The 72089-nt window shown below is 41.3% G+C and overlaps 1 protein-coding gene across 1 annotated transcript; it reads right to left on the bottom strand.

Annotated features, from left to right (window-relative positions):
- Nucleotides 1-15491: 15491 nt before the first annotated feature.
- Nucleotides 15492-68723, bottom strand: LOC132491699 (spermatogenesis-associated protein 31E1-like). Its single transcript, XM_060100530.1, has 7 exons — nucleotides 68705-68723; nucleotides 21013-21305; nucleotides 20212-20269; nucleotides 19566-19626; nucleotides 19018-19343; nucleotides 17206-18899; nucleotides 15492-16643 (listed from the first exon to the last, which is right to left on the bottom strand). The coding sequence occupies exons 1-7, from the start codon at nucleotides 68721-68723 to the stop codon at nucleotides 15492-15494; spliced, it is 3603 nt and encodes a 1200-aa protein (XP_059956513.1).
- Between the last annotated feature and the right edge of the window lie 3366 nt (nucleotides 68724-72089).

The following is a 72089-nucleotide window of genomic DNA, read 5'->3' as shown; positions in this document are numbered from 1 at the left end:
TATCTATATTCTTGGCATTAACATTTACTAATAGAGTGAGTTCCTTCTGGGAAAAATCAGCTTAAGTGAGTTCAAAGTTTTGTAGAGTACCACCATGGTAAAAATAGGTGGGTACGTATAGATAGATTTCAGTGTGAAAAATTATCAATTTGCCTTTAATAGCCCTGAGTTTGGTGCTCTAAGTGCACTTAAAGGCATGACTTAACATAGAGGAATTTAGAAAGGAAATGCCGTTGACTTCCCAAGCTGTGCACTTCATGGGATACAGTTTTGTAATAAAGACCATAGAAAATTATGAAACTTCTGAAAGAAACTTCCTGTCTGTGTATGTATATGTGTGTGTTTACAGTTTATACTGGATTAGGATTATAAACCTTGATAGTGTCTAAAAATACTAAAGGGGAATATGAGGATGTAAGCCAAATAAATGAGGAGTGCTAGAATGCTTAATTGTGTATTAGTCTTTTTTTTTAGCAGTGTATATTCTTCAGGAAGCAGCTGCCTGAGAACCCATCTCCTGATAGAAAACAGTTCTGAGTTTGAAATTCAAGGCTCTCAGAATGAAAAATGGTGACCCTCTAGAATTTTAGTCTTATCACTAAATTTGCAAAGTTGGATTAGACCAAGCCCAGCTACTTATCAACTGCATTATTACTCTCTCCCTTGGGCCTTGGTTAACTCATCCATGGAATTGCGGAGTCACACTCGATATCCTTAAAGTCCCTCTTAAATGCATGTCCTCTGGTCACACACATGTCAATCCTCTAGTTAAACTTTCTGTGCCACAGATGGTGTTTTGTATAGCATCCTGCAAGTGTTTCCCAACTCTGCTGAGAGGGCTCCAGGCAGACCAGGAGAGTCTGGGTTCATTACAAACATCCCTCTTTGAAAACTAATATCTGTGGTATTCACCTATCTTTTCTTAGCTAGTTGGATCTTACTTCCATATGTTACTACTCCTCCTTTAGGTCTTATACTTTCAGCCAGTCTTAGACATGTCCGTTGAGTTCTAAGGACAAGATTTCAGAATGTTCATCTCCTGTTTGTTTTCCTCTAGAGCTACATTTGTTCATTAATGTGCCTTTTGTAATGTGGTATTCACCCTGACTGAAGCTACTAAAATTGTAGCTACTAAAATAGTTGCTGTGATCCTTCAGTGGTTAGATGTGTTCTTCATACTTACTGGTCAGTATGAATTTTAAAATTAAAGTGCGTATTTAATCTAGTATTTATTTTTCCTCCTTTAGTCCTCTTAAAATATTAATGGTGTCTCTTATAATCAATAATTCTTGTGCTGAAAAAGTAATAAATTGCTCTGATGTTTGCACAAATTTCTAATAATAATGTACTAAAAGATAAAGTATATAAAGTACAACTATCTTGCCATAATCAGTCCTAAGGAATTGGTTTTCATTCTGGAATTACACTTGAATTTCAATTTCTTATTAAACCCAAGCCCATTTTTCTCCCCTGTGATATATATATATATTTGATCAGATGGGTATTATTTTAGTTGTTATAGAGCCTGGTAACAGCTATTTGATGTTGACTGTCCACTTCTGTTCAACTGCTAATGATAACAAGAGCTCTGTGGTCCCATAGGACTCATATTTTATTATATTGCTATTGCTGCCATGCTTGTTATTTCCTCAGCCTCTTCTGCAGAAGGAATTCTGTAGGAATGTTTACGTAATTTCAGTTTTGAATTTTGTTTAACATAACAGCATGCTCACTGTTAAAAATAAAGGAAGGAGACTGATTTCTACTCTTTGCCATCCTATTTATTTATTTATTTATTTGTGGTCTAGTTGATTACAATGTTGTGCCAATCTCTGTTGTACAGCAAAGTGACTCAGTTATACACAGAGACATTTTAAAAAATATTATTTTCCATTATGGTTTATCCCAGGAGATTTGGTATAGGTCCCTGTGCTGTACAGTAGGACCTTGTTGTTTATCCATCCTGTATATAATAGTTTGCATCTGCTATAAAATAAAATTTGTTTAAAATAAAATTTATTTTCAGCTATAAAATAAATAAGTCATAGGGATGTAATGTACAGCATGGTGACTACAGTTAATAATACTGTACTGCGTATTTGAAAGTTGCTAAGAGAGTAGATCTTGAAAGCTCTCATCAGGACTTCCCAGGTGGCGCAGCGGTTAAGAATCCGCCTGTCAATGCAGGGGACATGGGTTCAATCCCTGGTCTGGGAAGATCCCACATGCCTTGGAGCAATTAAGCCAGTGAGCCACAACTACTGAGCCCGTGTGCCCTAGAGCCCACGCGCTGCAACTGCTGAAGCCCGTGTGCCTAGAGCCCATGCTCCACAACAAGAGAAGCCACCGCAATGAGAAGCCCCCGCCTGCCGCAACTAGAGAAAGCCCACGTGCAGCAACAAAGACCTAGCACAACCAAAAGAAAATAAATTAAAAAAAGAAAAGTTCTCATCACAAGAAAAAATTCTTGTGTATGGTGATGGATGCTAACTAGATCTGTTGTGGTGATCATTTTGTAATATATGTAAATATTGAATCATTATGTTGTACACTTGAAACTAATACAACGTTCTATGTCAATTGTACCTCAATTTAAAAAAAGAAAATTTCAAGTGTATATGTAAGTTGGAGAAGAGAAATGGAGGAGTATTTAGAGGTGGATATGGAGGTCAAAAGAGGTATTATGTACGTATGTATTTATTTATTTTTTTGCGGTACGCGGGCCTCTCACTGTTGTGGCCTCTCCCATTGTGGAGCACAGGCTCCGGACGCGCAGGCTCAGCGGCCATGGCTCACGGACCCAGCTGCTCTGCAGCACATTGGATCTTCCCGGACTGGGGCACGAACCCGTGTCCCCTGCATGGGCAGGTGGACTGTCAACCACTGCGCCACCAGGGAAGCCCTATGTATTTATTTTTTAAGATGCAAAAATTATGGTACCATTGTATGCTGATTGTAATGATTAAATAAAATTTTTATTGTTTATCCATGAGGTGGTGTTGGTGATTATCTGGGGCAGTATACTGCCTTGTATCTTTCTGTTGGGGAGAGTAGATAGATTCTGGTGCAAAGTGGAAGGTTTGGTCTCTGCAAGGGGCATGGACAGTGAATCCACTGTGTCAGGAGAGAAGTCAGGGTGCATGGACACAATGGCATGTAGGTGGGCAGATGTGGGGAAAATAGGGAAGTCGCCTTCCGATTGCTTCTGTCTTCTCAGGCCTATGGAAATGTCACATACAAATTGGCACTTGCCATCTACCTCTACAAAAATTAAATTATGAGACGCTGCATCTGCTGACCTTCAACACCCCCTGAAAGGAATTCAGGGTGGAGGTCAGAAATGAGGCACTCTGTGCTCTGGAAAAAACTGGCAGAACAGGTCCTTAGACAGTTAGATATTTTCAGGAGATGATTTTATGAGCCCAATTCTTGCATCTCCTCATATCTAGAAAAGCACTAAAAAATTCTTCATGGTGTTGTCTGCTCCTTGTGACTAGCAGTAACCTTCACGAAACTAGCAGAACCTTCTGGAAAAAGTATCTGCTTGATTGCATGTACTCCCCCTTCACCAAAATCATGTATATACTGACCTTCCCCACTTCCTCTTTGGAGCAGTTTCTCAGAGCTATTTGATATGCTGTTTCCCAGGCTATAGTCCTCATTTTGCCCCAGATAAAACTTAACTCACAGCTCTCACGCTGTGCAATTTTTTTTTAGTCAGCAGAAGCAAGTCATCAGCTGAGAGTGGTCACTGAAGAGGAGAAGACTTGGGAAGTTTTCAGAAAGAGAAGGTGTGAAGTATGAAATAATTGAGGAGCGTGAGAGAGTGAGCAGACAAAGGAATATGTTAGAATTGTCGGGCAGCAGTGAGGGCCCTTGTGAAGTTATTGGTCATGAGTTAAAGCAAGACCAAAACTTAGACATCTTAGAGGAGGTCTGGTCCAGATCAAACCTGGTTGTTCCTGTTAATTAGATTTATCACCTGGACCAGGTCCATTAATTGATGCCTGAGTCCCATGGAGGAGAGGACAAAGAGTTAGACGTGAAAACAAAAAAACTGTCAACAAAAACTCTGAAATTTTGATACTTCTTTAAATTTTGTAAACCAAAGCAGGAAAGAAGACCATGTCCGCTCTCCTGCCCCTCATCAAGGGGCACCTCAAGGAATCTCCTGCTTTGCCACTGGTGGAATTTTCGGCCACACCAGGTGAGGATGGTAGTGTCTTTGAGGAAGTTTATGAAACCTGATGAATGTGGAAGAGCTGGAGAACATCGCAGGCCCCAGGAAGATGTAGAGGATTAATGTGTAAATATCACATGGTAACTAACTAGAATGTTTCATCATCAACTACAAGACACCTCTGGGAAATCCCAGAAGGGCTTAAATGCACTTAACTTATTACAGGCTGTAGCAGGAAGATTTCTAAGCCTGGTCTTCCAAGATTCGTGTTCTCTGATTCTTCATTGAAACACTAATCTGGATACTGCTGTGAAGAGAATTTGCAGTTGTAAAACTGAATGGATTGATCTTAATACATAGAGTTTATCCAGGTGGACTGGACCCAATCAGGTAAACACTTTACGTACAGAGTTTGCACCAGCTGGCAGCAGAAGAGAAGATCAGAGAGATTTGATGTACAAGGTGACTTGATACATCATTGCTGGCCTGAAGGCAGAGGAAAACACATGAATAGGAATGTGGGTGGTCTTAAGATGCTGAGAGAGGACCCTGGGTGACAGCCAGAGGAGAAGGGACCTAGCACTTCCAACAGCAAGGAACCGTACTCTAACAACCTAAATGAGCCTAGAGGCACATGTCTTCCTAGAGCCTCCAGACAAGGAATCTGCCTTGCTAACACCTTCCTCTCAGCCTTATGATACTCTGACCATTGAATCCAGGCTGCTGTAAACTATATGTTAATAAACGGGTGTTATTTGAAGCCACGTAGCTTGTGGTAATCTGTTATGCATCAACAGAAAACTAATCCATAGTCCTTTACATTTCTTTTGCTCAGGAGCCAGATGAGTTTCAGAACTGGGTCATTTGTGCCTATGCAGGTGGCACTCAGCCAAGTAAACTGCAGCCATGTGCTATCAAGTTCTCTCTCAAATTCACCGGTATACCTGGGAGTTGTGCTGGTCTCCATAGCGGTTCAGTTATAACGAGGTCTTTTTCTCAAACTTGGTGGGTTGATTTTGAGCATGATTCAATTGCAAAATTATTGTTTAACATAACTCTATCCATAAATTGTGATTTGTTTATTAATGTAGAGAGAGATTAAAACTTTTTGACAAAGAAAATAAAAATCTTCACTTTCAGTTTTATGTTTAATTTTTTTTTTCACTTTACTAATTTCGTTCTGAGAGAGGAAGCCTAGTCTTTTTAACAAATGATGCTGGAGAAAACGGGTGTCCACAGGCTAAAAAAACTCAACCCAAACTTCACCCCTTTCACACTAATTAACTCAAAATGGATCACAAAATTAAATAAAAAATATAATACTATAAAACTTTTAGAAAAAATCCTGGGAGAAAACCTCTGGGATCTAGGGCTAGGCAAGGAGTTCTTTTTTAAGTACATTTTAATGAAATTTTCTTTTCAATTGTAGATTGATGTGTACCTTCACTTATTCTGAGAAAAAATAACATGTATTCAATTTGCCCTTCCAGGTTTATAGACAAATCACATGAATTGATCATATTATAAACCCATAGTTGGTCAGCAGTAGAACCATGCAGTGTTTTCCTGAGGAGAAACCTTTCTTTATGTTCATGAAATTTTTGGAGGATTAGGGCTGTAACTAGAGGGTCGGGGTAAGCTGGGGATTCTGCCAGTGGAGGTGAGAGCAGGGAGGGAACTCACCAAACCCAAGGACGGGCAGACCTGTCAGAAACTGCTGGAGAGAGAGGACAGTTCCTTGGGATTCAAATCTGATCAGCCGTTGTGTGCTATGTTTTGTGGAACAATAAAAATAGTATTTTCCAGCAAAAACTGGAATAGGTAATGCAAGTTTAAGGATGCTAAAACGCACACATATGTATGTGTGTATATGCATACACAAAACATATATACGTATACATGTATATATCTGTATATATACGTCTATTTTTTCCAGCTTTATTGAAGTATGATTGACAAATAAAAATTGTATATGATTAGGTTGTACAATATAATATTTTGATCTACATACACATTGTGGAAGGATTCCACAATCATTTCGCAAAGTGAAATCAGGAAATCATACCATAATCAAGCTAATTTACATATTCATCATTTCCCATAGTTATCTTTTGTGTGCGTGTGTGCCTATGTGTGTCTGTGTGCGTGGTGAGAACACTTGAGATCTATTCTTCTAGAAAACTTCAAGTATACAGTATTGATTGGTATTCTGTGACACCTTTTGGTATTTATGTCCAGGCTTACCTCTGGATATCATCAGGGCTGTTGTTGTTTTTGCTTTTTTTTTCTCTCTCACAAGACAAATGAAGCATGGGAGAAGCATTTAGCTTCAACTGGAAGGCTTCATTCTAGAATTTTAGAAATCAATGGAAAAGTACAGGTCTTCTAGCCAAACCCATACATCTGTCTGTATGAAGGACAAACAGATTAACAGAGTAAGTGCATTGTTAGCTTGAATGTATTTTCTAAGATTTGCTTAGCTCCCCTACTCCCATATTTTATACCTGTTATATTTTGATCTAGTAAAAATTCATAAATGTGAAAACCACCAGTAAGATTTCAGTTCATCCATCTTCCCTTAAATACTTTCTCAGCCTGGGAGTGTTGATTCCCTTTGCTTAGGATTTAAATCTCTTATCAGTACACCTCCCCAACTCTATTCAGTAGGAAACTGGTGAAATGATATCAGAGTGGGATGACATAAAACAAAGAAGACATCCACATGCACAAAAAAAACTGTATATAAAGTCTGCTCATAATTTGAATACAAAGTGTTTCAATAAAAAAGAATTTAACCCCTGCTAAATTATCCATATACTGAGTAAAAGGAAAAACATTACCCTAATAAAAGGAGTGTAGACATGATAGCCCATGAAGCCATGTGGGATGAAATTAAAAATAGAGTATGTCTCCAGAGATTATCAGGCAACACTTTTTTCAAGTTTGTAATGTGTAGTATTTTTTTCACCATTCCTTTTTGTGTTGATAAATCAATCATGTCATATTGTATCATATATTGTGTATTATATATCATTTCATATCATATCATATCAATCAGTATTTTTTACCATTCCTTTGTATATTGATACGTTAATCATGTCATGTCATATTATATATCATTTATTATATATCATATCATGAAATGTTTCATTTGATGGTCATCTATCTGAGAGCAAGTTGCGAGATTTTCATACTTTCACTTGAGTCCTTCACTGACATCCAGCTTGACCTTGACAAGTATGTCTGACCTCCCCGCTGTGTTAGAGATCAGAGTGTGTGAAATAATGACAACTACCGAAGATTACTGGGTAATGTAGACAGTGTGCAGTGGATCGATCAGTATAGACTCTTAAGTCCATTTCCTACATCTAGTAATGTGTTCAAGTGATTGGTTTTGGCATCAAAACTGAAATACTTCTCTTTCTCAACTTGCTGTTCACACATTATCTTCCAATGGCAAGTGCTGACAACTACAGATGGTACTTTCACTAAAACTTCATTATTGACTAAACTCCCCTCATCTTAGCTTAAAACCCCTGAATTGGGAGAAAGTGTATCCGATCTGCCTGTGCTTAAGCTGAATCACAGCAGTTGCTTGGCCTAATAGCTGAGACCCTTTCTCAATATGCCAGTTTGTGGGTGTGATCAGTGGTTGTGCACCCTAGGTATATTGATCTGATGTTTAATTTTGTCTAATAGTTTTACTCTCCTGCTTACTAGTCAATTCACTATATCCATAAATTTGACTTGATGAGTCCATTTTTCTTTTCTTTCTTCAGAACTGTTTACCTGATCCAAAACACCTTCCAGTGGATTTTCTCTATGTAAAACCTGTTTTTTAAATGAGTAACTAGGGCCTCCCTGGTGGCGCAGTGGTTGAGAGTCCGCCTGCCGATGCAGGGGATACGGGTTCGTGCCCCGGTCTGGGAGGATCCCACGTGCCGCGGAGCGGCTGGGCCCGTGAGCCATGGCCTCTGGGCCTGCGCATCCGGAGCCTGTGCTCCGCAACGGGAGAGGCCACAACAGTGAGAGGCCCGCATACCGCAAAAAGAAGACCAAATTTGCAATAAATGAGTAACTAAAACTACTGCCTTCAGAATTTTGCCTCGAAAGCAACAGGATACTTTCAACAATCGAATGTAAATGCAAACCACTGCATTCTTAACTAAAAGGCATTCTCCTGGGTATGGTGTGTGCTGCTATTCACCAATCTCTGCTAGATGTTGCCTGAGGTCCCCCTTGCTTCTACACCCTCACACATTCCCCCTGCAGCTCTGATGCTGCTGGAAGGTCCGGAAGGTCCTTCACTGTATTCTAACTGGATCTGTGCTCTTACTACGGACTTTGGGTCCCTACCAATCCACAGCTGCATGGTGTTTGCAGGCAAGTGGGGGGAGAATGGTTCACTTACCTGTGTAATCTGCCCTCTGCCTACAAGGTGAAACTCAGGGCTGACAGGGTCCCTCTGAATTTCAGAGTTTGGTGAAACCGATATTCTAGAGTTTATTCATGGTTCACCTTCTCCCTGGACAGGCCACACACATGTGCTTTGCCTGACAGAGCCCAGAGCCCATGGCTGTTTTGGGTTCTGGTTTGATTCCTTAGAAAAGGCCAGGAATCTGGTTCATGTTAGTGTTCTCCGACACTTCTATCCTTCTCCTACTCAGGAAAAAGTTTTCTGAGCATGAAGATCCAGTGTGTCTATTTATGCATTTTCAAATTAAATGCATGGACTATGGTTCCGTAATTTATATGCAAGACAAAAATTATACAGATATAGGAATTTTAAAAGAATGAGATGAGAAAGAATACAAATGGAAGTTCTAATATTTTCTTCCTGCATCCTAGTATACTGTGTTGTCCACTCTGACTGGCGGGCTTCCCCATCAAGAAGTCTCTTAGTGAGCCTCCATGCCGCTCAGGTGAGGGTGTGTGTGGGGACATGGGGGCAAAGCAGGGATGGTGTTTCCAGGAACTGGATTTTGTGTACTTTGGCCTTCAACTCTCAAAATCTGCATGGATGACCTTGAATTGCAGGTGGATTCAGGATTCAGAGAGTTATGTTTTTCATGATGGAGTTCTGTCCAGAGAAGTGGATGTGGCTCACACGACATTTCATTGTTTTTCCTGGAAGTTTCTTTCTCTTGTTATTCTTTTCCTTTTAAACCATGTTATGATGAAAAATCACAGGCTGCTATCAAAGAAGGGTAGTATACTCTTAAATACTTTAAGTGGCAAAATGAATTTTTTTTTTTTTTTTTTTTGCTAAACCAGTACTCTGTGCCATAACCTCGTGGTGGTGGAAATAACTTACACTAGGTTTATCATCTGGATGATCTGTGAAAAGGATTCTTTCACACAGGTTATATGATGTAGCAGAGGAAGCATTTGGTCTGCGTCAGTTGTGGAAAGCGAATATCTGTATGGTTTGGGGAATCTCTGTCTGTCTCAGGGTCTGCATTTGTTCATTAGGTGACCAGACTAGAGAAGAGGCCACAGTCATTTTTTGGTAATGACTTTGCTTCATCCTCCTCCTTCTCCTGTTCCCTCCCCACTCCTGCTCTCCTCCTTCTCCTCTTCTTCTTCCTCACCGAATCTCCTTCATCTAAAGTCCCCAGTAAGTCCACAGACAGACAATGAAGGAGGGCTATAGGGTGTAGGGTGGTGAAAGGCAGTGTCATCTAGGAGTAAATAGAGGGAAGGAGCAGCACCCATCACTTTGGCCAAGTTGTGGTTCCTACTTCAATTATGGACGAATCTTTTAGGTGGTATCCTGGCCGTGGCCAGCAGACCCTAGACCTGCCTGTCCTTCTTGATCTACTCTTTGCAAATCCTTTTATCAAGTAGCTTTGGGGGAGTCCTTCCAGTTTTAGTAGACTAAAATGTATGTACTTATTTGTGGGGCAGATGTATCTCAGCTGCCTACCTAAAGTCTCCACCTTTTTTCTTCTACTGGGAAAGTTCAAGGAAACGTCATCGTTTTTCCAGAAACTCTTTGTGCTGGTTGTTCTGTTTACCCTCATGTTCCATTCCATGAGGGATAAGAATGGCCAAAGAGCCTAATTTATAAACCCCATATCCTATGCATCACTTATGTAAAAATATTCTAGCCCACACATCTTAAAAACAGAATATTAATGCATCCAATCCAGAGGACCAGCTAAAGCACACACACACACAAATGCTTAGACCAAAGAGCTGTGTCACTCAAATTTCTTGTTATCAGGATGAGATGAGGCAACTGTGTTTTCCTATGAAAGACGCCAGTATTTCCTAAATCCTCATGTACTTGCTTGGGGATTCCATTATTTTATAATGCCTCTTCCTCGAATTTAGTTGTGTCTCAAACACATGGTTTAGAAATATTGGCTTAAACTTCCAAAAAGAGAGTGTCATTTTCATGAATGTGAGTGAGATGTTGTAGGTGTGGGTATCTATAGGAAAACGATGAGCTAGTCTAGTTAGTAAATATTATTGATTGGCTATTAGAGGACATCTGTGGCTACTTTCCAAAGTTCTGTGATTCCATAACATAAGAAAATGTCACAAAGGGAGCACATTTTGAAAAATTAATAGCTATGATTTTTAAAAAGATTTGACAGCCTGAATATTTGTTTTTCTTAATTAAAAAAGACACACAGGGCCCTCACATCAGCTCACTCCTCTCTTTTGAGAGAAAGGACCATGACACTCTTACCCCACAGAGTGACCTGAGAGACTTAACCAGACATAATACTTGACATCTGTACATTATCCAGACTTTACCATGTAAAGGGCAGCAGAATTTATGACCAATGAGAAATATGTAGTCTCAACGGAGGGCACAATTTGGAAAGTATTAGGCAGACAATGAGACCTCTATTATTATTATTATAACAGAAATGCTGATTAAAGGTATACTTTCTTTAACAGATGTTAAAATGCCAATTCCCAAGCAATATGAGGTAATATATATTTCAAGCACCAATTAAGTGACATATTTTCTAAGATTTCAAAATTCTTTTAAGCAGTGTATCCTTTTTGTAGCCCTATAATAAATAAGTAAAATATAAATTTCCTGAGTCTTGGAAAATGCACATTTCTTAGAATTATATAAAAATATGAGTTCTTCTAAATGTTCAAAAGTTTAAGCCATCACAGGTGAGCATTAGGATTTTTTCATGTTCTAAATACATGCATACCATACAACCATCTTGACTGTACTACTATATTTTAAAAGGAGTAAAATAAGCAATATCATGTAATATTAGGCAGTTAAGTACAAATATGCCAGATAATGTAATAGAGATATTGCCAAAAATCTGTCACATTTGTGAATAAGCTTCACGTGTTTGATAAGGTGGCTCACTTCATTGAAAAATGAAGCAAACCTCACAAACCTGACACAAGCTATTCTGTGCGAAATCCCATGCCATTTGCACAGCTAGGAAGTAGGGGTTAGCTGCCTCTTTGCTGGTTCATTTCTCCATGGATCCCACTTGCTGTAGGCCTCTCTACATCATGTTTCCAAAGGAAAGAAGTCACTTTGAGTGCAGGAACTTGTCCCCAGCAAAACAAAGCATGTGATCCCCTGATGCCATTTGACCGAACGATAGTTAAAATTGGACAAAGATTTTTCCCTCATAAGATGATGGCACAGTTTTGCTCCTTTTCAAAGTCTGTCATTCTTTCAACTGTGAGTCAGAGCTCAAGCTAAGTAAAACCTGTGAAGGAAAGGATTTTGCGGGTTTTCATGGGGAATGTGGAATTCTTGTTTTTCAGAAGTAATTAAAAACGACACAAGAATGTTCTCTGTGGGCACTGGTACTGATCTCCTCCCGCACCTTCAGTTTGTTACATGGCTTGGGATGCACTCAGAGCCGGCTGGTGGCTCAGGCTCATTTGAGTGGGTGTCAGGCCGCTGTTTCAAGGGTCTCAGTGGTCTCGGTGGGGCACTGGGGCCTCTGTGTGGACTGCATGGAACTGTGTCTCTTGAGGTCTCTTGATATTTCTCTTCTCAGAGAGGGCTGTGTATAAGGCTCCTGTGAGAGGTCTCTGTGAAGTCTGTGTATTACCTCTGAGAGGTCCATGTGTGGGGTGAGTGTGGGTCCCCGTGTGGGGTTAGTGTGGGTCCCTGTGTGGAATCAGTGTGGGTCCCCGTGTGGGGTGAGTGTGGGTCCCCGTGTGGTGTGAGTGTGGGTCCCCTTGTGGGGTGAGTGTGGGTCCCTGTGTGGAATCAGTGTGGGTCCCCATGTGGGGTGAGTGTGGGTCCCCGTGTGGAATCAGTGTGGGTCCAAGTGTGAGGTCACTGTGGTTCCCCGTGTGGAATCAGTGTGGGTCCACGTGTGAGGTCACTGTGAGTCCCCGTGTGGGGTGAGTGTGGGTCCCCGTGTGGAATCAGTGTCAGTCCATGTGTGAGTTCACTGTGGGTCCCCGTGTGGAATCAGTGTGGGTCCACGTGTGAGGTCACTGTGGGTCCCCGTGTGGAATCAGTGTGGGTCCACGTGTGAGGTCACTGTGGGTCCCCGTGTGGAATCAGCATGGGTCCCCGTGTGGGGTTAGTGTGGGTCCCTGTGTGGAATCAGTGAGGGTCCCCGTGTGGGGTGATTGTGGGTCCCCGTGTGGGGTTAGTGTGGGTCCCTGTGTGGGGTGAGTGAGGGTCCCCGTGTGGGGTGAGTGTGGGTCCCTGTGTGGAATCAGTGTGGGTCCCCCTGTGGGTTGAGTGTGGGTCCCCGTTTGGAATCAGTGTGGGTCCACGTGTGAGGTCACTGTGGTTTCCTGTGTGGAATCAGTGTGGGTCCACGTGTGAGGTCACTGTGAGTCCCCGTGTGGGGTAAGTGTGGGTCCCCTTGTGGAATCAGTGTCAGTCCATGTGTGAGGTCACTGTGGGTCCCCGTGTGGAATCAGTGTGGGTCCACGTGTGAGGTCACTGTGGGTCCCCGTGTGGAATCAGTGTGGGTCCACTGTGAGGTCACTGTGGGTCCCCGTGTGGAATCAGCGTGGGTCCCCGTGTGGGGTGAGTGTGGGTCCCTGTGTTGGGGCCTCTTAGTGAGGGGCCGTCCATTGCTGGCCTTTCTGCACCTCACAGCAGAAGGGCAAAGGGACTTGCACCTTCTTGTTTCTTGCTGTTGTGTCAGTGGCCCTCTGTGTCACTTCTCTCGACAGGTGCCTTGGGCGTCCAGCACCCTCAAAGCCAGCACTCACCTCTTGGTGCCCCTGAGAGGACCCGGCAGCAGTCAGGCTCAGGGTCTCCGCTCTGTGCCACCGTCTCCTGAGCTCTGGAGGTTGTTCTGTGCTCTGCATCCCAGCCCCTCCCTCAGGCCCTGGCTGTGCCCCCAGTGCTGTGTCCGCCCTGGAGGATGGGGCCCAGAGGTGAGACCTGGCTCCAGGGAGAAAGCACAGCACAAGCAGGCCTGTGCCCGCTCCGCCCCAGCTGGTCCTGGTCCCGCATGTTGGGGTCCTGACAGGTGTAGGGCAGGGCCATTCAAGCTGTCACCTGGATCAGGGGACCCTCCTGGAGCAGGACTCTCCAGCACGGGAGTGACTGTGACACAGAGCCCCAAATTGCTCTGTAGAATTGCTCCTGTCTCCCTGGTTTCCTGTGTGGACGGGCCAGGGAGGAAAGCTGACGGCACCCTCGTTCTCCACAGGTCACTTCCCGCCCGCTGGGTGACACATCCTTTCTGCTGGCCTCTTGCCCCTCCAGGCTCTGGGGTGAGCAAGGCTGATAGCAGGTGAGACTTGCTACGACCCCAGCACAGTCCCTGAGCCTGTTAAGTCCCACCTGTCCCCTGGGAGCCTCCTTGGGCCACACGTGTAGGTAAAGGTCACAGAGCGCGAGTCTGTCATGAGCTCCCAGTCCTGTGAAAGTTGATGAAATACACTGTGGGGAAGTGAACCTTCCCTGCTTGGCGGCTCCTTGGCCTCTGGGAGCCTGGCCCTCTGTGGAGGAGCTCCAGGCGCCTTCCCTCTGTCTGGGCTCTGGGAGCCGGAGTCGGGGGAGAGTCTGGGCTGGGGCCACCGTGAGCCACTGGCCCCTAACTTCTTTTCTCTGGGCCTGTACATGGTGGTGGGTAGCCAGGGGCTCCTTGGTCACTGTGCCATTTCTGGGTACCTCTGCCACTTGCCTCCGTCCCCTGCATCCCACCCTAGGGGTACATGACAGACAGTGAGGTGACTGCACACACAGTCGCACCCCTGCTCGCTCCCCGGGGGAGATGGGCACTGTGAGTAGGGCTGTCCTCTCCTCTGGGGCAGGAGTGGATGGCCCTTGGCGGCCTCCATGGTCCTCACCTCACACCCTCAGAGCTGGGGGTGCGTGGTCTTTGTTTTCACCGCTGCTCCAGAGTGTGAGAAAGGCAGAGGCCGGGTGACGCTCCCGGCCCATCTCAATCCCAGCTCCATGGGGGAGAGAAGGAGCTTCCAGGGCAGGCATCATCTATCCCCACCAAGACATGGGGGCAAAGTTTCTGCCACCTCTGGACTCTGGGCTCGCACTGCCCCCAAACTCTCCTCCTTATTCTGACGTGGGAGCTTGTCTCTGACACTTTCTGGAGCCTGAGGGGAATTTCAGCCTCTGCAAACCCCTCCCCTACAGTCCCACAAGTTCCAGGTAGAGAGAGAGCAGGAGAGGACTGAGCCGGTTCCTGAGAAGGGGGAGGTCTTTAGGTTTAGTTCACCTTGACACGTCCTGAATGCTGCTGCTTGTTTCTGTAATGCTGCTATTATGGAAACTTAAGTGCAGTGAGGGAATTGAGGTGAGGATGCGTAGTCCACGCTGGGACCAGCCTCCCTCCATGGCCCTCTCCCATGTGGAAGCCAGAGCAGGCACCTGGGAAGAGTGGACCCTGACCCCTTCCCTTCCCCCCAGCAGGGCACAGACAGAGGCCACCACCTCTCATGAGAAAAAACATGTGTCTTGGGAAACAATACAAATTGTGGTAGGAAGAAGCCATTAGCACATAGACGATTTATTAACATGAGAAGAAGCAGGTTTTCTTTACATGAACTGAACTTCTTTGGGCACTACTTTCGTGCCAGGAGAGGCATGAGAAGCACACTCTGGTTGACCAGAAGGAACACATTTTTGAGGACATGTTGGGGTAATGACGCAGGTGGCCTGAGTCACCTGCCACCCTTGGTCTATGCTGGCAGGTCAGACTGGGGACTCCAGTTCCCTGGGTGGGCAGGCTAACTTGTCGCCGCCGCCTCTGGTATGCCTGCTCTTGTTAACGTAGCTGTGGTCCTTGGGGCTGGCTTGGTGACTGTAAGCTGTATCTTTCAACACTCTCTGTTCTGAAAAAGAGAGAACCCTGTGTTAGTGGGAATGCCCCTATGCTGGGACCTGGAGCTGTCCTGGGTGCTGATTTAACTCTGAGGCACAGAGTCCTTGGCGAGGCCCCAGTTTCTCTCCTAGGACCTGTCCAACAGCTCTTCCAATCGCACAAGGATCAATAGCCCTGCTCTCTACACCCAATTTGCCTTTGATTGGTTTCTGGTGGTGAGCAGTGGCTGATGCAGGCTTGCCTTTTTGAAGGGATTCTTCTATTCCTTTGCCTTTTTTATCGTGGCTAAGATACTGCAGAAAGTGCCGCATCCTTTTTGGGCTTTCTGGTGAAAGCTCTCTCTTCCCTGGCGAGAGCTGGGGGTGTTTGCTCCCAAGGGACTCTCCTCTTTCCCTGACCTGAGAAGTGTGGCTCATCCCACTTGCTTGAGAAGCCTTTAGTCCTGAAGACCTTTCTTTATACTCTCCCGGTTTGGGCCTCCAGTCGTCCTCCCTCTCATCAGTCGAGGCAAACTGGCCCTTCCACGGGTCCCTGACTTTTGGTTTCCTGGGTTCCTGTTGTCCCTGGTTGCTTCTCGTTTCTTCACGTTCTCCTGGTTGGAGTCTCCTAACACACCTCCACTCCTCAGCTGGGGCAGGCATCTTGCTCTGGCTTTTTGTTTCTTCATGCTGTCCTGGTTGGGGCTTCGTGAAACCCCTCCACCCCTCAGCGGATGCGAGCATCTCCCTCTGGCTCTTCATTTCTTCATGCTTTCCAGGTTGCAGCTTCTTACAGCCCCTCCACTCGTCAGTTGGGGCAGACATCTCACTCTGGCTCTGAAATGAGTCCTTAAGTATTGGTTTTTTGAATTTCTGCTGCCCCTGGCTGCTCTGTTCACTCACGTTGAGGTCATATGGCACCACCTGGAAAGCTGGCGCATCCTCAATAGCATTTTCCCTGTGGGAACTGGAAAGAGACCGGTGAGAAGCCAAGATGTGTGCAAGAAGGAGCACTTCAGTGTGAGAGTCTTGAAGGAGCTCACCAGTGGCACGGCCTTGAGCCACCTGTGTTTTAAGGCATGGCTCCTTTGGATGTTGGGCAACTGACTTTGTTGGTGGTGAAAGGGTTTTCCTAGTGGATGGAAACCCCAAGACAGTCCCATTCTCCCAGCGTCTGCCCATGCAGTTGACTGTGGGCATCTGATAAGGCAGTCTGCCCTCCTGTCCAGTCAGAGGGGCCTCTGAGGGCCCATAACTGTCACCAGGTGAAGTCTTTCCTCAGGCCCTCTGGATTTCTTTCTTTTTTTTTTTTCTTTTTGCGGTACGCGGGCCTCTCACTGCTGTGACCTCTCCCGTTGTGGAGCACAGGCTCCGGATGCGCAGGCTCAGCGGCCACGGCTCATGGGCTCAGCCACTCCGTGGCATGTGGGATCTTCCCGGACTGGGGCACGAACCCACGTGCCCTGCATCGGCAAGCAGACTCTCAACCACTGCGCCACCAGGGAAGCCCACCCTCTGGATTTCTGTATGCTCAGGTGAGGGAACAGGGTGGGAACTCGCCAGGGTGGGAACTGTTGCTTTTGTTATCTATCACTTTCATTCCCTGATGGGGCTGAGGTTTTCCAGAGAACTTATTAGCAAAGTCGGCTTTTGAGTGTGCCCCAGATTGACAGGTGGCAGAGGGGGAAAAGGTGGACCTTGGAGAGGACAAGGGTTGAGCCCCACATGGCTTGAGATTTATGGGCTCAAAGGCCTGGTTGGGTAAGCCCCACCTGTGGCTTACCTGCCACCTTATAACATGTGCTTCCAGCATGTGCCGAATCCTTGGACTGAGGAAGGAAAGCTCATGGGAGGAGTCTACACAGGGTTTCCAATGCTTCAAGGATGCTAGATTTCTGAGTTCCTTGTGAGGGTGGGGCTTAGAAAAAGCACATTTGGCAACAAGCCAGGATTGACGCACAATCACAGGTATGAAACCTTGACTAATCTGCCTCAACTTTGTGCTCAAATGGGCTTTCAAGTTTTTTTCTAGATGTTTCTCCTCTGGGCTACTGGGTAAATAGTGTCCAGAGTTACTCTTCAAGGGTGTCATCAAGTATCTTTCTGACTTCCTTTCAGAGTTTCTGTGCAGAAACTTCACTGGGAGCCGGGCCCTGGAGGAAGCTTTTGAGATCCTCCTCAGACATGGCCTTAGACCCTTGCCGAAATCCTTCCCTGGGAGCCGGGCCCTGGAGGAAGCTTTTGAGATCCTCCTCAGACATGGCCTTAGACCCTTGCCGAAATCCTTCCCTGGTTGGAATTGCATTTGACCCTTCCTGTGGGATCTCCTAGGGCACCTGGACCTTATCTTCTGTCGGTCCAGTCTCCTTTTGCCTGTAAAAGCAGAGGGCTGCCAGGGTCCCTGCTTGCCCTGTGCCTGATAAGTCCTTAAAAAATGGCACTGAGGGGAACTCAATTCCAGAGACAGAGACAGGTGGATACTGAGGGCCAGGCCCCTCTTGGTTTCATCTTTGATGAGCCTCTTTTGAAGATGTTGCTTCTGGAGATCAGGGCCAGTTAAGTCCTCATGATGAATGGAAACTGACCTTTGGGCCTGAGAGCGCCCCCTCTCTTGGGGAAGGTTGAGAATTAGTTGGCTAAAGGCTTTCTGAGATCTTTTGACCACAGAGGGTGAAGGCGCCCCACTTTTCAGTTGCTTCTGCAACAAGGGGCATTTCAGACATTGAGTTTCAGTTGGGATAAAATTTAGTGTGTTGTTCTGAAATGTAGGACAACCTAGTCCACAGGTACTCATCTGTGGTGGAGAATAAGGTGGTCTGAATAGGAGAGAAGATGGGAGGTAGGGCTGGGCCTGGATCTGAGCCAGAGGTGGGGGCTGGCAGGGAGGCCAGTTTTGAGTGAAAGGCTGGGGTGGGACCCCTGGGCAGGGCAAGACTGGGGCCTGGGTCGGACCTAAAGGTATTCTAGGTTGAATTGAAAGTGGAAAGCCATTAGAAACTCCACTGAATGAAACAAAGGGTGCCTGGTGTTGAGAAGAGCTCCTAGTAGCCACCAGGGAGTCGCTGTGCATAGAGGGGAGACCCCAGTAGAGCTGGCTGTATTTCTGTTCCAAGTGGTCCCTCAAGACCTCGGAGTGTAAGAGCTGCCGAGGACCGGGTCGCTGCTCTGTTTTGTCTTTCATGTTCCAGAAAAATTGAGGGGTTGTGTTGTCCTGCTCAGCACCCAGTGATTTCCGCATATTCCCTAAAGTGTTCAGGTGGTCGTCTGAGCTCATTTGTTCTGAGAATGACCCATCCTTTTCTTTCTCCCTACAAATGTTTGGTTTTACTTTCTTGGTGATTAGAATCTGCAGCAGCTTCTGAACTTCAGGGTTGACAAATGGGGGGCTACCAGTCTTTACCTGCTTGGCTGTGGGCCCTCCCGAGAACGGGGCCCCTGGTGGCTGGTGGGACAGGTGTTCTTGCCAGGCCTCACTCTCTGATGAGGTGAGGAAGAACAAGGCCTTGGTAGTCTTCCACCAGAAGGACAAGAACAAAATGGGATAGCACGCGAGGCCAAGACTCAAGATGTCTGCAATGGTAGACAAAAGAGTTACCTGGAGATGAGCTCTTTGCAACAGTGCCAAGGGTGATTCTGTTCAAGTTGGATGGGTCTTGATGTTCTGTTGACAGGGTGGAGGCCACAGGTAAAGAGCCCTGGGTCGGAGGAGCCAGGGCAGCTGATGGGCAAATGGCAGGAACAGCCTCTTCTGCAGGTTCCCCGCAGGGCTGGTGGGCTCCAGCAGGCTCTGCTTTGCACATCTCACAAATGGGGTCTTGACAGGAGAGCTGATGGAAGCTGCCGTTGTCACGGAACTTCACCAGGTAGTGGCAGGAGACATGAGGCACAAGCTGCAGCCAGGAGCCCCCAGGGCCCGGAGGGCTGGGCAGGGCAGGCAGGGGTGGGCACCTGTGGCCCACCGCCCTCCACGGCCCCCATGCTGACTTCACAGTGCTCCTGCTGTCCCTCACCCCAGGGCTTTAGACATACGCTGTCCTCAGGGCTTCCCCTCGCATTTCAGCCCCAGGCTCCCTGCAGCCCAGGTGTCACACCATAGGCTTGGGGTGGAAGAAGAACCCAGGAGAGAAGGGAAAGATTCTTTACCTATGCAGAAGTGAAATCAGGGCCTGAGCCACTTCCGCAGCTTCCAGGCAATATGCGAGATCTGGAAATCAGCAGAGTGGGTCATGATGGTGAAGGCAAGGGCCTGGGGGCTCTTACAGGAGCCTGAGTGCAGTGTCCCTTTAAGGGGACACCATTGGGAGATTGGAGCCCAAGCACCAGTGTCCAGGGCCACATGATCCCTGACAGTGATGGCAAAGCTCATGAAAGGATTTATCATTTACAAAGTACTTCCATATCCATTACCCCTTGCTTCTCTCACATCCTCCCTGTGGGGGACAATGGGCAGGGGTCACCTCACAGAGGAATCTGAGCAAAGTTAAACAACTTGTCCACCGTTGGACCTGGAGGTCCCACCTCCCAATCCAGGTGCTATTGGTCCACTGTAGCCCACACACCCCTGCTGGGCCGCACCCTTTTTCCAGGCCCCTTACCGCTTCATTGTGCCCATGGAATCTGGGAAGTATCTGGGTTCTGCTCTCCTTCCCAGGAGCCTCCCTGAGGGTTCTGTTTCTTGAGGGACAGGCCTTGCCACTGGCCTCCTGGGAGCCTCTGGAGCTGGGCCCTCAGGGCTGGGAGAGATGGGGGCTAACACTCGGGGCACATGGGGATGAATGGCACAACTTACCTTCCCAAGCTCTGTTTTTCTTGTTATTCTTGCGTCTCACCTTTGGCTCTATTTGATGCTGAGAGACAGAAAAAACGAGGACCTGGGACCCAATTCTAACTCTCCCCTCTCTAGACGAGCCTCAGACACTCAGCGACCATACATAATATGATTTTCTACATTTAACTAACAGAGCTTTGTGGTTTTCTTTCCTTTCACTAATTTTAAAAGAGGATAAAAATATTTTCTGTTTTCCTTCTCTGAAGAACATAAAGAAGGATTTTCAATGTGAGATTCACCCTGGATTTCTTTCGTCACTGATCCTCTGCTCAGGAAACACTCACATTCTCTGAACTATGGGTTGATCTGAGCTCCAACAGGTGGGTCTCTGCTTCCCGAGGCCAGGGCCACTCCAGCCCCTGCTCTGTGAGGCTGCCAGGGCCTCAGCACTGCCAGCAGATCAGCCCTCATCCGAGACACCTGTTCACAGCTGGTGATCCAGTACTCATGGGCCTGTTCTCTGGCTGAGATTGAACTCGGTATCCAGTCCTCGCCCTCCAGTCACTGTGTGTGAGACTTGCCCTGGAGCCCTTTACCATACCTGGGCAACTGGTCTGAGATCTTTGGATAGAAATCCTAGTGTTCACTCTATCCCCTGCCCGGGCTGGCTTGTCCTTACAGGGATGATGTTCTATTCTTGGGAGTAGATGTCCTATTCTTTCCCATTTCAGGAGTGTCTGTAGTTGATTCAGAAAAGTGGAAATAAGAATAGAAAAGAAGAGAGAATCACGTGCTTGTGCGTCTGGCCCAGGGGTTCCTTACCTTCCTGATGTCTTCATGTTTCCTAGGAGGTGGCGAAGATACATTATTCTTGAGGTAGGGGAGTAACAGGACAAAGAGCCCCAGTCCACCCAGAGAGCCGATGATGATGTCATTCACCCAGTGAGTGGGACAGGGGCACAGACTAGGATCAAAATGGCTTTTCAGAAAAAAGAGAGGATTCTCCATCATCTGAATCACACTGCTGCCCACAGGCAACTGAGCACAGGGTGTGCACTTGGTGACTAAAATACTAGGCTTAAATGGTAGAGCTGTGGTTTGGTCACAAAGGGCTCCTGAGGGTGTGGGAGGGAGTCATAGAGGAGGAGTCATAGAGGAGTCATGGCCCCTCCCCACGCATCCGCCCCACAGCTGTATCCCTCCACCCTCATGGGTCTTCTAGACCTTAGTCAATTTTCTATTCAGTCCACCTGGAAATCACATTTTTCCTGGTTCCTCAGATCTTTTGGGGATCTCGGCTTGAACCCACCATTTTCATAGCCTTTGAAACTCTGAAATTCTCCCAGGATTTTGGCTGTTTCCCAATGATTTAGACTCTTAGAATCTCCTTTGTTCACAATTCCATGGTTTTTTCATCTCGCATATTTACATTTAAGTTGTATCAATACGTTCTCAGCAAATTTCAGTTATACAATACAGTATTATCAACTCTGGTCACCATGTTGTACATTAGATCCTAAGACTTTCATCTCATACAAAGTTTGTACCCTGTTGCCACCCTCTCCTTATTTCCCCCAACCCTAGCCCTGGGCAAACACTCCTCTGTTTCTATGAGTTTGACTTTTTTCTTTGTAGATTCTGCATATAGTTGATAATAGGCAGTGTTTGCCTGTCTCTGTCTGGCTTTCTCTTAGCATGATGTCTTCTAGATTCATCCACATTGTTGCAAATAGGAACACCACTTTTCCCATATAATAAGTTTTTGACTTTCATCAACCCAGAAATAGAACTTTTTTTTATACTTATTTAATTTTGAATATTTAATTGGTTATAGTTTCCATCCACCTTTGCCAACTTCACTCAGAATAATTAACACAAAAATTCAAACTAATGATTATTATTTCAAATAGACAAAACCAAGTATAATAAAAAGATAAGTAATTAAACTTCTAAGTGATATGTTTTGTGTTAGTAACCTTTTATACTTCTGAAGTTAGAAAAGCTTCACAAAGACTGTACACACACACACACACACACACACACACACACACTCTGACAGATGAATGCAGTATATTCAAATCCAAAAATTAAGCATGTCCTCATTTTCTCTAAATCTTTTGTATATTGTCTTGACCACATTTCTTCTCACTCTGCCCCAAATAGACAGTCTCCATTCTCCAGAGTTTAGAAACATGTGTGGAACACCCAGAAGTCAGAAATGGGTCAGGTGAGCTTAGGTTCTAATCTTTAGAGTAGGCACTGGGACTGGAGGACCAAGGCCTGGGTTAAAGTCATCTACAGTAGCCTTTTCTGATATCCCTAGTGGGTTCTACACATATTCTCTTTTTCAGAATACACCTTGCCTTCCCCCTCCTACCCTACCCGCTCCAGACCCTGGAGCTTCGAGTCTTGCCTGTACCTTCTAGACAGGGCACTTTGAGTCTTATAGGAAATCCCCTATGACATCATTGGACATCCCTTTTGGCAGGTGGAATTGGGTATTCACTTAGGGATTGTACTTTTTCATCACTACCTGGTTAATTTTTCTTAATATGTGAAATATTTATTTGGCTCTACTGTCATGAATGTACATGTTCAAGAACACGTCTCTAGCATCTACTGTTGCTTTTATTACAGTCTCTTCACCCTTTATGATATTGTCACTGGGGCATGACAGTCCTCAGTGTGAACAGCTAGGGTACCTGAGGAGCATGGAGGTCCCTAATTTAGACAAGTAGAATCAATGGAGATCATGGTGGGTCCTGATTTCTGCTTCATTTGCACGGGGACTTACGGATGACTAGTTGAGAGGGAGAAAATCCTGGAAGCCAGAGTCTTGGCGGGTGTTCCCTTCAGGAACCCCTGCAGGCTCTCATGGTGAGGATGGAGAGAGGTGCCCTGGTGGCTCTGGAGGGGGTGGGGACGAGGGGGTGGCCATGGAGCTTTGTACGTAGCAGAATCTTACTCTCCAGAGAAAGGACTTGGCCAGAGTGCAATTCTGAAATCTCATCCCAGCTAGAGGAAATAAATTCTCCCCCAATGCAGCCTTCTCCCTCTTTCCTTTTTCATGTGATGCAGTGTGTTGGGGGAACATATCAGCAGGGGATAGGGCTTCAAGGAAATGCTGCAGCCAAGGCAAGGAGTAGGGGCAGGGGAAAGAGCCATATCCCTGGGGAGAGTCAGAAACACTTGTGAAGGCCACACCCTCAAACAGAGGCCCACTAGAGACTGGGATTTACTGCAAGATTAGAGAATGTCTTCCCTCCCCCACAGTTTACCATCACACCCGCAGGCCTCCAGGACAGTTAAGAGTAGATCACCGCCAAAAGAACTGCAAGACACAGACTCAAGCTGAGCAACAGTACTTAGGGAAGCCCCAACGTCAAGATGAGAAACAAGGGACTTCCTTGGTGGTCCAGTGGTTAAGACTCTGTGCTCCCAATTCAGGGGGCCCAGGTTTGATCTCTGGTCAGGGAACCAGATCCTGAATGACGCAACTAAGACCCGGCTCAGCCAAATAAATAAATATTTTTTTTAAAAAAAGGAGAAACAAAAACAAGGACATTAGAGGAATTTGAAGTCTTTGGCACTTATGTTACCACAAACATTAAAAACAGAACAGCTGACAAAGATCAGAAAATTATATCTACATAAAGGAGGAACTTCCAAGGAGAAATGAATGCTGGTAAAATGAAATCCTTGAGTTTTCTGCTTCTTAATCAATCTAAAAAAGAACTGTTATCAGCCCTGGTGGCCTAATGGGTAGCATATAAGTGTTTTAAGGGCCAGTAGTAACAATGTGTTAAGGAATTATGGCACACGGATAAGTGAAATTAATGACAGCCACGTCACAAGAATGGGAGAAAAGAATTGGGAATACTATGTTATAAAGTTCCTGAACCCATGAAGTGGTGTGGTGGTATTTCAAGGTGTGATTAGATTATTTTAAAAATGCATATTGTAAACTCTAAGGAAACCATAAAAAATGTAAGAAGTATAACTTACACTCTTAAATGAGGAGATAAAATGGAAGCATTAGGGGAAACTGGGAACTGGGTACAAGGAACAGTCTGTACTATTTTTGCAACTTTGCTGTTATTCTAAAATTATTCCCAAAGTAGTAGTTGAATATGCTCCTTAAGTGTACCTGCTTAATTATGAAACTCTGTCAAATAAATTAATGGTGCATCTCTTGCCCTCAGTTATGAATTTTAGAAAAGTAAAAAATCCTGGAAAAATGAGCACATTTAAGTCAGTTTCTCCACCCCACTCCAGGTGATTCTCTCCACATGGTCCCTCATTTGGCTATATAGATTATTTAGTTCTTTTTAGGATGCTAATACAGCTGTCACTCTAGCTACATATGCCCCATTAATGTATGTAAGAGAATATGCCCACAGAGATTGCTGGATATATATGCCCTTATTCATGTTTTCCAAGACAAAAAATAAACAAGTAAGAGGATTGATTTTATTCAGCCTTTTGCAATAAGAAGATCAGAATGCCTTGCAGGGTGGTTTTTGCCTTAGACTTTTTTAGGGAAAGTAGAAAAGTTACAGGTGGGGCTGATTTACAGTTGGAATTATTTTGCAATTAGGTGAAGTCTCAGTTAGATGAACAGGAAGGTTCATCTCTGTGTCTGGCTAGTTTTAGAAGGACAAACAGTTCTGAGCTCAGCTAATCATTTCATGAAACAAAGAAAGGGAAGTTGAGAGATCAGTGCCTGGTCTTATGAGCAGGTCAAGGCAAAAGGGGAAAAGTTGGTATTTCCGTGGTCACAGATAAACAAGGGAGTGATGTCCAGGTCTTAGGGGAATCCTGAGAAGGCCTGGGTAGCAAATCTTATCTTAAGTGGGGTGGTCCTTTGTGATACACAAAAGGTGGAGGATTTCAGAAAACAGAGGATAGGGTGATTTCTTAACTCTTGCTATTTTCTGAGATCACAAATCACAGGTAAAATTCAAAACTGTTGGGCCTCAGTTTTGTTCAGGACCAAGAAGTGTCATTCACACTTCTTGAACATCACAGAGACAATCATAAACCTTTGAGTGGATCAAATCTGGGTCTGAGGAATAATCTCCTGAAGACTCTTGTTTGGCGTTGTTCCTGCAAAATCATTTGAACAATGGTTGAGAAGAAGTGGAAAAGATGAGCGTTTTAGAGTTCTGGAGATCAGGCGTCTTAAAAGAGGGATTCTAAAATGAAGAAGAGAAATATTAACCTAAAATATTATAGTAAGTAAAAAGTCTGTACCCTCTCTTTTCCATGTGAAAATCAGAGGCAAAATCATATCAATTTAAAATTATGTTTAGTAACTAATTTTCAGTATTTTATCTTATTTAAAAATGTATAGGTATCTAAAGAATACTATTATTTAACTCAGTTTAGCATAAGTCTAATGTTTTAAGTTACCTAAAGATCTTGGAAAGTATCTTCATACCACAAAGCATAAGCACTGTTAAGATAAGATTGGTTTGAATAATGATTCAATTTGGTTAAAGAAAAATTTACATTTTTCATAATCTGACACATCTGGTAGATACAATCCTCATTTATTCAATCAGAAAAATTTTATAAGTTTAGGAAGAGCATATCCAAGTAGAATAAAAATGTTTGATGTTGAAAACATAGCTGTTTTTATTAAACCAATAATATTAAACGAGTCTTTTTTGACAAAGATTTGCCTTAATTATGTAAACTTGAATTTTAAAAACTTTTTAGTTAGTTTCCATAAGAATACTTTTTTAAGCATATGAAAATATCAGAAGTTCAGTTTCCTTAATTTCTGGTAATTTTAGAACTGTTCAATTTATGTGTGTTTGTTTCTGTTTAAGCTAATCCAAACGGAATTCTCTTTAAGAAATTTCATAGTGCAATTTTGTAATACCATCCAAAGGTAGACACTTACTACACATTACTAGACAAAAATACATACAGACAGACACAGCTAGAGAGCTTCAAGTCTACAACTTTAGCCATGCGTTGGACAAAAGCACAGAAATACTAATGCATGATCCCTGGGCCATATAAAAGAGTTAGCTTTCATCCTTGTCCCACCGATAATTGCAAAAGAGATCTTCAAGATTCCCTTTGTCCTGGTGTGTAATCTGATGGATGCTGTGTAGTAAATTTTCGTCAAGTAGCCAAGAAGAGACCAAGTGGCCATCTGGGTGTCTCCAAAATCCATCTGAGTGGCAAAACATCCAGCTTGTTTCCAATGAGACTTTTCAGCCTCAGGTATTAGCAGGCTGTTGTGCTGTAGGTTCCTTAAGTAGAGTTTCCCATGTCTAAAAAAGATTGAGCAAGGGGAAGCATGTAGGTAGCAGAGGACAGATTTTCTTGGGAAGTGGCTCTGTTAACATTTTTTTTCTTTTTTCTTTTTTTTTCTTTTTTATTTTTTTATTTAACAAATTTAATCAGTTATACATATACATATGTTCCCATATCCCCTCCCTTTTGCGTCTCCCTCCCGCCCTCCCTATCCCACCCCTCCAGGCGGTCACAAAGCACCGAGCTGGTCTCCCTGTGCTATGCGGCTGCTTCCCACTAGCTATCTACCTTACGTTTGGTAGTGTATATATGTCCATGCCGCTCTTTCGCTTTGTCACAGCTTACCCTTCCCCCTCCCCATATCCTCAAGTCCATTCTCTAGTAGGTCTGTGTCTTTATTCCTGTCTTACCCCTATGTTCTTCATGACATTTTTTTTCTTAAATTCCATATATATGTGTCAGCATACAGTATTTGTCTTTCTCTTTCTCACTTACTTCACTCTGTATGACAGACTCTAGGTCCATCCACCTCATTACAAATAGCTCAATTTCATTTCTTTTTATGACTGAGTAATATTCCATTGTATATATGTGCCACATCTTCTTTATCCATTCATCCGATGATGGACACTTAGGTTGTTTCCATCTCCGGGCTATTGTAAATAGGGCTGCTATGAACATTTTGGTACATGACTCTTTTTGAATTATGGTTTTCTCAGGGTATATGCCCAGTAGTGGGATTGCTGGGTCATATGGTAGTTCTATTTGTAGTTTTTTAAGGAACCTCCATACTGTTCTCCATAGTGGCTGTACCAATTCACATTCCCACCAGCAGTGCAAGAGTGTTCCCTTTTTTCCACACCCTCTCCAGCATTTATTGTTTCTAGATTTTTTGATGATGGCCATTCTGACTGGTGTGAGATGATATCTCATTGTAGTTTTGATTTGCATTTCTCTAATGAGTAAAGACGTTGAGCATCCTTGCATGTGTTTGTTGGCAGTCTGTATATCTTCTGTGGAGAAATGTCTATTTAGGTCTTCTGCCCATTTTTGGATTGGGTTGTTTGTTTTTTTGCTATTGAGCTGCATGAGCTGCTTATAAATTTTGGAGATTAATCCTTCGTCAGTTGCTTCATTTGCAAATATTTTCTCCCATTCTGAGGGTTGTCTTTTGGTGTTGGTTATGGTTTCCATTGCTGTGCAAAAGCTTTTAAGTTTCATTAGGTCCCATGTGTTTATTTTTGTCTTTATTTCCATTACTCTAGGAGGTGGGTCAAAAAGAATCTTGCTGTGATTTATGTCATAGAGTGTTCTGCCTATGTTTTCCTCTAAGAGTTTGATAGTGTCTGGCCTTACATTTAGGTCTTTAATCCATTTTGAGCTTATTTTTGTGTATGGTGTTAGGGAGTGATCTAATCTCATACTTTTACATGTCCCTGTCCAGTTTTCCCAGCACCACTTATTGAAGAGACTGTCCTTTCTCCACTGTACATTCCGGCCTCCTTTATCAAAGATAAGGTGACCATCTGTGCGTGGGTTTATCTCTGGGCTTTCTATCCTGTTCCATTGATCTATCTTTCTGTTTTTGTGCCAGTACCACACTGTCTTGATTACTGTAGCTTTGTAGTATAGTCTGAAGTCAGGGAGCCTGATTCCTCCAGCTCCATTTTTCGTTCTCAAGATTGCTTTGGCTATTCGGGGTCTTTTGTGTTTCCATACAAATTGTGAAATTTTTTGTTCTAGTTCTGTGAAAAATGCCAGTGGTAGTTTGATAGGGATTGCATTGAATCTGTCAATTGCTTTGGGTAGTAGAGTCATTTTCACAATGTTGATTCTTCCAATCCAAGAACATGGTATATCTCTCCATCTATTTGTATCATCTTTAATTTCTTTCATCTGTGTCTTATAATTTTCTGCATACAGGTCTTTTGTCTCCTTAGGTAGGTTTGTTCCTAGATATTTTATTCTTTTTGTTGCAGTGGTAAATGGGAGTGTTTCCTTGATTTCACTTTCAGATTTTTCATCATTAGTATATAGGAATGCCAGAGATTTCTGTGCATTAATTTTGTATCCTGCTACTTTACCAAATTCATTGATTAGCTCTAGTAGTTTTCTGGTAGCATCTTTAGGATTCTCTATGTATAGTATCATGTCATCTGCAAACAGTGACAGCTTTACTTCTTCTTTTCCGATTTGGATTCCTTTTATTTCCTTTTCTTCTCTGATTGCTGTGGCTAAAACTTCCAAAACTATGTTGAATAAGAGTGGTGAGAGTGGGCAACCTTGTCTTGTTCCTGATCTTAGTGGAAATGGTTTCTGTTTTTCACCATTGAGGACGATGCTGGCTGTGGGTTTGTCATATATGGCCTTTATTATGTTGAGGAAAGTTCCCTCTATGCCTACTTTCTGCAGGGTTTTTATCATAAATGGGTCTTGAATTTTGTCGAAAGCTTTCTCTGCATCTATTGAGATGACTATATGTTTTTTCTCCTTCAATTTATTAATATGGTGTATCACACTGATTGATTTGCATATATTGAAGAATCCTTGCATTCCTGGAATAAACCCCACTTGATCATGGTGTATGATCCTTTTAATGTGCTGTTGGATTCTGTTTGCTAGTATTTTGTTGAGGATTTTTGCATCTATGTTCATCAGTGATATTGGCCTGTAGTTTTCTTTCTTTGTGACATCCTTGTCTGGTTTTGGTATCAAGGTGATGGTGGCCTCATAGAATGAGTTTGGGAGTGTTCCTCCCTCTGCTATATTTTGGAAGAGTTTGAGAAGGATAGGTGTTAGCTCTTCTCTAAATGCTTGATAGAATTCGCCTGTGAAGCCATCTGGTCCTGGGCTTTTGTTTGTTGGAAGATTTTTTATCACAGTTTCAATTTCAGTGCTTGTGATTGGTCTATTCATATTTTCTATTTCTTCCCGAGTCAGTCTTGGCAGGTTGTGCATTTCTAAGAATTTGTCCATTTCTTCGAGGTTGTCCATTTTATTGGCATAGAGTTGCTTGTAATAATCTGTCATGATCTTTTGTATTTCTGCAGTGTCAGTTGTTACTTCTCCTTTTTCATTTCTAATTCTATTGATTTGAGTCTTCTCCCTTTTTTTCTTGTGAGTCTGGCTAATGGTTTATCAATTTTGTTTGTCTTCTCAAAGAACCAGCTTTTAGTTTTATTGATCTTTGTTATCGTTTCCTTCATTTCTTTTTCATTTATTTCCGATCTGATTTTTATGATTTCTTTCCTTCTGCTAACTTTGGGATGTTTTTGTTCTTCTTTCTCTAATTGCTTTAGGTGCAAGGTTAGGTTGTTTATTCGAGATGTTTCCTGTTTCTTAAGGTAGGATTGTATTGCTATAAACTTCCCTCTTACAACTGCTTTTGCTGCATCCCATAGATTTTGGGTCATCGTGTCTCCATTGTCATTTGTTTCTAGGTATTTTTTAATTTCCTCTTTGATTTCTTCAGTGATCACTTCGTTAATAAGTAGTGTATTGTTTAGCCTCCATGTGTTTGTATTTTTTACAGCTCTTTTCCTGTAATTGATATCTAGTCTCATAGCATTGTGGTCAGAAAAGATACTTGATACGATTTCAATTTTCTTAAATTTACCAAGGCTTGATTTATGACCCAAGATATGATCTATCCTAGAGAATGTTCCATGAGCACTTGAGAAAAATGTGTATTCTGTTGTTTTTGGATGGAAAGTCCTATAAATATCAATTAAGTCCATCTTGTTTAATGTATCATTTAAAGCTTGTGTTTCCTTATTTATTTTCATTTTGGATGATCTGTCCATTGGTGAAAGTGGGGTGTTAAAGTCCCCTACTATGATTGTGTTACTGTCGATTTCTCCTTTTATGGCTGTTAGTATTTGTCTTATGTATTGAGGTGCTCCTATGTTGGGTGCATAAATATTGACAATTGTTATATCTTCTTCTTGGATCGATCCCTTTATCATTATGTAGTGTCCTTCTTTGTTTCTTCTAATAGTCTTTATTTTAAAGTCTATTTTGTCTGATATGAGAATTGCTACTCCAGCTTTCTTTTGGTTTCCATTTGCATGGAATATCATTTTCCATCCCCTTACTTTCAGTCTGTATGTGTCTCTAGGTCTGAAGTGGGTCTCTTGTAGACAGCATATATACGGGTCTTGTTTTTGTATCCATTCAGCCAGTCTGTGTCTTTTGGTGGGAGCATTTAGTCCATTTACATTGAAGGTAATTATTGATCTGTATGTTCCTATTCCCATTTTCTTAATTGTTTTGGGTTCGTTATTGTAGGTCTTTTCCTTCTGTTGTGTTTCTTGCCTAGAGAAGTTCCTTTAGCATTTGTTGTAAAGCTGGTTTGGTGGTGCTGAACTCTCTCAGCTTTTGCTTGTCTGTAAAGGTTTTAATTTCTCCATCAAATCTGAATGAGATCCCTGCTGGGTAGAGTAATCTTGGTTGCAGGTTGTTCTCCTTCATCACGTTAATTATATCCTGCCACTCCCTTCTGGCTTGTAAAGTTTCTGCTGAGAGATCAGCTGTTATCCTGATGGGGATTCCCTTGTGTGTTATTTGTTGTTTTTCCCTTGCTGCTTTTAATATGATTTCTTTGTGTTTAATTTTTGACAGTTTGATTAATATGTGTCTTGGCGTATTTCTCCTTGGATTTATTCTGTATGGGACTCTCTGTGCCTCCTGGACTTGATTAACGATTTCCTTTCCCATATTAGGGAAGTTTTCAACTATAATCTCTTCAAATATTTTCTCAGTCCCTTTCTTTTTCTCTTCTTCTTCTGGAACCCCTATAATTCGAATGTTGGTGCATTTAATGTTGTCCCAGAGGTCTCTGAGACTGTCCTCTGTTCTTTTCATTCTTTTTTCTTTCTTTTGCTCTGTAGCAGTTATTTCCACTATTTTATCTTCCACCTCACTTATCCGTTCTTCTGCCTCAGTTATTCAGCTATTGATCCCATCTAGAGTATTTTTCATTTCATTTATTTTGTTTTTAATCGATGCTTGATTCATCTTTAGTTCTTCTAGGTCCTTGTTAACTGTTTCTTGCATTTTGTCTATTCTATTTCCAAGATTTTGGATCTTGGAAATAGAATCTTGGATCATCTTTACTATCATTATTCTGAATTCTTTTTCAGGTAGACTGCCTATTACCTCTTCATTTGTTAGGTCTGGTGGGTTTTTATCTTGCTCCTTCTCCTGCTGTGTGTTTTTTGCTGGTCATTGAGTGAAGCTGGGTGCTGGTGTTGAGATGGAGATCTCTGGAAGATTTTTGCCATTTGATATTATGTGGAGCTGGGAGGTCTCTTGTGGACCAGTGTCCTGAAGTTGGCTCTCCCACCTCAAAGGCACAGCACTGACTCCTGGCTCCTCAATTTGGGATGATTTGTTGTCTATTCATGTATTCCACAGATGCAGGGTACATCAAGTTGATTGTGGAGCTTTAATCCGCTGCTTCTGAGACTGCTGGGAGAGGTTTCCCTTTCTCTTCTTTGTTCCCACAGCTCCCGGGTCTCAGCTTTGGATTTGGCCCCGCCTCTGCGTGTAGGTCGCCGGAGGGCGTCTGTTCTTCGCTCAGACAGGACAGGGTTAAAGGAGCAGCCGTTTCGGGGACTCTGGCTCACTCAGGCCGGGGGGGGGGGGGAGGGAGGGGCATGGAGTGCGGGGTGAGCCTGCAGCGGCAGAGGCTGGCGTGACGTTGCACCAGCCCGAGGCACGCCATGCGTTCTCCCAAGGCAGTTGTCTCTGGATCCCGGGACCCCGGCAGTGATGGGCTGTACAGGCTCCTGGAAGGGCGGCACGGACAGTGACCTGCGCTCGCACACAGGTCTCTTGGCGGTGGCAGCAGCAGCCCCAGCGTCCCACACCTGTCTCTGGGGTCCGCACTTTCAGCTGTGGCCTGCGCCCGTCTGTGGGGCTCCTTTAAGCAGCGCTCTTAATCCCCTCTCCTCGTGCACCAGGAAACCAAGAGGGAAGAAATAGTCTCTTGCCTCTTCGGTAGCTCCAGAGTTTTCCTGGACTCCCTCCCGGCTATCTGTGGCGCATTAGCCCCCTTCAGTCTGAGTTCTCGCCGCCAGTCCCAGTCCTCTCCCTGTGCTCTGACCGAAGTCCGAGCCTCAGCTTCCAGCACCGCCCGCCCCGGCGGGCGAGCAGACAAGCCTCTCGGGCTGGTGAGTGCCGGTCGGCACCGATCCTCTGTGCGGGAATCTCTCCGCTTTGCCCTTCCCAGGTACGTGGGGAGTTTCTTGCCTTTTGGGAGGTCTGAGGTCTTCTGCCAGTGTTCACTAGGTGTTCTGTAGGAGTTGTTCCACGTGTAACAGCTATATTTCTGGTGTATCTGTGGGGAGGAAGGTGATCTCCGTGTCTTACTCTTCCGCCATCTTCCCCGGAAGTCACTGTTAACATTTTTGTCAGTCAGGTAGTTTCCTTGGCTTTGGGAGTTCTGGCTTCCAGTGTGAGCTTTAATTTTGAGAATAGCTAATAATTTGGTTTACAATGTCTTCTAATAGGTCAGTGACTTGTATTCCGTTTTTGATGGGTATTCCTGCAACTGTCATTGAACACTCTCTGTTTTCATTAAAGGGGGCTTAGGGGTCTTGATAGAAGCAAAAGAAAGTCAGGTGGTCAGTGAGAGCAATTCAGGGGCAAAGGTGCCTATGCAGAGTGAGGGGCCCAGAAGTTAAAACCATTGGGAGAGCAAAGAATACTGTTTTCCAACTGGAAAATTATTCTCTTCCCAGAAAGTTTACTGCAATTTTGGGGCTAATGTTGGGTAAATCATGCCAGGTAGTAAGAAGTTCTAGTGAGACAAAGAGGTTTAGATAAAGGCAGGTCACACACAGCATTAATTTATGTCAGTTCTAGAGTTCTCTGTGCCTCCGTGGGCTGCATGGCCTCCTTTAGAGAGACCTCCTGCAGGAATGCAGCTTTCTATTCTTCTGCACAGATGGCCAACCTGCTACTGCATGCTGAACCCTTGCTCTGAGTGACTTATAAATTCTTCTTCTCCACTTACTTCTGCTTTTAGTAAGTGAGCCAAGTCACCCCATTTCCTATTGTAAATTAGATAAACCAAACATTAGAAACAAAGAGAGGGATAAAGAGCCAGTTTCTTGGTTAAGCTTGGCCTCTTTTATGTGTACCCAGTTGTTTTGTTTTTCTGCTTTAATGGGATGTGGTATTAATAGGAATAAAGTCAATGAGGCAAACAAGTCTGAGAGGTCTGAACATCACATAATAAACACTGAAGGAGGGCTGGTTTCCATAGTTGTTTGTCAGCATCACTAGGCACAGAACATTCTAGAGACACCTGAGTGGTTTGGGACCACTGGGTCAGGGATAGCAATTACTGTGTGAGAAATTACAAATAAATAATTAGCATGTGTTTATGCAGAAGAAACCCTATTCACAGTAAACCAATTAAGGGTGCCTGAGGATAGGAGCACAATAGAGAATCACTGTACTTAGAGATAAATAGAAAAAGGAGACTACAGAATATGCCTCTATATTCGTTTAATTTGTAAATTAAAAAAATATTGTGAGGTATTATATGAATAAAGAAAATGTGATATATTCAAATACATATATATATTTCACATATATCTATAAAGACATATATTGAAATATTATTTATCCATAACAAAGAATGAAATCCTGCCATTTGCATGAACCTGGAGGACATTATGCTAAGTGAAATGAGCCAGACACAAATAGGTAAATGCTGTGTGATTTCATTTACATCTGGGATCTGAAAAAGTTGAACTCATAAAGCCAGAGATTAGAATGGTGGTTTCCAGAGGCTTGGACATGGACAAAATGGGGAGATGCTGGTCAAAGGGTACAAACTTCCAGTTATAAGATGAATGAGTTCTGGGGATCTAATGTACAGCCTGGTGACTATAGTTAATAGTATAATGTATACTTGAAATTCACTAAGAAAAGCTAACTATATGAGGTAATGGATGTGTTCATTAACTTGATTGTGGGAATCACTTCACAATACATATGTATATTAAATCATCACATATGGCATTTATAAAAATCACGTGTACAACCTAAATATATACAATTTTAATTTGTCATTCATACCTCAATAAACTGGAAAAAATACTGAAAAAAAAAGTGGAATGATAAACCACAGACTGTGAGAAAATATCTGCCATTCGTATCTGATAAAGAACTTGTAGCCAGGATATATAAAGAACTCTTAAAAACTCAATAAGAAGAAGATAAAATCATTCAATTTAAAAATGGACAAAAGATTTGAATAGACATTTCCCCTAAAGAAGGTATACAAATGGTGAATGCCACATGAAGAGATGTTCAATATCATTAGCTATTAGGGAAATGCAAATTAAAACCCCAGTCACATCCACAAGAATGGCTAACAGAAGAGAAAAAAGATAAATATTGGTGAGGATGTGGAGAGGAACATTGCTGTCAGGAATGTAAAATGGTACAGCCACTTTGGAAACCAGCTTAGCACTTTCTTAAATTGTTAAACAGAAATTTACCACATGTCCTAGCCAAATTCCACTAGTAGGTAACTACTCAAGAGAAATGAAAACATTATGTCTACAGAAACACTCAACACATGACTGTTCCTGGTAGAATTATTCATAATAACCAAAAAGTGAAACAACCCAAATATCCATCAAAGGGTGGGTAAATAAAATGTATAAGTGGTTAATTAAACCTGTGATAGTAATAGCAAAAAGGCCCAAGGGGAGAAAACAGTACACTGCTGTAAGGTTCTTATACTACCTGTGAAGTGGTATAATAAAAGCTGAAGATAGGCTGTGATAAGTAAACATGTATATTGGAAACCCTGAAGCTACAGCTGAAACAACACAACAAATCACAACCAGTAAATTCTGTTCCAGGTGATGCTACCCACTGAGTTACAACAAACCTGCCAATATCTAACAAAAGGTAAAGTAAAAGATAGGAGATTTTTATACCTGCTTTCACTTGGCTTTTTTTGTTTGTTTGTTTGTTTGTTTGTTGCGGTACGCGGGCCTCTCACTGTTGTGGCCTCTCCCGTTGTGGAGCACAGGCTCTGGATGCTCAGACTCAGTGGCCATGGCTCACGGGCCCAGCCGCTCCACGGCATGTGGGATCTTCCCGGACCGGGGCACGAACCCGTGTCCCCTGCATCGGCAGGCGGACTCGCAACCACTGCGCCACCAGGGAAGCCCTTACTTGGCTTTTTAGGTATCTGAATTCATTGACATAATATATGTCTTGTGTGAAGAAGATGGCAGAGAATAGTATTGAGTTGTTTTCTGCTCTCCGTTTTTACATTTTTAAGGAACTATTTAACCTTTACCCTCTCCAGTCTTAGGCAAAATTGCAACACTTTGCTCTCTATCTCCACACAATTAGCCTTTCATGTACATTAACCATACAAGATTATTTACTATAACACTATTTGATAACCATAATTCAATGTGTTTTAAAATGAGGTATGCTCTGCAGAAAGAAGAGTCAATAATGCTTCCCATGTGAGAAGCTAAGAAGTATGAATAATGATTGTAGGACTCATATGGCTTTGTTATTACAAGGTTTATAAAGCTAAAGCTCCCCAAAGACTTTACATGCTTTAAAACCCTGAACTGTAGTCAATCTGAACTTGTTTAGATTGCACATCTTTATTCAGAGTATTAAAAGTAAAATGTACATATATACCTTTGAAATATACTCACAGTGAAAACTCAAAATTCAAAACTATGTTACAGTTTGTACTTCACTCCTCCCCATACTCTCTGAGGTTTTTTCATTCTCCTAAAATCTGGGCATTGTCAATCCCTGAATGAATAAAATAATTTTTTTCAAGTCAGGTGCCCCTTGGGAAATCACATCTAAATTAATCGAGCAAAATGTTGTAGAAAAACGTTACATAAGGAAAACTTTTGAGATACACAGAAAACCTCTGTTTAAGCCATGTAAAAACTAACCAGAATAGCCAAGAAGTTTGGGAGTTGGAAATAAGAAGACATAGACCGCAACACATGCACAAATATACATCTCAATATTTTCTTGTTTTCTATTTATAATCAGAGTAAAGAATTGTCACTAAATGGTTATGAAGGAATTTTTAAATAAATCTGATATTATAACTATTGAGATAAATTAGTAAATCAAACTGAACCAAAAACAAACATGTTCATGGGGGCAGGGGGCAAGCTCATTAAAGGAATGGTTTTGGAGAATTAAAAATACAAACTAAATGGAATATTCTTTATTGAAAACTATTGTGAGGTTTTAATTTGTTTATAAACAAAGTCCTTTAAAATAATCTCTTGAGCCAAATAATTCTTATTTCCCTTCAACATCATTAGGAAAACCAGTAAGCTATTCTTTTTTTTTTTTTTTTTTTTTTTTGTGGTACGCGGGCCTCTCACTGCTGTGGCCTCTCCCATTGCGGAGCACAGGCTCCGGACGCGCAGGCTCAGCGGCCATGGCTCACGGGCCCAGCCGCTCCGCGGCATGTGGGATCTTCCCAGACCGGGGCACGAACCTGCGTCTCCTGTATCGGCAGGCGGACTCTCAACCACTGCGCCACCAGGGAAGCCCCAGTGAGCTATTCTTATACATGGTAATTGATAGGTCAGCATATTGATTAGAAACCCAGATGTATTTATCATATTTCATTGTTATGCAGACATCAAAGACTGTAAGCATCTTATCGCAAATTTGATATATTTTATTTCTAAGTGGCAGCTAAGGAAGTACATTTTCCAACTCACCCTTCAAAAGAACCTACTGTGAGGAGTGTGAGAAAGTGACAGCCTCCAGCTGCTGTGCCTCTGGACCTTTGGGACCTCCAACAGCCTTTACGCTGAGGCTATGCTCTCCCCAGGCTGCGCCCAGCCAATGTTTGGATAATGGAACAGGGCCCTCCCTGCCCTGTGTGGAATTACCATAGCTGGCAGCCTTTGCTCCGGGACTCCCTATATGTGTAGCCAAGACTTTCTCAGAGCTGCATTGAAGTCTGAGGCTCTTCTTCCACAATCCTCCCTCCTTCCCTGTCTCCTTTCACAGGTGTCAGATCCGCAGGGCATGTTGAATGCTTTTCCCTCCTACTCCTGCTCCATCACTTCTTTATCCTCCACAGGTGTTTCCCCAGCAGATCACTTACATGTCTGATTTCATCTTGGCATCTGCTTGCAAGAGAACCCTGAGTGATCCACTAAGAAAAATTTCCTTTGGGCTCCTCTAGACTCCACTGATCAATAGCAAGTGAATCGTTTTCTAGGAATTAATGGCGACACTCAACTCAGCTTAACATTCAAGGTAGGAAAGCAAGGATTATTTTTCACTCCAGAAAATGAATGACCCATTGGGACTGCAGATAATAAAACTTGGGGAGTAATAAGAGGCATATTCAAAGGACTGGAAATGCTTCATCTAGATTTAACACAGACAGGGCATTGTCCTATAAAACCACACAGATCTTAAATTCAATAGATCAAAATTTGTTTAAATTGTGTAAATCTAGAAAGATCTTAATTGTTCTTTCAAGTTTAAAATATTTGCATAATTCATGACAGGTTAATTTTTTTCAAGGATTTAAAAAATTTGTTTTCACATGGGATTTTCTTTTTTTTATAATGCAAAGTAATTCAGATCCTAATTAAGAGAATAAATAGGCACCATATATGGCTCCCTACACACCCCCTTTTCATACCCAAAGTTCTGTTTTCTCTTCAACACCATCTGTTTAAATCTCCCAGTCTAGCTGAGGTCCTTCTGGCCTGTTCTCTAACTCATCAACTAAAAATACTTAGTTTCAGCACTTAAAAGGAAAGACTGTTCTGCCTCTTCTCAGAGCTGGAACCCACTTGTTCTGCCCTGCATCCCTCTGCCTCTACCTCACTACCTGGCTCACCCCATCTTGTCACTTGTTTCTAACGCTGATGACCCTCCATGGGGAGACCTCTCCCCTGATCCTTCTTCCGAAGTAACCCCTTTCCATCTTTTTCTCCTTGACCTGTTTAGTTTTCATGGCATTTACTACTAACTAAAATTATTTTTCTTTGTGTGCTGCCTTAGTAATTAAGGAAATGTAAATTAAATCACAGTGAGATACCATTTCCCGAACAACACCAAATTGGACACATTTAAAAAAGGTGACATTGTCTTTAAACTGCTTGTAGGGATGTAAATTGTTACAACCACCTTGGAAAACAGTTTCTCATAATTTAGTAGGTGTGAATGTGTAAACATTTTGACACAGCAATTGCACTGTATATAACCTAGAGAAATTCCAGCTCCTTTATATAGAAAACTCATTTAAGAATATTCATAGCTGTTTTTATTGTTAATATCAAAAATCGGGGAAAAGCAATCCAACAATTAGAATGGATGCATTTACTTAATATAATTTTATAAGGGATACAATAAAGCAATGACAATAGACTACAGTAAAAGTTTTGTAATATTGAATATTATAACACTGAGCCAAAAAGCAAGTTGCAGAATACATACAGTATGATTCCATTTTTTTAAAGTTCAAAATATGCAAGTCAAAGCAATATCTTATTTAGCAATATATTCATATTGATGAAACTGTAAAGAAAAACAGTGGAAATAACAAACAGGTTAGGATTAAAGAAGGACCAACAGAGGCCTTCAAAGATATGGGTAAGTTTTCTTTTTAGGAAGAGTGGTTACACATGAGTGTTCATTTATTTTTATTCTTTACATCTTCTGCATAACTTTCACACATTATTTTGCAAGTTTTAAAAGACAAGTCAAAACAATAATGTCAACAAGCAATTGGGGAAAAGGAATATAGCAATAACAACAAGAAAATGTGAGCCGTATCTGCTAGAAAGTATTACAGAGGATACAGGAAAACACATTCAAATGGCTTCTTTGTACACCAGAGCCAAAGCTTTGTTTCACAACATCTTAATGATTTCAGTGAGGTTCCTAGCTTTTGAAACAGTGATTCTCTGTTCCCTCCCTGCTACCTTGTTTATGACAAGGTGGATTCGACTAAGATACTTCTGACAGCTTTTAAACCTAAAACGCAATATAGAACTCTATTTCTTCTTTGACACATGCCACTTACATCTTTGTTTGGAGTTGGGCTGTAGTTGTTTCATAGATGTGGGTCTTATGCCATGATCTGACCACACCGGTCCCTGGTGTGCCACTGCAAAGCCTCTTAGGATCAGGAGACCCTCACAAATGGAAAAACTGAATTCATAATGGGATGTCAGATCAATTGTGTATGACATCAGTCTAGTGGCTTTCTGAGTTAACCAACCCTGGGGTATATATGCGGTAGCCATAAAAAGTACTTTTAAGGAGATTAAAATGTACACTACTGAAAAAGATCAAAATTAAAATACATAACTGTCTTCACAGAAATTTAAATACCATTTTTATACATAGATTGTTTTGTTTGTGTAGTTGTAACAAAATAATCCTGAATATGCATAACATGTTCTGTTTTGTAAGACAAGTGTGAAGATTGTAGGTATTTATATTGAGTAGTGAGAATGATAGCATTTTACAACTGGCTTTGACATCCCTCATCTCACACACTGGATAAAAAAACTGATGATCAGAGAGATTAAGTAATTTCTCTTCAGTCAGGCACCAAGCTGGGACCAGAACCCGGGTCCTCCTGACTCGGGGGTGGTTCCTCCTTTTCACTGTCCAGCCCTGTCTGAAAAGGTTTACGGTCCATGGCAATATCATATAGTGTATCTCATACCATCTTGTTCTCTGTGATTAACACTGTTATTTATGAAGCTTACTCAGTGGTCCAGAATGCAACTTCCCATAATCTATGAGTGCTTCTACATCATTTACCCACATCCACAAGACAGTAAACTAAGGACTTTCCCCAAACTCTAGGCCGTAGTAGTAGGTATCCCAGGCAGTAAAACATGTCCTGGAATAGAGAAATTCTTATGATTCATACCAGACTGCTGTAGCCCTGTTGGATTCCCTACAGCTTTAAATTTCATATTCTTAATGCAAGACTCTGCAAAGCAGTTTAGAAAACAATGTAAAGATGTTAGTAAATTAAGACAGTGGTTTTGTTTTCTCCCATTTCCTACTTACTGAATGTTCTTGCTGCAAATAAATCAGATCTCTTTATTTTCCTATGAAATATCAGTGCTCTGCAAGAATGTTGGAATCAGATGATTCCAGTGTGTCTGACATCTTGTTGTTGGTGTCCATTGAGTGTCTTTGTCCTTTCTCATATATGTTGTGATCATCTTGGTTCTTACTATGAGTGCTTCTCAATAAAAACCTGGGTGTTCTGAGTATTACGTTATGAGATTCTGGATATTATATAAATTTTCTGTTTGACTTGCCTCTTCTGACACCACTCTAGCAGGGGATGACAAGCCATCTCATTACTGCCTGGTGGAAATGGGGGGCCAGGTCATGGTCTCCAGGTTTTGGATTTGTCTCTGTTCTCACCCAGGGAGCGAGGGGTTCCTTGTTACTGCTCAGTAGGGTTGGGAGTTCTGGCTCCCACTGGACCTTCACTGATACCCCCTGCTGGGAGGGGCATGGGTGCCTTGTTCTTGCTCCTCCTTTTGACATCATGGAAGAGCCTCATGACCTTTGGATGGTGGTGAGAGTCCTGACTCTGAAACCACCTCTGCAGGGAGGGGTCAGTGTGCCTTGTTCTTGCTGGGTGGAAGTGGAAGTCCAGGGTCTCTGTGGTCTTCAGGGACACTGCTGAGATGGTCACGCATTACCACCGGCATTACCACCTGCTGAGGATGAATATCCTGGCTCCTTATGTTACAGAATTAAGTCGTATGGACCTTGTTCAGGCCCAACTCAGCAGGGGAGGGTTCTTTTTTTCGAGTAGGCGAATAACGAGAGATCCACACAGCACAAGCCTTATTCTATGGGCAAAAAAAAAAAAAAAAAAAATGGAGAAGCAGGAATTAAGTTCATAGATCAACTTCTCACCCACGTGGTGAAAGTGATTTAACTGTAAAGAGTAAAGACAAAGGGAAGAGGAGTGAGGCAGAGGATGGGGAGGCACATGCCTTAGTTAACCAGGGAAGGGGCAGGGCTTTTTTGAGGGAGTGGGGTACCACCCCCTTTATATCCATTTTTGGTCCTTAATGTCTGGTCCTGGCCACCAGTAGGTGTGTCATTTAATATGCTAATGTAGTAAAATCAACATATAATGAGACTCGGGGTCAGTTGGAGGTCAGATTCATTGCCATCTTGGTCTCAAGCGGTTCCATCTGTTTCTTTTTTGTCTTTTTTTTTTGTGTGTGTAGCTTCCTTTCTTATCTCTGAACCCTTTAGCTTAAGGATTTATGTTCACTCCTGCTAAAGGTTGTGGGGGGAGGGTTGTGAGCAAGGACACTCCTACTAAAGTTGGAGGTGGATGGGTTTTGAGCAACGATCTGGAGCGACTCTGGCAATACCTTTTCAGGCCTTCTCTGACGCCCAGGGACTGGGGGAGTCAGCACTGGGTTGCCTTATTGCAGACTGGCAAGGGTGGAAGTCTGGACTCCCAAATTGGACTTTGCTGGTAGGGTTGGGGAGGGGGCTGTAGTTTTTCTGTGGTGTTTGGCTGGAGTAGAAAGGTTATTGCCTAAAAGTTTTCTGTATCTTTAGGCCTCACTTATTCTGGTCCTTTAGCTAGAGAGAAAAGGCTTTTATTGGGATTTTATTTTACTTTGTACACTATTTTGCCTTTTCCAATTGGCATTTATGGGTGCTGACTTCTCCAGACCCAAGTCTGGAATATTAGATGCAAAAAGGGAAAACCCAGGCAACTCACTGTCACCTATAAAATTCTAACACTTTACCAATTCCAAGAGAATATGACCCAACTATTACCTGCATTTCACAGTGATTTTTCAATACAGAAATATTTTTCTCAGTAGGATCAGATTTATTCTGCATACCTACCACCTCTTATTCACCACGTAACACCTATTTGGGGGACAATTTCTATTTATCAGCTACTAAAAACCATCTTAGATGTTCCAAATGTTGCTATCTCAATCAGCAATATATCATTTGTTAATAGCCCAATGTATATAAATCATGGCTTGCAACCATTTGTAATTGTATATAAATCAAATGTATTTATATACAGTTGTATATAAATCATGGCTTGCAACCATTTGTAATTCACTAGAAATGCAGAAAGAATTTGGGGGAAAAAGTATTCAACTAGATAGAGGTCATGGTAGATACTTTAAAGACTAGAAAATAAATCACTAGTTCTTAAGCATATGTCAGAATTACATAAATTTAAAGAAGAAAGACTGACGATTTGGAGAATAGTAACATGAGCAGACACGTGTAGGAGGCCGAGAGCATAGCATGAGCGAGGGGACAGGGGCCTCCCTGTCTCTGGTGGGAAAGACATGTTCAGGGGCCACTAGGCACACAGGATAAACAGAGGTAGGCAAGAGCAGGGCAGGTTTTAGGAGACAGACATCAGCATTTTAAGGGGACTTCAAAGGTGAAGGAAACTGTCAACTATTGGAAATGAGGAAAAGGGAAGAGATCAGTTATTGGGAATAAGTGAATCTAGATACTCTAAAAGTAGTAGATGATGAGACTGAGGTCAGCAGCAAGGTTAGTTTGAGGCAGAAGATTCCTGAAGGAGGAGGTAGATGGAGTCTGGAAATAAAAGCTGAGGAAGAGGCAGGAAGCAGCCCACTGAACGGCCTTTCCAGAGGCTCTTCTCTGAAATGTTACCCAAAGCCTCCTTCCTCAGTCCAGTGGCACTTCCCCAGGCCTGGCCCTCACCGACCTTCTCATGACATCCTCCTCCCAATGAATTAAAGGTAAACATAATCATCAGGCTTAGGGCAATAGAATAAAGGGAATGAGTATGAAGAAAGAGGCAGACATCTCTATCCTAGAAATCCACGAGAAAGGGACCATCTCTGACCATAACACAGGCAGGACTGAAATTTGGGGAGAAGAGAGAGGTGGATTAAAGATGTCTTAAATTGAAGGAGAGAGCAAAATTCCCAGGTCAGGGCATATGGCACATCCACTTTAGAGACCCTGGAAACCCCTTCATGGCTGAATTGAAAGATACTACATTGGGCAGGTAGATAGGAAGATGCCAGGCTGATCCTGGGGATCACCAAATCCCCTTCCCACCTAGGCCCTCCTCTTTTTTTTTTTTTTTTTCAGTACGTGGGCTCTGTTGTGGCCTCTCCCGTTGCGGAGCACAGGCTCCGGACGTGCAGGCTCAGCGGCCATGGCTCACGGGCCCAGCCGCTCCGCGGCATGTGGGATCTTCCCGGACCAGGGCACGAACCCGCGTCCCCTGCATCGGCAGGTGGACTCTCAACAACTGCGCCACCAGGGAAGCCTGGCCCTCCTCTTTTGATTATTCATTTTTCCAGTTCACAGTTTTATTTGCTAGAAAAAGTTACTCTTGCTGCACAGATTTAAAAAAAAAAAAGCCAAAATGTTTCCAGAAATGCAAAGAACTTTTCAGAGGGGCTCACAGCCTCACTGGGGAAGAAGGGAAATTTTGTCTCAGTACTTCTTTTACTTCCAAAACTCCTCACACAGTCTTCTCTGAGTCCTGAACCATCAGACCTAGTCCTCCCCCACATCCCCACACAAAGCACTGCCCTCCATATCCTTGAACTCAAGGTGGGGATGTACCAACCCCCATCCTTATTCCCTCCAATCTCAAATCCTCCAAACCCTGGGGACCAGGAAAGGTCCCAGGCAGTTAATGCTTCTCTCAACAGAGGCAAAGAAATATTAATAAAAACAAAAAGAAAGAAGGAAGGAAGAAAGAAAAAGAAAGAAAAAAAGATTTATTGCTTTTTCTGTTAGATGCATGATCTCATTGCTTAACTATACCTAATGAGGCCTAATTCTTCCTTCTAGATCTGGCCTCTCAGTCAGCAACAGATTTCACCAGTCCCACTGTGTATCCTGATGATGCGCTGATAACCAAATGTCATTCTTGAAAAAACGTGGAACTTTTGACTATTTTCTAGTGCAGGAGTTTTGCAACCAGATTTCTAAAATACATAGTGAAACTGGTTTCAACACTAAACTTGAATAATTGATCTTAGGTTATGAATACAAATTATGAATAACCATAATATTATGAATAACCACAAATTATGAATAATCATAAGTCCAGTTTGGTTTACTAACATCTAATCCTCAGCAGAATGGAAAATGAAAAATATAGAATTCTATATTACATTTGCTATCAAATTTTAGCCAGTCTTGGAGACTCTCTTGGTTCTAGGACAAGGCCACATTTTGAAAGCAAATTCTTTAGAGTAGTGTTTCTCAAACTTCAGAGAATGTAAGAAGAATCACTGGGAGGACGCCTCCCCAGACCCAGAGATTCTGTTCCAGTATTCTGGGACTAGGGGCAGGGAATTTGCTTTTCTAATACAAGATGTTGTTGATGCTGCAGTAATCAGCACATTTTGAGTCACACTGCCTTGAAAGATTCCCTGTTTATTTCCATTTTCATCATTGCTGTGTTCTCCATACCTAGTAGCTTAGAACCATTCATTATAATATAACTGAAGAGAGGTAAGTTATAAGAAATTTTGCTCCCTTTAATTGCTTGATTTTGAATTGTGTCCTTTGCTAAGTAAGCTACCACTGACCCAAGAATATAAAATAAACCCCTAAATTCTAGTAGTTAGAACATCAAGTATTAAGAATGTGCAGTTTGAATGAGCAAGACATCCTTGGTCCCTCAATGCAGCCCTCAAGTAAAACAGTGCCAGGAACTGTTTTTTTTTTTTTTTTTTTTGCAGTACGCGGGCCTCTCACTGCTGTGGCCTCTCCCGCTGTGGAGCACAGGCTCCGGACGCACAGGCTCAGCGGCCATGGCTCACGGGCCCAGCCGCTCCGCGGCATGTGGGATCTTCCCGGACCAGGGCACGAACCCGTGTCCCCTACATCGGCAGGCGGATTCCCAACCACTGCGCCACCAGGGAAGCCCTAGGAACTGTTTTGATTATTATGTCATCATGGCAGTCAGAGCTCATCACCTACAGAGTTTAGTGCGGTGACGTTGGCTGCTGATGGCATTTTCTCATTAGCCCTTACCTGTAACATGCTTGGAGAATAGAGGGATACTTAAAATGAACTCACCCTCTCTTCGTTTGACCAATCTCCATTTAATTGGAATAATTAGTTTTTCCAAAAGTCATACTGATTTAAAGGATATTTTTACTTTTCTGTAGATTTGAAAATTCTCATTGGTGAGGATCCCTTGAAGATATGGCCACTCCCCAGGGCCAGAGAATGACACTCCCCAGCCCCAGGGCCTACCTGACTGTTGGCAAGAGGCCCAGTGTCTACCATGTGGGCCTGTCCATAGCGCAGCTTATAGCATGAAACTGGCTTCTTCCAGAGCAAGTGAGTAAGAGAGGGACAGCAAGTCATTTTGTCACTTATCTTGGAAGCAGTACCTCTATTAATGCTTCTGCTATATACTATTTGTTTGAAGGAAGTCAATAAGTCTAGCTCATATTTAAGGGAAGGGGGAATCACACAACAATGGGCATACAAGAAGATAGGGGTCTTTGGAGGTCACCTTAGAGGCTGCCTCCCATAAGAACACTTTTTTGAAATGCTTTCTACATATACAAAATGAACCAATCTCCACAATTTATTCATCATAAAATTTCTCTGGTCAGTCTTAACATCAAACCAGCATACACTGCAATTAGCCTTAATAGTTGGCATGTCACAATACATAGTCCATTTTTCTAATTTGATAATACAGTTGAAATTTTTGATCATTCCAAATTTAATAATTTGTTTTGTTTTTCATATAAATATTTTTCATATAGAAAAATTTTTTAAAGTTTAGAGGACAGTGTTGAACTTAAATGTATACTTTTATAGGTCTTAAGCTCAAAGAAAATTAGTTTTTATTTTTGGATGATTAAATGGTCCTCAGAAACTTACTTGTACTATGTGTTTGCTTATAGAACCTTTCAAGTTTGAGTACATGGTTGAACTTTCAAATAGTAATTTGGCAGAAGTAAAAGGGTTAATGTTGGGCCTCCCTGGTGGCGCAAGTGGTTGAGAGTCCGCCTGCCGATGCAGGGGATACGGGTTCGTGCCCCGGTCTGGGAGGATCCCATATGCCGCGGAGCGGCTGGGCCCGTGAGCCATGGCCGCTGAGCCTGCGCGTCCGGAGCCTGCGCGTCCGGAGCCTGTGCTCCGCAACGGGGGAGGTCACAACAGTGAGAGGCCCGCATACCGCAAAAAAAAAAAAAAAAAAAAAAAAAAAAAAAGGGTTAATGTTGACAAATTCAATAGAATATTGTCTCATCAGTATCCAGCATAGATCTCACACTTCATACACCCAGAAGGCCCACTTGAGACCAGGATGTCATGATGAAGTTCCTCCCTCCCCAGTAAGGACCACAGCTCAGCCAGCTGCAGACAGGGCTGATCAACAGATTCATGCTCTAAAAGCAGAGTTGCATTATCTCATTCAAACTTCCTAGTAAAAAATTATATTCTAGGTATGCTTCTTACCTTCATCCCAAAGGTACGCAGAAGAAACTAGAGGAGAGTTTTCTGGAAAGACACATCTGGTCCTTCTGTGTGAATTTCAGTCACTCAAAATGGGTATGCTGCCTATAGAAACCTTTCAGCTTTCAAAAAACCTGGCCCAGTATCAGACTTCACTTGAATTCTACACCGGTAGCAGTGAGTGGAGAGGAAAATCGTGCAGGGACAATATCCTGCAGAGGAACACAGTCTTGCATGTAAGTGTCTCCTTGGTCTCGCCAAGCCTCAGTTTCCTCTTCAGTAAAAATAAAGTAAAAGAGTGACCTTGGGTTAGGCAAAGTCTTAGATACAACATCAAAAGCACAAGAGATTAAATAAAGATAATTTGGTCTTCATCAAAATTCAAACATCTTGAACTTCAAAAGACATCATTAATACATGAAAAAACAGGCCACAGATTGGGAGAAAAAAATTTCAAAGCATATATATGATAAATGACTTGTATCTAAAATATATTTTCAAAGCATACTCAATTACCAGAAGAGAAAAATGCAATAAAAAATAAACAAATATTTTGAATAGATATTTCATCAAAGAAGACATATATAGGAATGACCAAGCACATACATGATTCTCAATAGTTTTAGACATTTTAGTAATGCAAGTAAGAAACACAATGAGATCCTAATTCACAATCACTAGAATGACTACATAAAAACACTGGACAATAACAAGTGCTGGAGATATGGAGAAATTGGAATCCTCATTCATTGCTCAAGGGAATATAAAAGGATGCCCCTTTCACTTATTTGAAAATTAACTCCTGAGCGTCCATCCAAGAGAGATAAAAATATGTGTGTCTGTACAAAGATTTGTACACGAATGGTCATAGCAGATCATTTATAACAGCTAAAAAGTGGAAATAACACAAATGCCCATCCATGTTACAACACAGATGAACCTCAGATATAAGCAAATTTTAAAAAGCACAGATTATAAAATTCTATTTATATGAAATATCCACAAAATATAAATCTGTCAAGACAGAAAGTACATTAGTGATCACTTAGAATTGGAGTGGGAATGAAGAGTGACTGCAGATGAACACGAGGGATCTTTATGTGGGGCTGGAAATGTTCTAAAGTTGGGTTGTGGTCTTAGTTGTACAACATTACAAATTTACTAGAAACTATTGAATTTTACACCTAAATTTGGTGACTTTTATGGTATATATATATATATGTATATTTATACCATATAATATATAATTCTATGTGTATATATATGATATATATACATCAATAAAGCTGGTAAAAAAATAAAATACACTGGTAACTTTCAGTGTTGTGGTAAAAAGTGCATGGTATATGGGGCTAGTTAATGAATGGTAGCTATTAGTATCACTATTGTCTTGATTTCTGACTCTTCTTTGTCATTATTTCAACTTCTTAACGACTATGTAAGATTAAGAGACCAAACTTGTATACATACTCAAAAAATGGAGTGATAACTCACTTTTTCCTGCCACATTCTTGTGCCATTTAGATAAAAAAGAAAATGAAGAATATGTACTATCATCACCTACAGATGGGATTATGTCCATCATTTAATTAGACCTTATCAGTATTTGAAATTATTTTCCCTAAATTCTAATCCATGAAGTAAAGGCACAATCATTTTTGTTAGAAGTCTTCACTTCATAGCGAAACCAAATTATTTAATAGTATTTGCATCAACTGAATCTTAGGAAGCCATTTATATTTTTAAACATTTGGTAGTTTTCTTTTATAGCTCTTGTAAAATATAAAAATAAAATTATTTTAGCTTATAGTCTATAATTAGAGATACAATCAAGAAAAGAGAACAGAAACTGAAATTCTAATAGAATGAATTTTATAGGCCATTAGAAACTTTGAGAGGCACAAATTTTAATTAACATTTTATGTTTGCAAGTTGTTAGAGCCATTGCATTTTGTTGCCCTTCTATGTGTAAGAAGCATATTTTAAATAGTGAATGTAGAAAACAAAATGGGAAAAACCCCACCAATAATCCAAATATTTTGCTTTTCTATATTCTCGAGGGTTTCTTCCAAGTTTTATGCTTGCTTCTTTTTATTACTGGGGGTGGGGTAATCCTCTACTAGAGTGGCATAAAGCAGTAAGAAAACACAGGTAAAACCAAATATTAAAAAAAAATGTTTAACAAGAAAAGTAATGCTAAGTATCTAGAATTTTGTTTCATTGCAGAGTTACTTAGCTCCTTGTTAGACTAAGGCTGGGAATCATCATGTTCTTTCACATTTCAAAATAGACCATGATAGTGTTGGGTACAGACAAGAAAATTCCCAAGTTCCTGAAAATTACCTTTCTGTTTTAAGTAAATAAATCCTGGAATCATCTATGGTTTTAAGGGGCAAGAAAATACACTGCATGTACAAAAATTAGAAAATTAAAGCGACAAGAAAATAATATGCAGTGGAGGCAGTGGGCAAAATTCAGATCATTGTACCCATTTAGGAACTCCTAATGAAAGGAAGGAGGAAGAGGAGGGTGGATGTGGGGAAGGTGGTATCTACTTCCTGCTGACACAAGGAGTGCTCTTTTTTTTTTTTTTTTTTGTGGTACACGGGCCTCTCACTGTTGTGGCCTCTCTCATTGCGGAGCACAGGCTCCGGATGCGCAGGCTCAGCGACCATGGCTCACAGGCCTAGCCGCTCCGCGGCATGTGGGATCTTCCCGGACCAGGGTACGAGCCCGTTTCCCCTGCATCGGCAGGCAGACTCTAAACCACTGCGTCACCAGGGAAGCCGACAAGGAGTGCTCTCGAGTTTAGGTCTCAAGCTCCCTTGGGAGATGAAGAAGAGATCCTGAGTCCTTGGGTCATTTGGTAACAATGACCTGTGACCACTCCTTTCCCCTGAACCCCCAATGTCTATTAGATGAAATTGTCCTTCTGGCTAACTCTTCAGTGATGTGTAACTCACCTTCTTTTCTGGGTCTTGTTCTTTGTTTTTTTTCTGGACACTTATTGTTCTATCTGTACAGTGTTCTTTTTTTGGGAGACACTTTCTACCCTGTTCATCTCTGCAATGCCTTCCATCCACATGATCTCTACAGAAGGTGTCATATTCTTAGCTGACGAACCCCTGGTTGATTCATCAGGGATGAGCTTCTGACCTAGGGTTGGATGATCAGGATTCTTCCCTAGGAATCTAGAATGAGACTAAAAGGTTTCACTTCCTCACTCCCATCTGATTCATCTCATGAACAAAAGACATAATCTTAGGTACCCACATTCACTGAAGGAACAAAAAAGCCATCCCACCCAGGAGGATAAGAATAAAGTACACACATATAGGGAAGCAGAGAAAAGAGAAACAATCTCTTTTTGTTTATTTTAGCAAATTCAAGTTGTATTTCTGTAATGTTATTTTGAGAAGACGTATTTCTAATATCAAGATTGTAGTTACATGTCCATTGAGCTCTCCCCCTTGTAGGTAGAGGGTATTCACTTTGTTTAACACTTAAACTGTGTTCTTTTCATCTAAATATTCAAGCCAGTTTCATGTAGAAGCACACAATTTACTGCCATTGAGATGTTACATAGATTCATACATTGAAGGATAAAGCTCTCAGAGAAGGATTTTTAGACAAATGCTACCCTTCTCAATGAGAGAGATCATTAAAAAAAATCATTGGAGATCAAATCTCTTGGCCTCAGTCAAGTCTTGCCTGTCTGTCCTTGCCAACCTATGCGATATGTATTTGACATATCATATAACTAAGAAATCAGTTTTGTTGTTTAACAGCTAAGATTTTTGGAGTTTTGTTTTTTTTTTGTTTGTTTGTTTGTTTTCTTTTTGCGGTATGCGGGCCTCTCACTGTCGTGGCCTCTCCCGTTGCGGAGCACAGGCTCCAGACGCGCAGGCCCAGCGGCCATGGCTCACGGGCCCAGCCGCTCCGCGGCATATGGGATCCTCCCAGATCGGGGCACGAACCCGTATCCCCTGCATCGGCAGGCGGACTCTCAACCACTGCGCCACCAGGGAGGCCCTAGATTTTTGGAGTTTTTATACCACAGCATAACCTTACCTGACCTCACTGGCATGAATATTTATTTAGTTTTTATACACTTTTTGACTTTTACTTACATGGAACTTATTTTATTGATGTTTTATATGAGAATATAAATAAAAATAAATTTGCATTTCATCACCACACAATTATACAATGTAATGTTGATTGGTTTTATCTATATCTGTATTTATATCTATATATATTTATCTGTATCTATCCATATCAAGAAGAGTAGTAGGGAATTATGTTGAGATTTTTAGTAACTTCTGTGTAAGCATAAGAACTATTCTTTGAGGGGAAGCAAGAATGGGAGTGAAAAACTGGAAACTGCACTCAATTGCAAGAAATACTAGCCCCAGAACAATTAAGGTTATGTGTATATCTATATATATGTATAAAAGGTTATATATATGGGAAATATAGATATTATTAATATAATATACATAATATATAATAATTTAATATAATGTATAATAATTTAAAAGCTAATAATTTAATGTAATATTAATATTTAATAATATATAATTTACTATAATATTAATGTAGTATATATATTATTTTTATGAGAGGGAAATATATATATATATTTCCCTCTCATGAAAAACCAAAGGGACAGCACTTTGTGGGTGTAGCACCTCCATGATATGATTTCAAGTGTCTTCTTAACAACTCCTCTGTGAGCTCAAGAACAAAACAAAAAATCCCTGCTCATTTTTGCTCTAATTCTCATATACATATATATATCCCTGATCTACAAATCTTGTAGATCAAGATCCTGCTAGTCATTCTATTGAACTGTTATATTTTATTTCATTTGGTGCTCCATCAATTACACTCTTTCACATTTTCTCCCAACTTCCATCAGAAGTGCACACATACTTTGTTCATGTATCAAACACTGTTGATACGACTTACATGGACATAGGAAGGTTTACACCAACCTTCCTCTTCAGGGATTTCCATGTACAGGCTGCATTGATAAGGAATGTATATTATCAAGGAACACTTGGCTCTGGACAAGATGGTAACAGCCATGTTATGAGATAAAAGGACAGAACTCTGAAGTTGGAAGCAGGTCAGAGTGTTATATGACACTGGTGGCTGCATTTTGATATGTGTATGTACTTGGCTGGATAAAATGTTGAAAGAGAGGGAAAGAATTTGGCCCACAAGTTGCCTATATACTCCTGACCATAAATAAGTTCTTATAACTTAGTTTGTATCAGAAAGCAACCTCCACAACATTAACATCGGTCACGGTCATGTAGCATAACAAAAAGATGAAATCATGATATTGGAAACATTAAAAAAAAATGAAGCTGCTTATTTCATGAAATGTTGGGGAATTACAATTTTTTTTAAATGGCTTTATTGGGCTTTTCTGGTGGCTCAGTGGTTGAGAGTCCGCCTGCCGATGCAGGGGACACGGATTCGTGCCCCAGTCTGGGAAGATCCCACATGCCGTGGAGCGGCTGGGCCCGTGAGCCATGGCCGCTGAGCCTGCGCGTCCGGAGCCTGTGCTCCACAACGGGAGAGGCCACAACACTGAGAGGCCCGTGTACTGAAAAAAAAAAAAAAAAACTTATAAAAGGCAGAGTAAAATCCCTACTAGTTTCACAATCTTTAGGAAAAAAACATTTCCCTGTGCCATCCTGGTGAAGGTGAACAGACCCAGAAAATAAAACAGACTGGAAAGAAAGTTCTAGAGAGTGGTGAATTGACACTGAGGAACACAGCTGTGTTTCACTTGGACATATTTTGTGCTTTTGTCAGAAGGCATCTTCCGAGGGACAGAGAAGTTGGGAGAGATTCTTACACTTAGCAAAATGCCTTTCAGATTCATCCATGTTATTATGTGAATCAACAACTTATTGTTTCTTATTTCTGAGCAGTATTCCAATGTACAGGTGGACCACAGTTTGTTTAGTTTCTCATCTGTTCAAGGATATCTTGATTGTTCCCAATTTTTGACAACTATAAGCAGTCATGTACAGGCCATTTTTGTGTGAATATAATTTTTCAATTAACTTGAGTAAAGCATAGGAGTGAGATTACTGGGTTGTAACATAAGCATATGTTTAACTTTACAAGAAGCTGTCTTCCAAAGTGGCTCTGCCATTTTGGATTCACATCAGCAGTGAATGAGAATTCCTGTTCCACATACTCAACAGCATTTAGTGTCATCACTTTATTGTTTTAATTTTACTAATTCTAACTGTGGTATCTCATTCTGATTTTAATTTGCATTGCCCTAAAACCAGTGATGTTGAGTTCTCTGTTGTGTTCCGTTGATATTTTTATTCCAGGCTGGTTAGTTGTGGTGCTTGGGATGGAGGTTGGATGATCGTTGAATTCTCTGATTATTTAAATAAACCTCAGTTTTAAGCAGTCACTCTGAATCTGGGTCTTGGGAGATGGACCTCATTTGTGTTCTTGCCCCTCCTCCAGGTTCCGTGGATGTCCATCAGCCCCCTCCCCTATGGTTTGGCCACTCTTCCCTCTGAAGATTGAGACTTTTATTCATTTGGAAAGATAGGGGAGATGGATCTGGGTAGATTTTCAGTGGTGGCCTCCATTGTTCTTCCCCAGCTCCCCAAACTGCACATTTAACTGATCTTCCTCCTTTAAATTAAGATCTTTGTTCTTTAGGATAAATAAGGAGGGAGGGGTCTGGGTGGGGTTTTGGCAGTGGCTGCTGTTCCCTCTGCCTGCCAGTACCTTTCTCAGCGTTCTCCCCATCTTCCCTGTGGTTGTCTGGTGGGGTTTCTAGAGGGAAAAGACTGCAAGATGGCAAAATCCCGCCCTCATTTCAGAGGCTTCACACTGTCAATACAGCCCATGCTTCAACAATTTGTTGAAAATGTCTTGTTTAACATTTCTACCTGTTTATATGTTATTTGGCAACTTCTGTCTCAGGTAAGCAAATGTTCTGGTGCTGTTCTCCCTACAGATTCTCGTTGATCAGCTGTGTCCTCAGTTCTCTTATAGTCTCATGAAAATTAGTTAGCTTCCAGTTTTGCAGCTTTTTTCTTGTTTTAAGGATGGGGGCAATCCTCTTTCTAACTCCGTACAATCACCAATCTAAAACTGAAGTCCAGTTCTCAAATTTTGAAGCTGTTGGCTGATAGACTAAGCTACAAATCATTTTTTTTAAATTTATTTATTTTTTGGCTGTGTTGGGTCTTCATTTCTGTGTGAGGGCTTTCTCTAGTTGTGGCAAGCGGGGGCCACTCTTCATCGCGGTGCGCGGGCCTCTCACTATCGCGGCCTCTCTTGTTGCGGAGCACGGCCTCCAGACGCGCAGGCTCAGTAGTTGTGGCTCAACGGGCCTAGTCGCTCTGCGGCATGTGGGACCTTCCCAGACCAGGGCTCGAACCCGTGTCCCCTGCATTAGCAGGCAGACTCTCAACCACTGCGCCACCAGGGAAGCCCTACAAATCTTTAAAGGGCAAAAATGAGTCTCTCTTAAACCCATCTTTTGTGTTTTATTTTAAATAATGTACTTTTAAATTCTAGAATATCTACTTTAGGGCTATGTTGTTTGGAGGATCTAACAATCTGTCAATTGAAAGCTATTGAGGGCTCAGCCTTAGGAAGAAGGATGAGGGAGAGGTAAATGAAATCTTACCCAAACTGAAATTTACTAATTGGATGGAAGCAACCAGCCACTTATGGTTTCTGTCTAATAGAAGAAATGGATATGTAATAAAAGGTACCATCTACATCCTCAAAGGTTCTTTTATCCAAAATCTGTGACATGTGATTAAAAGTTACAAGACATGCAACAAGGTAACATGGTGTGGCTAAACCCACAAGAAAAAAAAGAACAGATAGTAAAAAAGTTCAATGGATGATCCAAAAAGTAACCTTAGCAGACAGGACCTCTAAGTAATTATGATTAATATGCTAAAAAAATAGAGAAAAAGACACAAAAATGATTGAATGGATGATTTCATCAAAGAATTTAGACATTCTATAGAAGTAAAACCCATAACTTAAAATTGAAAAATGTGGTAGCTAAAATTAAGAACAAAATGGATAGCTTTAAGAACAGATTGAATAGAACAGGATTACTGAACTGTTCAATAGAAAATGCCCAAAGTGTGGCATTTCTTGAAATGAATTCAGGAGAAAAATTTTTTTATTTTATTAAGCCAAATGATAACCCTTTTTAAAAAGTCTGAAATGCCTATCATGAAACGTGATGATAATTACATCTAAAACTTTTATCTATTTTGTAGTAAATATTATGATTAAAGTAATCCACAAACCCATACTGACACTGTTAAATTAGTTATAAGTAAAAATATGATTGAAGAATCATTTAGCTCAGAAACCTTAAAAACAGCAATAATATAATACAAAAAATTACACTTGGTAGAAATAATCAGCACAAAATAATATTGATGACAGGTAAAATTTACATGGTAAGATTTTAATTTGGTAAAATGTTGATAAATAATTTAAAATGTTGACAATGTTTAAATGTTTAAAATCTTTTAAAATTAAATTTATTTTTTTATTTTTTTAGCATCTTTATTGGAGTATAATTGCTTTACAATAGTGTGTTAGTTTCTGCTGTATAACAAAGTGAATCAGCTCTACGTATACATATATCCCCATATCTCCTCCCTCTTGCGTCTCCCTCCCACCCTCCCTATCCCACCCCTCTAGGTGGACACAAAGCACCAAGATAATCTTAAATAATTGCACTTAGTTAACAACTACAGACAAAACAAAATGCACATTGACATAAGATAGACTTAGTAAACTTTGGTCAGGAAATTAAATTTTTTCTATAATAGTACTTCACTAAGGAATTGGAACCAGTGAAATTACTTTTAATGCAGTTTTTTAAATGCAGAAATTAGATTTTATCTACAGTGGAAGTACATTTAAGGAAGACAATATAAATTGAATACTTTAAATGAAATAAAATGTAAATTTTGATATGATTTTGATTAAAGTTTTGTATTCTTTTGATAAATGTGAAAGTAGTGGGATCAAAATATGATTTGCATGAAGATGACAGGAGCAAAGCTATGGAATCAAGATATCTTATAATATCAGGTTTTCTAATATTTTGCCTTGAATTTTGGAAGGCTTTCATCCTTCTCTGAGAAGCAAACAGACAGAAAATTCACTTACTTTTGAACGCTAGCTCTGAGGACAGGAAAGCCACTTTATTTCAGAAACAACAACAACAACAATACACTTTTCCAATTTCCTTTTCCTTGAACAATCTTTTAAACTATCAAATGATTTAAATAATTTCTTCTAATGTCAATAAGTTACTGCAAAATGGCCTCAATTCCAAAACTTCTGTATTTTTCTCTAAGTTTGAGGAAATCTAGATGTATATTTTAGTATTAAAAATGACAAAATTGGTCAAACTTACTTTATAAAGTAATTATATATCTCACTAGTTATATGATCTCAAGCAATTATTAAAACCTCTTGAGCCTCTATTTCTTCATTTGTAGTGCAGACTGAATAATACTTCGCTTATACATTTAGTGTGAAGATTAAATAGTACATAATTTGTAAGTCACTTGGCATGTAAATATTTGATAAATTATCATTTGTCTTCTTTCCAGTAAGAAAAATTGTGAACCAAAACTAGTTCATAAATTTTTTATTTAGATCAACTTCTATTCAATTTTGCACTCAAATTATATTTAAACTCCAAATTCAGTATTTAACTCAGGCCCCATTGATAAGTTACATGGTATTCTATACATTTAACCCTGAGTCGGGTGGGCTCTTTAAATTATAAGGAGTGAAGTCAGTCTTGCTATTTCAGTGAGCATTTGTTGTACGACACATGTGTCAAGGAGAGAGACAAAACTCATGCCAGCAGAAGGATAGCTTGTCCACATGGAGACTGGTTGTTTAATTAGGGAACTGTGGGGATCCAACACAGCTTAACAGACCTGGGTATCTCATTGTCCCTTCATGGTGGGAGACATTTTCCATAGTGTACAGCCTTTAATCTCTACAGTCATATAATAAATTGTTAGCATGGTTGTTTAGTCCACTTATTCAGTATAGAATGTGCTAAATAATGTGACAGGTTGAAACAGAGTAGTAGATTTTTATTTCAGAGAGGTTTTTTTTAAAAAAAAAACATTCCTAAGAATACGATAGAATACATGAAAGAATATGGGATGTGGGAAATAAGATTCTCACACCTCTTAGGAAGAGCATTTTCTGGTGAGAGAATTGTGTGGATGTGATGGCTGTTTTTCCTGAGTGGCAAGATGATAGCTGTTGCTTCAACAACACCAGGCATCAATGAAAATGTGGCACTGATGTGTGGATCATCATCACTGTTGAACCACTATTCCAAAAAATTGTAAGAGGCAGCAAACTCCAAAACAGAGTATTATTAGCAACACATTATAGCTCTTAAATTACAAATTTGGGGGCTTCCCTGGTGGCGCAGTGGTTGAGAGTCCGCCTGCCGATGCAGGGGACACGGGTTCGTGCGCTGGTCTGGGAGGATCCCACATGCCGCGGAGCGGCTGGGCCCGTGAGCCATGGCCGCTGAGCCTGCGCGTCCGGAGCCTGTGCTCCACAACAGGAGAGGCCACAACAGTGAGAGGCCCGTGTACCGCAAAAAAAAAAAAAATTACAAATTTTGATGACAAAATTTAGGGCAAAGACAAAGGAAAATGAAATCCAGAGACTGGAATTTTGATTTTAGCTATATCATCTTAGGTTAGTCTCTTAAACACACTGGCTACTCTTCTTTATCTGACTAATAAAGGAATTAGAGCAGACTCAGTTTGCAAACTCAAATAATTTCAAGTTTCAGGCAGGTAAAATCAGCAATTGATAGTTATTTGACAGCCAAGGTGAATTTTCACAAACATGGAAAAAGCCAATTTCTATACCTGTTAGGAGTCAGAATGGTGACTGGGGTTACCCTGGTGCTTGCATAGTCAAAATGCATTTAGAAGTGTTTGTCTTTGTGTGTGTGTAACTAATTAAGATATCTTAAGGGGCATAGCATTTTATGATAAAATCCTCTTTAGAATAAATTTAAGGTTTAAAATTCTATGATTTTTGCAATGTTATCTCTAATTTGAACATCATAATCAGGGGAGCTTTTAAGCTGATTTCTCTTGTTTCAAATTTCATAACACTCAATATTTTAAGATTTTCCTCTTTCATGGAAATGATAAACAACATACAGATATTAGAGGAGTTTTGGAACAGCTGTATGCAAAATCATGCTGCCTCTTTATCTAGAAAAAAATCAGGATCAATGTGAATACTGCTATGCTTGATTTTACTTCATTCTCTAGGAATTAATTTTTAACAGGTTTATTAAAATATAATTCACATACCATAACAGCTCTATTAAGATATAATTCACATACCATAAAATTTCCCCATTTAAAGTAAAAACTCAATTTTTTTTTAGTGTAACATCAGAGTGGTGCAATCATAACTACTGCCTCAGTTTAGAATATTTTCATCACCCCCCCCCAAAAAAATCCTGTATCCATGAGCAGTCATTCTCCATGCCCCACCCCTACTACTGCCTAGCATCTGGCAAACACTAATCTACTTTCTGTATCTATAGATTTGCCTGTTCTGGAAATTTCATATAAATGGAATCATATGGTAGGTGGCATTGTGTGTCTAGTTTCTTTCACTCAGCATAATGTGTTCAAGGTCCACCCACATTGTTGCATGTATCAGTATTTAATTCCTTTTAATTGTAGAATGATATTCCTCTGTATGGGTATATAACATTTTATTTATTCATTAATCAGTTTATGTTTCCACATTAGTTATATGGGTAATGCTGCTATAAACATTCATGTATGTATGTATGTTTTCATTTCTCTTGGGCATATGCCTAAGTGTAAAATCACTAAGTCATAGAGTAACTCTATGCTTAACATTTGAAGAAACTGTCGGACTCTTTACCAAAGTGGCTATACACTTTCACAATCCAACCAGCAATATATGAGGGCTGGGATTTCTCCACGTCCTTGCCAACACTTGCTTTTTTAAACATCTTTATTGGAGTATAACTGCTTTACAATGGTGTGTTAGTTTCTGCTTTATAACAAAGTGAATCAGCTATACATATACATATATCCTCATATCTCTTCCCTCTTGTGTGTGCCTCCCTCCCACCCTCCCTATCCCACCCCTCTAGGTGGTCACAAAGCACCGAGCTGATGTCCCTGTGCCATGTGGCTGCTTCCCACTAGCTATCTGTTTTACATTTGGTAGTGTATGTATGTACGTGCCACTCTCTCACCTTTTCCCAGCTTACCCTTCCCCCTCCCTGTGTCCTCAAGTCCATTCTGTAGTAGGTCTGCATCTTTATTCCCGTCCTGCCCCTAGGTTCTTCATGACCATTTTGGGTTTTTTTTTTAAGAGTCCATATATATGTGTTAGCATACAGTATTTGTTTTTCTCTTTCTGACTTACTTCACTCTGTATGACAGACTCTAGATCCATCCACCTCACTACAAATAACTCAATTTCGTTTCTTTTTTTTTGGCTGAGTAATATTCCATTGTATATATGTGCCACATCTTCTTTATCCATTCATCTGTCGATGGACACTTAGATGCTTCTATGTCCTGGCTATTGTAAATAGAGCTGCAATGAACATTGTGGTACATGACTCTTTTTGAATTATGGTTTTCTCAGGGTATGTGCCCAGTAGTGGGATTGCTGAGTCCTATGGTAGTTCTATTTTTAGTTTTTTAAGGGACCTCCATACTGTTCTCCATAGTGGCTGTATCAGTTTATGTTCCCACCAACAGTGCAAGAAGGTTCCCTTTTCTCCACACCCTCTCCAGCATTTATTGTTTGTAGATTTTTTGATGATGGCCATTCTGACTGGTGTGAGGTGATACTTCATTGTAGTTTTGATTTGCATTTCTCTAGTGATTAATGATGTTGAGCATTCTTTCATGTGTTTGTTGGCAACCTGTATATCTTCTTTGGAGAAATGTCTGTTTAGGTATTCTGCCCATTTTTGGATTGGGTTGTTTGTCTTTTTGATACTGAGCTGCATGAGCTGCTTGTAAATTTGGAGATTAATCTTTATCAGTTGCTTCATTTGCAAATATTTTCTCCCATTCTGAGAGTTGTCTTTTCAAATTGTTTATGGTTTCCTTTGCTCTGTAAAAGCTTTTAAGTTTCATTAGGTCCCATCTGTTTATTTTTGTTTTTATTTCCATTTCTCTAGGAGGTGCATCAAAAAGGATCCTGCTGTGATTTACATCATAGAGTGTCCTGCCTATGTTTTCCTCTAAGAGTTTTATAGTGTCTGTCCCTACATTTAGGTCTTTAATCCATTTTGAGCTTATTTTTGTGTATGGTGTTAGGGAGTGTTCTGATTTCATTCTTTTCCATGTAGCTGTCCAGTTTCCCAGCACCACTTATTGAAGAGGCTGTCTTTTCTCCATTGTATATTCTTGCCTTCTTTATCAAAAAATAAGGTGACCATATGTGCATGGGTTTATCTCTGGGCTTTCTATCCTGTTCCATTGATCTATCTTTCTGTTTTTGTGCCAGTACCATACTGTCTTGATTACTGTAGCTTTGTAGTATAGTCTGAAGTCAGGGAGCCTGATTCCTCCAGCTCCGTTCTTCTTTCTCAATATTGCTTTTGCTGTTCGGGGTCTTTTGTGTTTCCATACAAATTGTGAAATGTTTTATTCTAGTTCTGTGAAAAATGCCCTTGGTACTTTGATAGGGATTGCATTGAATCTGTAGATTGCTTTGGGTAATACAGTCATTTTCCCAATGTTGATTCTTCCAATCCAAGAACATGGTATATCTCTCCATCTGTTTGTATCATCTTTAATTTCTTTAATCAGTGTTATAGTTTTCTGCATACAGGTCTTTCACCTCCTTAGGTAGGTTTATTCCTAGGTATTTTATTCTTTTTGTTGCAATGGTAAATGGGAGTGTTTCCTTAATTTCTCTTTCAGATTTTTCATCATTAGTGTGTAGGAATGCAAGAGATTTCTGCACCTTAATTTTGTTTCCTGCTACTTTACCAAATTCATTGATTAGCTCTAGTTGTTTTCTGGTAGCATCTTTAGGATTCTCTATGTATAGTATCATATCATCTGCAAACAGTGACAGCTTTACTTCTCCTTTTCTGATTTGGATTCCTTTAATTTCTTTTTCTTCTCTACAGGCCAATATCACTGATGAACATAGATGCAAATATCCTCAACAAAATACTAGCACTCAGAATCCAACAGCACATTAAAAGGATCATACACCATGATCAAGTGGGGTTTATCCCAGGGCTGCAAGGAATCTTCAATATACACAAATCAGTCAATGTGATACACCATATTAACAAATTGAAGAATAAAAACCATATGATCATCTCAATAGATGCAGGAAAAGCTTTCGACAAAATTCAACACCCATTTATGATAAAAACCCTCCATAACGTAGGCACAGAGAGAACTTACCTCAACATAGTAAAGGCCATATATGACAAACTCACAGCCAACATCATCCTCAATGGTGAAAAACTGAAACCATTTCCACTAAGATCAGGAAGAAGACAAGATTGCCCACTCTCACCACTATTATTCAACATTGTTTTGGAAGTTTTAGCCACAGCCATCAGAGAAGAAATATATTTCTGAGCAAGGCCCAAACCCAGATGCCACAGAAGAGAAAATTTATAAATTAGATTAGTTGAAAACAGATGAATGAAAAAAAAAACTGCTATTTGAGGACTTCAAATGTGAATAGGGAAAAATTTTTAGTGTATATGACAAAGAGCTAATCTTTTATATTTATTAAGCCCTCTTACAAAGCAATGGATGAGGACCAAAAGTTCATATAAAAACAGGTAAAAATATAATAAGGACATTTCAAAAAAAAAAGGTTTATGTCCATATGAAAAATGTTCTTATAACTTTACTTATATTTAAAGAAATGAATATTGGGGCTTCCCTGGTGGTGCAGCGGTGGAGAGTCTGCCTGACGATGCAGGGGACACGGGTTTGTGCCCCGGTCCGGGAGGATCCCACATGCCGCGGAGTGGCTGGGCCCGTGAGCCATGGCCACTGAGACTGCACGTCAGGCTCTGCAACGGGAGAGGCCACAACAGTGAGAGGCCCGTGTACTGCAAAAAAAAAAAAAAAAAAAAAAAAAGAAATGAATATTGTAACATCAGTGTGTTACTTCTTTTTTGTTTGTTTGTTAAATTTATTTATTTATTTATTTATTTATGGCTGTGTTGGGTCTTTGTTGCTACGCACGGACTTTCTCTAGTTGTGGTGAGTGGGGCTACTCTTCATTGCGGCGCGTGGGCTTCTCATTGTGGTGGCTTCTCTTGTTGCGGAGCATGGGCTCTAGGTGCGTGGGCTTCAGTAGCTGCAGCGGGCAGGCTCAGTAGTTGTGGCTTGTGGGCTCTAGAGCGCAGGCTCAGTAGTTGTGGCACATGGGCTTAGTTGCTCTGCAGCATGTGGGATCTTCCCAGACCAGGGCTCGAACCCATGTCCCCTGCATTGGCAGGCGGATTCCCAACCACTGTGCCACCAGGGAAGTCCCAGTGTGTCACTTCTAAATCCATCTGATTTGAACAGCTCAAGACATTTGCTAATAATGCTCTTGCTGAGGACAGTACTTTGCAAATTGTGACATAGTATAAACCCTTTTTTCTTTTGATTTTATAGTTACGCATTTACTATCTCTAAGTGTAAAATGTGAATACAGTTGACCCTTGAACAACACATGTTGGAACTGCTGGGGTCCAATTATTCATGGATTTTTTCAATAAATACATATTACAGTACTACACGATCCCAGGTTGGCTGAATCCAAGGATGCAGAACAACAAATACTGAGGGCCAATAATAAAGTTATACATGAATTTTCAGCTGCCGGGCAGTCGGTGCCCCTAATCCCTGTGTTGTTTGAGGACCAACTGTAATACATTAGATTTATCATATCATAGGTATTGCTTAGTATAAGGCTAAGTTTAGAAAAAAAATAATAATTATAAAGAGAATATCAAATAAATATTAAGGGTTGACATTTACACAGTGTGTGCCAGATCATATGTCATATGTTTTATACACATATTTATTCAGCACATCCTTACAATAACACTTTTATGCCCAGTTCTCAGACAAGGAAACAGGCATGAAGTGTTCACTATCCTCAAAGAGTAGAGCTACTAATTATGTCACAAGGACTTAAACCAAGATGGTCTGGCTGCAGGGCCCACACTCAAATCACTTCACCACAGTACAAGTGATTCATGCTGGAGATTAAATGGTGTAGGTAAAACTCAAATGATACAGGATTGGGAATTCTTCCTTAGGCTGTGGGAAGCAGTGGCACAAGCCCTTGAAGGATGGTTTCTATAAAATAAAATCTCTAAAAGCACCCACTATCCAGAGCTCTGGAGATGACAATCTAAAGGGAGTGGTGCTTTAAGTCCCTTCAATATACAGTTTACAGCAAGTAGCAATTATACTTCTAGGAACTAATCACACAGAAAGTGCTTGAGAGAATTGATCACATTATTTATACAATCATGATCTAGTTCTCTGTCACTAGATGAAGAGGTAAATAAATCATGATGCTTCCATGAAACAACATCATATGGAATACTTTTCTGTGAAAAGAATAAGTATATACATACATATTTATTTATTTAAGAAACTTTAAGATATAGTCTTTAAAAAAAGTGAGGTACATAACAATATATATATTATGTTCCTCTTTGAAATTCCCAAATGAATACACATATACATGAGTGGGATATTTCTGGAAGGATATACAAGAAATCGTTAATAGCATTTTTTCCCTCTGGGTAAGGGTCTATGGCCTTAAATTATTAAATGAATGCCATTTTAACCCATCATGGATCATTTCTATTGTTCGTGAATTGATTTTCAATTAAATTCTAGGTTTTGCTAATTCAGAAATACATATGCGCTTCTATGTTCATTGCAACATTATTTACAATAGTCAAGATATAGAAACTAACTAAGTGTCCATCAACAGATGAATGGATATAGATGATGATATATACATGTATACATACACACACAATGGAATACCACTCAGTCACTAAAAAAGATAAAGTATTGCCATTCGTGACTACAAGAGTGGACCTTGAGGGTAGTATGCTAAATAAAATGGTGTGACAGAGAAAGATAAATATCATGTGATTTTACTAATGTGGAATATAAAAAAAATAAATGAACAGAAAAAACAAAACGAAAGCAAACACATAGATACAGAGAACAGATTGGTGGTTACCAGAGGGGATGTGGGGTGGGGGAGGGCAACTGGGTAAAGGGAGTCAACTCCATGGTGATGGACGGAAACTAGACTTTTGGGGTGAGCACACTGTAATGTATACAGAAACCAAATTATAATGTTGTACACATTCTATGAAACATATAATGTTATAAACCAATGTCACCTCAAAAAACAATTCTAGGTTTGCAAGAATTAAAAAAAAATACTAAATAGTGCTTCTATTTGGTTCCCTTATGCACTGACATACCTTCAAGATTTGTAAGGAGAGACGATCTGTCATGGACCCTGAGCAAACCTACATGTGCTTGCTGGGTAGGCCAAGAATGCAAGACCCTGGCTGCCCTTTAGTGAGGCCAGCTGTGCTTTCAGCAACAATCGTGAGAGATGAGGTCCTGCCTCCCCCAGGAAAAAGAGTAGGCCTTTTTCTGTTCCCTATAAGAGCAGTGAATCCCTCAAGTTCAGTGCCTGTTCCTTTCCTGTAATGCAGCCCACACAGTGCCCCAGCATCCATCCTGGACCCTTTGCACGGCCCCATGGGAATAATGGAGCCCACAGGAAACTTACACAAATCAACAGAAAGCTCCGGCTACTGTTTTTTCCAGGAGTAAGAAAGTTCTTTGTCTCTGACTAGGAGTCTCATGTCTTCTAGCAGCATCCATAAACAGTTGTAGGGTAGTTTGCTAATTTGTAAATAGGACAAAATCTTGGCTCCTTCAGGCATCCTGCACCATTCCTGACAGGATGGAGGCCAGTTGGTAAACTCAGCACTGATGAACATGGACCACGCTTTGAAATAACGAGTGACTGGTCTTCAAGAGCAAGGGAGAGAGTAGGGGCTAGTAGGTGAGACATCACTGAATTTCAGCTGAAGAAGAGACTTTCATGGGGTTTCAAGCAGAGTGGGAAAAGGAGGGAGGGGTAAGAGGATAGGGTAGCCTGATAGAGCAGAATGGACGGAACATGATCCAGTCATTCAGTTTTTATCATAAGTAGGTAACATACATCTCCCACAGGTTATATGTTATTGTAAGTTTGTGATACTTATTAGGGGTATAAGCCCTAATATTCAATATTCAGTGTGGTGCTAAGGGAAGAATGAATAACCATCTTCTTCTACTTGTTCAGTCATTCCTGATAGTTGTCTTTGTCTCTGACCATCTTGTAATGTGGTGGATGAGCCACTGGCTAAGGCACAACTGACCTTGTTCCCAAGTTGATGCCCAGTAAGTCATGTGATCACAAGTAAGTCACTCCTTTTCCTTGATTGCAAAAGTAAAGGGAGGAAGCGGGCTGCAGGGCTGTCTGTAGGTTGAACCATATGAAATCACCAATATCCAACCAACATGACTTGCACAATGACAGTTTTAAATGGTTCAACTTAATAAATGATCCCAAATTCCCTAATGCATCTTAAGTTCATTAGTAAATATATTTACCTTTTTCTTTTTAAATATCACACATTAAGACCTTTTCCTCATGCTAATATTGCAGGAGAATACAAAGTTAGCAAAAAAGTTGTGTTATAATATCCTGAAGGAGGGAAATCTGAAAGAAGGTTGCAGAGTGGGCTATGGCCTCTTTAGCAGATCTTCTGAACTCATTAACACACAGATATAATGCTTGTGGGAGAATCCTTTGAATACAGTGGAAGAGTAAATTCTGAAAAAAATTGAAGGGTTGGGGCAATTGTCCAGAAGTAGCTGTGACGTTGAAAGGAGAAAAATCAGCAGTGAAAATAGCAGAACAAAGCCCCAGTGCTGTGTCTATAAAACAGAAAGAGAAGTTTAGAAGAACCTCATTTGATCTCCATTGAGCAAATAAAATTTTTATTTGGATTTGAATTTCTGTCTTCCATTTTCTGTTCTTTAATATCCTCATTAATCATTTGAACTGCACAGCTTATCTTCCTTTCAGCACTTCAAATTCAATATCCTTTTTTTTTAAAATAGTGATAAAAATAAATTGCTTGAGCAGTAGGAAGGGAGCCTCAAGGAGCTCTCATGATACCTCCAGTAATAGTTGTGTTACTAAAATTCCTACAAAGGGAAAATTCAGATATAGGAAAAGGCTTATATTTATTATAAGGAAGTGCCCCAAAATATCCTCTAAACTCAATGCAAAATTACTATGGCGGTCTTTTTTCCATTCTTACATCCCATAATATTAATAAGCAAAATGATCAGTGAATTACATTGCCAATAGTCATTTGATCCTTAAATAAATTTACTTACTAATCCTTAAGGAAGCTCATAGTGATATCCAGGCTCTTTTGACAAACCTGCCTGTTAGAGACCCCAGATCACCTCTGAACTGAAAGGAATTGATTTCCTATAGCTAAATCTTTGATACACACATATTAAGTTTCTCTATAGCTATTTTAGTATGCGTAGCTGTTGTTGTTAGATTCAAGTCTTCAGAGATTATTCTCTGTCTGAGCTAAATTCTCCATTTAAACTATGACTCAAATTATTTTAAGAAAGCTTTTGCCCCAAAGTAATTCCATTGGTGGAATGTAAACCAGCATGGCATGCTCTAGGTAATATCTATATTTAGGAAAGCATATTAATGCTTCATCTCTTTCTAAATACCTTTGTGATATCTGCTTGGGCATTACCTGGGGTTTCCAGTTGTCAGAGGTCCTGTTGGATCTCATTGTAGAACAAGGCGCTCTCTGCCAGTGCTCCGTAGAAAGTCAGTGCTGGGCTGTCCATCTCCTCGATGTCTAGGCTCTGTGGATGGAGGCCCAGAAAATGTGACTGTTACTCTGAGCTAATGTGCTAGTGGACAAAGTTTAGTGAAAACCATCAGGACACTATTAACGTATGACGTATTCTAGCGGTGGTTCTCTGAGAGTATGGCCCTCCCTCTGCTGTTTAACCCTAGAGTAACTTGATTGGTAAGAATGTCAAATCAGGGCAAAATATCATTTTAGTAGCTAGTAAATACAGAGGAGATAGAAGGCAGGGCAGCAAGGCAGATCAGAATGCAGACTCCAGGCTCAGATTAAGTGAATTCGCACATGGCCTCCACCATTTACTTGCTATAGTTTCTGGGAAATCTGCACCTGTGGCTGGGACAGGTGGAGTTCGCTATCACCACAGAAAGTTGGATATGCAGGAAACTCTGTGTTTCTCCCTGTATCACAAATTAGTCTGGGCCTTAATGGCAACCATCACATTAATGAAAATTTCCTTCATTTAAAAAATAATTTTTAAAGTCAGTTTTGTTTTTGGGGGTTTCTTTTGTTTTTGTTTTTTTTTTGCGATACACGGGCCTCTCACTGTTGTGGACTCTCCCGTTGTGGAGCACAGGCTCCGGACGCACAGGCTCAGCGGCCATGGCTCATGGGCCCAGCCGCTCCGCGGCATGTGAGATCTTCCCGGACCGGGGCACGAACCCGCGTCCCCTGCATCGGCAGGCAGACTCTCAACCACTGCGCCACCAGGGAAGCCCTAAAGTCAGTTTTGTAAAATAAACTCATTTCAAAATGCACTGATGTGTGTATTTTAGTGTTCTGCAATTTTCCTGCCTTGTTAAATACTTTTAAAAATTAAAACAAAAATGTGAATAGATTCCAGTCACTGCTGGAAGAAAAGGGTCTTTACTCTGCCAACCTGTCACGTGTGATGGATAAAAGGGCCCTTAGGACTGCACGTGGACACGGTCACTTTTTTACAGAGAACCAATTGACCTCGTATAACTGCAGATGCTTCCCCTCAAACACAGCTCTGGTCCCTCTGCTGAGGGTGGTGTCAGTCTCTCCAGATGCTGCTGGGAATGGAACACTGCATGCCTGGACACCCCACAAAAATAAAGGGTACTGACATGCTCCCAGGCCAATACTTGTTCAGGAAATGACAGAAGTATTGTAAATATAAAAACATGCTGGTTTCTAAAGCATTCTTCATGCCGCACAGGAAGTACGTGGCCAAGATGTGTTAGTAGCCAGCATTGACCCCCTGTTCCTTCAATTAATTCATCTAACATCTCCCTATTGACCCATCCAGGCCTTGTTTTATCCAGTGTCCCTCTGTCACTGGCTCTGCAAGTCCCCTAAGTCCTTCCTTGCTCCAGTATCTGCTCCCTCCAGGCGCATTTCTGGTGACCTACACTTAACCATTTTCTATCAGACGTTTCCTGAAGGCCATCTGGATGTGATTCTCACAACCTGCGCTGAATGATGCCACTTTGTGGATTCACTAACTCAGCGGTCCCCAACCTCTTTGGCAGCAGGAACTGGTTTCGTGAAAGACAGTTTTTCCATGGACAGGGTGTGTGTGCGTGTGTGTGCACACGTGTGTGTGCATGCATGCGTGTGAAGGTTCAGGCAGTAATGCAAGTGATGGGGAGCGGCAGATGAAGCTTCGCTCAATCGCCCTCCACTCACCACCTGCAGTGCTGCCCATTTCCTAACAGAAATCCCAGGTTGGGGACCCCTGCACTAAATGACACATTTCTGTGGGTCACGTCCTCCCAGCCCAGCGGCCCTAACAAGCACCAGCGCGGAAACTGCTGGCAAACGCTGGGAGGAGCCCTTAGTACTACAGGGAGATGCCGGGGGCAGCCTCTCCGGGCCCCACACCCAGGGCTCATCCCAGGATAGACTCCTGAGGAGGGGAAGGCAAGGCTCTGCCCTTGAGGAAGGAGGGACCGCTCACCTCTCAGACCTCGGGCTGGAGAAGGATGAGGGCTCAGGACCAGGAAGACGGCAGGGTGCTCGCCCTCGTCCCTGAGAGCTTGGTGAGCTGCATCCAGGCAAGGAGGTGAGATCCTGCTCACTGCCCCTCCCTCAGGAAACGGAGTCCCTGAGCAGATGACCAGGAAACAGATTCTGTAGTGACTTTTCAAAGACCGAGAGAAATCGTCTAGAAAGAGACAGTAAGGAAACATCGTGCTTTCCTAAACTGGTTGTATTTGGAATAAAAATGAATCAATTTTCTGCCAATATCACCTCATTCTCATCCTTATTTTTCTTCTTCAGAGTGAGAAACACAGGATCTTATTTTGATCATGCCCAATATAATTTTGAAATACTGTACATAGCCTTTTCACAGAAAGTTAAAGAGAGAAAAGTAGTGTGTTCTGTTCTTGGTATTAATGGTTATAGAACGTTTTTAAAAGGTGGCATTTTGCTGAGCTTTCCGTGGTGTCCACAGACATTTAGGAGGTTTGTCTACAAAGCATCCAGTAGCTTTCACCTTTAACACTCCCAGGTGCATTTATCAGAGTGCAAACAATAGTAGTGCAAGATATTTTTTCCTTCCTTATTTTTCTTCTTTCTTTCCACCTTGCCTCATTCTAAACAGATCTGAGGAGTAAATCACTTGTGGTCTTATGATGTGTTGTGTTTACAGAATACTTAGTGGTATTCTCTTAGATAAAGTATTTGGAACAATCCTCAGTATCGCCATTATTAATGAAATAGAAGTTCAAAAAGATTAAGTGAATTAAACCTGGAGTTGGAAGAGACAGGACAGGAATTCTGATCTAGACCTTCTAATCTTAAACTCTATTAATTTTTTTCACCAGCAGAATCTAGTGCTGCATCCTAAGCTTATGAATAGATCAAAATTGGGCAGAAGGGTCCTAAAAATTCACCATTTCTGAAGACCACATCCCTGAGAATCAGCCCTGGCAGTGCCACACTTGGGTTCAGGGAAAGAGCCCAGAGAGCTGCCATGGGAAGGAAGCATGGGGCAGTGAGTTAAATGGGAAGTAAAATGGTCTGAGAATTCTCATCACCCTTGTCCTTCCCTTTGACTCTGCAGGTAGTGATGAATCTCCTGGGGAGACGCTCCGTGGCTACCAGGGCTCCCCTAATGGGTCCAACTTAGAGGGCAGGCTCACCAGCTTCCTATAAACTGTGGCTGTAAGGAGGGGCTCTGTGAGAGGCCAAACACTGCACCCAAGCAGCTGAGGGTGTTGGCTACCATTCTGTATTTAATGGAATATTTGAGGTACCATGTTGAGCTGGAACTGTCCTCCTACATTGAGAACTTTCTAGATCAGTTCAGGTTGTGCCTAAGAGACATCTATCTTAAACATAATTAAGACTTGTAAATTCAAAACTCAAAATCTGCAAAAGAAAAGCCTCCTTAGGTGGCAAGGGAACAACAGAGGAATTATTTTTCCATACTTCAGTTCTACCTTGAGTATTTAATGTTAAAAAGTAGTGAAATCTATTTCAGTGTTTTCATTTAGAGTTACAGCTTACACAGCTATACAATTTTTAAGGAAAATAGTCTCACGCAGAAACACTCAGAAGAGAGATTACACACCTTGAATCAATCTGACTCCTAACAGGCTCAACATGAAAAGTGTGAAATGGTTGAAACCTCAGGAGTGTAATTATAGATCTTACAGATCTATAGAATGATAAGATCTTATAGATCAAAATGCCCTTCTGATCACACTGCTTGCTCAAGATTTGTCTCTGAGAAGTACTGGAAGCAGACACTTTTACAATAAAATTGATAGAGTGAGCCATAATACTCTCTTAGAAATGCTCACTATATGAGCCATTTACTTTGGCACAGTCTTTACACATATTTTATGTTCTACAGGGCCAATTTTAGACAAAATAATGATGTAGGCAAAATTAGTCTTTTGCAATTTTTCTCTTACCTTCCTTCCCTTTCCCCACATTTTTTTGAAGACCGAATACATATTTCTTTTTACATCACAATATCACAGTTACTTACCATCTTTGCATATTAAGGATAGTTTTATCACAATATGGAGAAATCCCTAAGCAACTATTTGTTTCCTGTTGTTTTCCCCACATATTTATTATCATCCATAATACCCTATGTGCTATTTTTTTGCTAGGTACTTGTCTTTTTCTTCATTGAATTTTATTTTTACTTTTTAATTTTTTTAACATCTTTATTGGAGTATAATTGCTTTACAATGGTGTGTTAGTTTCTGCTTTATAACAAAGTGAATCAGCTGTACATATACATATATCCCCATATCTCCTCCCTCTTGCATCTCCCTCCCACCCTCCCTATCCCACCCATCTACGTGGTCACAAAACACTAAACTGATCTCCCTGTGCTATGTGGCTGCTTCCCACTAGCTATCTATTTTATATTTGGTAGTGTATATATGTCCATGCCACTCTCTCACTTTGTCCCAGCTTACCCTTCTCCCTCCCGATGTCCTCAAGTCCATTCTCTATGTCTCTGTCTTTATTCCTCTCCTGCCCCTAGGTTCTTCAGAAACATTTTTTTTTTTTGGTTTCCATATATATGTGTTAGCATATGGTATTTGTGTTTCTCTTTCTGACTTACTTCACTCTGTATGACAGACTCTAGGTCCATCCACCTCACTACAAATAACTCAATTTCATTTCTTTTTTAGGCTGAGGAATATTCCATTGTATATGTGTGCCACATCTTCTTTATCCATTCATCTGTGGATGGACACTTAGGTTGCTTCCATGTCCTGGCTATTGTAAATAGAGCTGCAATGAACATTTTGGTACATGACTCTTTTTGAATTATGGTTTTCTCAGGGTATACATCCAGTAGTGAGATTGCTGAATTGTATGGTAGTTCTCTTTTTAGTTTTTTAAGGAACCTTCATACTGTTCTCCATAATGGCTGTATCAATTTACATTCCCACCAGCAGTGCAAGAGGGATCCCTTTTCTACACACCCTCTCCAGCATTTATTGTTTGTAGATTTTTTGATGATGACCATTCTGACTGGTGTGAGGTGATACCTCACTGTAGTTTTTTTTTTTTTTTTTTTTTTTTGCTGTATGCGGGC

This window comes from Mesoplodon densirostris, chromosome 6, assembly GCF_025265405.1.
Source record: "Mesoplodon densirostris isolate mMesDen1 chromosome 6, mMesDen1 primary haplotype, whole genome shotgun sequence".
In the NCBI taxonomy this organism is placed as follows: Eukaryota; Metazoa; Chordata; class Mammalia; order Artiodactyla; family Ziphiidae; genus Mesoplodon; species Mesoplodon densirostris.
The sequence above is the reverse complement of the archived record's forward strand: the minus strand, read 5'-3'. Positions and strand labels throughout refer to the sequence as shown.

Excerpts from the sequence above, each read along its gene's own strand:
- LOC132491699 (XM_060100530.1), bottom strand. Across the intron at positions 19,344-19,565 it reads CTGATTTCACTTCTGCATAG|CCCTCCGGGCCCTGGGGGCT; the intron begins GTAAAGAATCTT and ends TGCCCTGCCCAG. Across the intron at positions 18,900-19,017 it reads TGCAAAGAGCTCATCTCCAG|AGAGTGAGGCCTGGCAAGAA; the intron begins GTAACTCTTTTG and ends TCACCTCATCAG.